Source organism: Pogona vitticeps, chromosome 2 (genome assembly GCF_051106095.1).
Source record: "Pogona vitticeps strain Pit_001003342236 chromosome 2, PviZW2.1, whole genome shotgun sequence".
NCBI lineage: Eukaryota > Metazoa > Chordata > Lepidosauria > Squamata > Agamidae > Pogona > Pogona vitticeps.
In genome coordinates this window covers 15596814-15659018 of record NC_135784.1, presented here as the reverse complement: position 1 = coordinate 15659018, position 62205 = coordinate 15596814, and the positions used below count along the sequence as shown (strand labels likewise).

General features: G+C 46.2%; 3 protein-coding genes and 1 long non-coding RNA gene across 4 annotated transcripts in view; 2 read left to right on the top strand and 2 right to left on the bottom strand.

Moving 5' to 3' along the window:
- The first annotated feature begins 2209 nt into the window (after window positions 1-2209).
- LOC140703931 (uncharacterized) lies at window positions 2210-29629 on the top strand. Its single transcript, XM_078387994.1, has 7 exons — window positions 2210-2410; window positions 4130-4628; window positions 5705-5827; window positions 7108-7234; window positions 9481-10163; window positions 15632-15635; window positions 25710-29629. Exons 1-7 carry the CDS (start codon window positions 2343-2345, stop codon window positions 26984-26986), a joined length of 2781 nt encoding a protein of 926 aa, XP_078244120.1. The 5' UTR covers window positions 2210-2342; the 3' UTR covers window positions 26987-29629.
- On the top strand, window positions 19445-23863 carry LOC144587416 (uncharacterized). The gene is made up of 4 exons (XR_013542568.1): window positions 19445-19481; window positions 21176-21274; window positions 22416-22544; window positions 23413-23863. It is a non-coding gene; the product is annotated as an uncharacterized LOC144587416 (long non-coding RNA).
- A 9066-nt stretch (window positions 29630-38695) lies between the features above and the next one.
- LOC110091349 (uncharacterized) lies at window positions 38696-53869 on the bottom strand. Its single transcript, XM_078387539.1, has 9 exons — window positions 53740-53869; window positions 47277-47812; window positions 47031-47142; window positions 46550-46635; window positions 46198-46318; window positions 44504-44589; window positions 44140-44260; window positions 41096-41178; window positions 38696-40263 (listed from the first exon to the last, which is right to left on the bottom strand). Exons 2-9 carry the CDS (start codon window positions 47787-47789, stop codon window positions 39271-39273), a joined length of 2115 nt encoding a protein of 704 aa, XP_078243665.1. The 5' UTR covers window positions 47790-47812; window positions 53740-53869; the 3' UTR covers window positions 38696-39270.
- Window positions 53870-55858: 1989 nt separating this feature from the next.
- Window positions 55859-62205, bottom strand: part of LOC110091345 (uncharacterized) — a 37537-nt gene continuing 31190 nt past the window's right edge. The window contains exon 11 of the mRNA XM_078386793.1: window positions 55859-60582. Coding sequence (XP_078242919.1) covers window positions 58607-60582 — 1976 coding nt within the window. The 3' untranslated portion in view covers window positions 55859-58606. The remainder of the gene's footprint in view (window positions 60583-62205) is intronic.

Genomic DNA, 62205 nt, shown 5'->3' with positions numbered 1-62205 from the left:
AGGTAGCCCGGGTCTAAGTTGACTCAGCCTTCCATCTTTCCCAGGTTGGTAAATTACCCATTGTTCTGTGAGGGTGAATGTGTAGCCTGCATAATTAAATTAGAAACTGCTCATAATACTGTGTGAAATATCTTGATATTGTTCCCAAAGCCCTGATCACGATGGGGACCACTGAGGTATGTTTCATCGACAAGTGAGATGTTTCAATTGCCAAGTCTCTGTATTTTGTTTGTTTGTTTTTCCTATTCTTTATCTTCAACTCTGGCATCTCCTAGAATTGCAATGTCAATGATCCAGACATATCTTTGTTCTATTATGACCATGTCTGGTGTGTTATGTTCAAGCTGCCCATCAGTTTGGATCCAGAAATCCCACAAGAACTTGCTTCCTTATTTTCTGATACCTTTTCGACCTGACGTTCCCATGGGGTTTTTTTGGAAGCTGTCAAGTTATACTTTTTGCATAATGATCAGTGCACTAATTGTGCCACTCTGTCATGTCTATTTTGTAATCTGTTTGTGCAATCTTTGGACATTCGTAGATGAGGTGTGACACAGTTTCTTTATTGTTGTTGTAGTGGTGGTGGTTGCCTTTTTAGGGTGCCCGGATGTAATCCACTAGTCAATAGCAGGTATGTTGGCAACTCTTTGAGTCCAAATCCCAAGCGGGAGCCTGAGTCTTTCATAATGGAGGCATCCTTCAGTCTTGAGAGACTATGGTAGCGTGCTCTGAATAGAGGTATTTCATACCAAGTCCCTATGGAGGATCTTCGCTGGATGATTAGGTATTTAGCCCATTGGAATGCATTGAACTGGTTTTCAATGCATTGCAATTGGTTTTTTTATTTTCGCTTGATGAGGATTTCATTCTACAGTGATTTTGCTGGAATGGGTTATCCTCATCAAGCGAGGCACCACTGTATTGTTGACTTTAACAGAGACTATTGTAAAAATGATAGAAGTGTTTGAAATGTGCACACCTCGAGGTGCTAAGGACGTCATACACTGAGCAGATACAGTGGACCCTCTACTTATGGAATTAATCCATATTGGAATGGTGGCTGCAGGTTGAAAAGTCTGTAGGTCGAGTCTCCATTGCCCTACAATGCATTGAAAACCGATTAATCCCATAACCGGCGGTTTTTGTTCCATTTTTGTTCCATTTTGTTTTTTTCTGGTCTGTAGGTCGATTCTCTGGCTGCAAGTCGAACCTAAATTCTGCGGCCAGAGAAGTCTGTAACTCGAAAAGTCTGTAAGTCGAGCCGTCTGTAAGTCGAGGGTTCACTGTAATTGATAAATGACTACTAAAGGAGTCTAAAATAAACTACTAAATAAAGACCAATAAATCTTAAAATACAGAAGCATAGAACATTTCAGTCCCATATGAGGAAATAGAGATCGTTACAGTGGATTATTCAGAATAAAATCAGTGGCCCAAAAAAACACTCCAAATAGAACTTCTTAGGTGAAGACTTTAGAAGGCTGGTTCAGGTGTGGCGTTACATCACTATTTAGAGTTGCTGCATCCAAATTAAAATAGCCAGGATGACTGCAACCTTTAAAAGTTAGTTATATTTTAATCTTTCTTTTTTTCCCACCATTTCGTGGAATCCTACTTCTGCTGAATCAGAAATGGGCGCTACTTTTAAAAAAAAACTGTTCAAAATAACAGGAAAGGACCACAAGGAAGCAATGCTAAGATAAATGGTTAGGCGCAGTTTTTCAATGGCGTTTTTTAAAAAATCTGGGATTATTTTATCGTTGCCATTGTTGTGAGCCGCCTTGGGTCCCCTATGGCAGTAGTCCCCAACCTTGGGCCTTCAGATGTTCTTGGACTTCAACTCCCAGAAATCCTGGCCATCAGAGGTGGTGGTGAAGGCTTCTGGGAGTTGTAGTCCAAGAACATTTGGCAGCCCAAGGTTGGGGACCACTGCCCTATGGGGAGAAAGGCAGCATGTAAATAGCACAAATAAACCCGACACCCTTGAAGGAGCTCTAGGCAGAGATGTTGGTCTTCTAAGGCAGTGGTTCTTAACTTTTGTTACTCGGATGCTTTTGAACTGCAACTCCCAGAAACCCCAGTCAGGACAGCTGGTGGTGAAGGCTTCTGGGAGTTGCAGTCCAAAACTCCTAAGTAACTCAAGGTTAAGAACCAGTGTTCTAAGGGTTAAAGTCATAGAGAGCGGTGCTTCCTAGAAAGGCAGGAAATGAGCGGAGGAGGGTGTCTGGTGGTGGTGGAGGAGGCTGAACCTTGCAAAGGGATCTGGCAGGGCGACCGGAGGGGTGGTTGTGGATCCTCTGTGCAGGGAAGACAGCCGCCTTTGGAAAGCAAGGGAGATCTGGATGTACCTTACTTCCCTTCCCTGGAAGGGGAATCTGACCCTGATCTTTCCCATCCCGGGGGAAATCTGGTGAGTTGCCCACCTCCCTGCCCCATTCCCACGTGCAGCATTTGGGTGCAGGGGATCCCCAGCCCTGCAAGGCAAGGCGGGCGAGGCTGGAGGGCGGGCGGTGGGGAGGAAAAGCCAAACCCACTTGCAGTGGACCTCCAGAGCCTCCGTTCGGGGCCCCAGTGCTCGTGGAGAAAGAGAAGCAAGCGTGATTTCCCAGGAATAAGACACGTGTTGAGTGGTTTTGAGCAACAAGGTGTTTGCCCCCCCCCCCTTTAGGGCTGGCAAATATATTTCAGGGTCAACATTTGGGGATTGTAATGCACTTTTTTCTTTTTTTTAAAAAAAAGGCACATGAGCTGTGATTTGGTGGCATGCACTATGCATATGAATTATGCTTTATTTATTTATTTATTTATTTATTTATTTATTTATTTATTTATTTATTTAATATCCCATCTATCTGGTCGGATCAGGACCACACAGAGAGGGGGGGGGTTGGAATCCAGGTTGCCATACTGTTGAAAGTGACTGGACTATACCAAAGAACGAATAATGGTGATCTTATGCTGTCAGGTTGATTCGAATGTGTAGCAGCTCTTTCCAAGGACTGCCTAGGTCGTGGTTTACCAGTTCCTTCCTTTGAGGGTGCTCGGGGACCACCATGTGGCTTGCCCAAGGTTACGCAGGCTGGACGCTGCCCCTGGAGGCACCCTGGGGAATCCAGACATGATTGAGACGTATCAAATTCTGAGGGATAAAGTGGATGGAGGGAAGCTCTTTTTTTCCCCATCTCACACAATACCAGAGCTAGGGGACATCCACTCCGATGGAGTGTGGGGAGAGTGAGAACAGACCAAAGAAAATATTTCTTGAACCAGTGTGGGGTTTGTCTGTGGAACTCCTTGCCACAGGATGCAGTGATGGCATCTGGCTGAGATGCCTTGAAAAAGGAGATTGGACAGATTCCTGGAGGAAAAGTCCATTGCAGGGGACAAGCCATGATGATGGGGATGTATAACCTCCAGGCTTTTAATGGGAAGGTCCCTCCAAATGCCGGATGCAAGGGAGGGGGATCAGGAGACAGTGATCTCTAGTTGTCCTGGGTGCTCCCAGAGGGATCTGGTGGGCCCCCCCATGAGATCCAGGAAGCTGGTCTTAGATGGGCCCTTGGCCTGATCCAGCAGGGCTCCTCTTAGGTTCCTTATCTACTCTCTTTCTCTGGCTCTGAAGCCGGGTGCCCCAGTCACTGAGCTACATAGCAACAAAGTAACCTGAATGTGTTGTAGGACAGTGGGTTGTACTATTAGATATTTTATTAGTGTTTCTAACAACTGCTGGGCATAGATTAAACCAGACTTAAATGCGGGAATATAAATCAAAACATATCTGCGAGGTGGTTGTCTAAATTCCTCTTGAATGCCTCCAGTTTTGGACCGTTCGCCACCTCTCCAGGTTATGGGCTCCATCATCATACTGCTCTAACAGTTAGGAAGTTTTTCCTGATATTCAACCGAAATCTGGCTTCCCTTAACTTGAGCCTATTGTTGCATGTCCTGCACTCTGGGATGATCAAGAACAGCTCCTGCCCCTCCTCTGGATGACAGCTTTTCAAATATTTGAAAAGTGCTATCTCCCCTTAGTCTTCTTTTCTCATGGCTAAATACACCCAGTTCTTTCAGTCTTTCCTCACAGGGCTTGTCTTGTTGTCTTTGTATGGTGTGGTATCCCCCCCGACAGCAGATTTTTGGACAGAGAAGAAAGTGCCTCCACACCAGTGATGTTGGAGGCAGCTTTGGATTGTGGATTAAAGATGGAGCGACAAGACCCGGCGTGCCCCAAAGTAGGGATAGGCCTCCGTATCATTCAGGTCAAGAGTGGTGAGGAATTCTGGGAAACCCTTGGACAGAAACCATTAGAGGATGATCCTCTCAGCTCAGAGCAACCACGTGAACAGTTCCGGCAGTTCTGCTATCAGGAGGTGAAAGGTCCTCGAGAGGTTTGCGCCCGACTCCATGATCTTTGCTGTCAGTGGCTGAAGCCGGAGCAATACACGAAGGCTCGAATCCTGGACCTGGTGGTCCTGGAGCAGTTCTTGGCCATCCTTCCCCCAAAGATGTCCAGCTGGGTGCGGGAATGTGGAGCAGAAACCAGTTCCCAAGCAGTGGCCCTGGCCGAAGGATTCCTCCTGAGTCAGGCAGAGGAGAAGAAGCAGGAGGTGAAGCAGGAGGTGAAGCAGGTGAGAATGGTAGCATCACCACTTTTGTAATTTATGTAATAGGATTTTGGCCAGTAATGCAAAAATATAAGCAGAGACTCAAATCAGGGGGAAATAATCCCAAATGGAACAGTATACAAACCACATTCTCCTACAACTCATTCTGCTAGAGCAGTGGTTCTCAAAATGGAGTCCCCTGATGTTCTTGGACTGCAGTTCCCAGAAGCCTTCAGAGACTGAATACTCAAAGCTAAGTTAAGATTTCTTAATTTGGGGTTAGAAAGGGGGGGTCTTATACACTGAAAAATATAGCAAATCTCAAAATAAAAAATCGGGGCTACATTTAAAAAAACTGATTTCTTAAGAATACAGAAGGACCCCCGTGTTGGTGGGGGATCAGTTCCAAGCCCCCTTGCAAATGCAAAAGAATAAGGATTGTGGTGAATGCTATTTTAATAGTGATGGTCTTTGTCTCCCCCAGTGGCCAGTTGTGGTAATGACATAATGGAAGTACATTTTTCTAGCAAATACAGTGGTGCCCCGCATAGCGACGTTAATACGTTCTGGATTAATCGTCGCTATGCAAAAACATTGCTAAACGGATCAAAAAACCTCCATAGCGCTACCATTTTCGCACCCTCGGTAAGTGAGGGCATGGCGCGAAAATGGTTGTGGCGGCCATTTTGGAACCGCCGATCGGCTGTTTAAAAAAACATTGCAATGCGAAGATTGGTAAGCGAAACACTTACCGATCATCCGATGTTTTGCCATTGAAAACATTGCAATACGATCGCATTAGCGATCTCAAAAAAGAGATTGCTATGTGGATTCGTCGTTAAACGGTGCGCTCGTTAAACGAGGCACCACTGTACTGTAGTATAATATGTTGCATGGTCTCTTGCTCCCTCTAGTGGCAAGTTCTGGGAACATCTTTAGAAATATATATTTTTAGGATTTTTCAGACTGGATAAGTGAATCAGTGGATATTGGTCCTGCAGATAATAGGACCCAACAAGCTCCAAGGCTAGGGATATCCTGTTTTCTAATGGCATTCTCTCTCTTTTTTCTCTTTGCGGCATTCCTGATCTTTTTTTCAGGAGCCAGGAACATTTGTAGAAGTGCCCGCCAGTCTCCCAGAGGCAGAGAAGTTTCCATGTATGCCAGCAATAATGTCTCTTGATGGTGGTGGGACAGAAATAGCTTCTGAGCAACAGCAACAGGTAAATAATCACTCCAGGAACTGAGAAGGTACCAGCTAAGATGCCCTTTCTTCTTTTCTGCTTCACATCTCCCTCAGGCCTGAAAAGGACTCAGGGCTGACAGCTGTGTCTGATCTCATAGGGAGGGCAAATTCAGGTTTCAATTCAGATTTGACAAGAGCTGCCAACATTGCTTAAATCTTATCCTCAAAACGGGTTTGGAGCTTCAGAGGCTGCCTGTTAAACTTGCGACTAAAATCTGTCCTTGCGGAACTAGAATCAGCATCAGTCCATGTAGGGCCAGCCCAGTGAGCAGACTGAGTGTGGCAGCTGCCTCAGGCAGCAGATTTAGCAGGTGCTAAAAAGGTATCAACTGGCTGCTGACGTCATTATTCTTGTACAACGATGAGAGATAGGAAAAGTTACTATTTTGGACTGCATCTTCCATGGTATCCCAGCTGGTGGATTATGCGAGTTGTCATCCAAAAAAGGTGAAATCATGTTAGCTTTTTGTGCAGGCGGAAAGCAGATGGCGTAACATTCACTTGCTTCCAATTGGCAATTAAAGAGTCCCTGGTGGGATTCCTGAGAGGTGCCAAGTCAGCAGGTGCCCACAGGCTCCCCAGAATTGCAGCAGCAACTCTTTAATTGCTGGCTGAAAGAGACTGGATGTTGTGCCTTCTGCCTGTATAGTTGCACAATGAGATTTCAATCAATGCTTCCTTTCTTTTTCTAGGGAAAAGGTTCAAAAATGTTTTTTCGGCCCTTGAAGACAAAATAACTGGCTATTTTTTGCTAACATTGGTTTGGCTGTGGGTAGCTAGCAGCCACATTTTCTGCTCTGTCTCAGGCAGCACAAAATATTGAGCCAGCTCTCTCCAGTTTTAGGATAATTGAGTTCCAAGGGACCTATACGGCCATCCAGTCCAAGCCCCTGCAGGAATACAAATCAAAGCAGATCTGCCAGAGAGTTGTCTACATTTCTCTGGAATGCCTCCAGTATTGGAGCACTCACCACCTCCCAAAGTAATTGGTTCCATTGTTGTACTGCTCTAACATTTAAGAAGTTTATGTATGCAAGTGCCTTTATTCCCTGAGCTTGAATGAATTTTTTTTCCTCTTTCTGTCTCTTCTTTGCTTCTACCCAAGTTGCCCAGGTAGGAGATTAGGAATGTTTCTTGGGCTGTTATAAAAATATGCAACGTGATTCCCAGGTCCCTTATTGGAACTCCTGGTAATGCTTAAATGACGAAGGACTGTCCCCATGAACTGTGAGACGGAAATATTTTCTTCTCATTCAGGGTCCCTCACCCTGTAAGGAGGAAACTGCGTACAGCAAGGAGGGGAAGTGGACCCTGCTGGATCCTGTCCGAAAGGCCCTGCCCAGGGAAGACATGGAAGAGAATTACAAGATGGTCACCTCTCTCGGTAAGGCTCTCTACATTGCCAAAGATCATGACAGAGACACAACAGACAGCCTCCTTTGCATTTCAGCATAATTATTTCCTTTAAAAAAAACATACTGATGTGGTCAGCTGGCTGAATAGCTCAGTGGCTTAAGTATCTGGCTGTGGAGCCAGAGGTTGGGAGTTTGATTCCCCCCATTGCCCCCCCCATGTGAGTAGAGGCAGCCTGGGTGGCCTTGGGCAAGCTGCACAGTCCCAGGGCTCCCCCTAGAGCAGTGGTGTCGAACTGTGGCCCTCCAGATGTTCTTGGACTTCAACTCCCAGAAGCCTTCACCACCACCTCTGCTGGCCAGGATTTCTGGGAGTTGAAGGCCAAGAACATCTGGAGGGCCACAGTTCGACACCACTGCCCTAGAGGAAGGGAATGGTAAACCACCTCTGAGTATTCTCTACCCAGAAATCCCTGAAAAAGGTTGCCATAAGTCAGAATTGACTTGACAACACATGATGATGATGATGGTGATGACTTCTGGGTGGGGTCTGTTCAGATAAACTGTTTATCAAGCCATCATAGATGGAGTCAGTTATGAGCCTCAAAGACTGTTTTGCTTGCTTCTGAAGGATATGAGATGCTTCAAAACAGTAGCCTCGTATGTGTTTGATGGCCTCTTCAAACAAAGCCATTTTAAATCTTTTTTTTTTTGAAGGTCTGGAAGGAGAGGGTGTGATATGTCTTATTTATAACGAACTGTTTACTAATTTATTATTGTAGCTTTGTTATATGTTTACATGATTTTGTTTTAAGCTACCCAGACTAGTGGTCTGGGCCACCAGATGGGTGGGGTAAAAAATTTAAGAAATAAAATAAAAATAAATAAATATTGGGGAAATGTTTCACTCCAAAAATCACCCTGTGGCCTCTAGCAGTGTGGAAGTGGTACTCCCAGTATCCTTCGTGACCCCTTTCTAACCCACCACTCAATTACAAAATTGATGTTTAAAAATGCCACTAGAGAGCACAAGTCTTCCCATACTGAGAATATATATACTTTGTATTTGTGAGGAAAAAACTAGGGTTGGAGTTGCAGGAGTGAGTGAAGTCTCCCACCCCAGTTCCAGAGATGGGTGTGTGCGGCCCTCAGATCTCTGAAGGCTGCTTTGCACAAAACCACTTCATGGTGCAAATGACAGTTTGTTTAATACAATTGTTCCCAACTTTGGGTCCCCAGATGTGCTTGGATTGCAAATCCCAGAAGCTTCCACCACCAGTTATGCTGCCTAGGATTTGTGGGAGTCATGGTCCAAGATCCAGGTCTATAGAGCCTGTGTCCTGAGCACACTCCTTTACTGCAGCGAGTCCTGGATCCTTTGTGCACAGCTGAACACCTTCCATATGCGTTGCCTCCAACGCATTTTTTGGTATCACTTGCCAGGACAAAGTTCCAAATAGAGTAGACCTAGAACAAGCTGTAATTTTTAGCATGTATACATTACTGAAACAGTGATGTCTACGTTGGCTCGAGCATGTCGTGAGAATGGCTGATGGTCGGATTCCAAAGGATCTCCTGTATGGAGAATTAGTGCAGGGAAATCGCTCCAGAGGGAGAACACAGCTGCGATTCAAGGAGATCTGCAAGCGGGATCTGAAGGCCTTAGGAATAGACCTCAACAGATGGGAAACCCTGACATCTGACCGTTCAGCCTGGAGGCAGGCAGTGCATCATGGCCTCTCCCAATTTAAAGAGACCCTTGTCCAGCAGGTGAAGCCAAAGAGGAAGTCTCGAAAGCAGCAAAACCAGGGAGCTGGACAGGGGACAGATTGTATTTGTATTCAGTGAGGAAGGGATTGTCACTCTTGAATTGGCCTTCTCAGCCAATGGTTCTTAACCTTTGTTACTCGGATGCTTTTGAACTGCAACTCCCAGAAACCCTAGTCAGGACAGCTGGTGGTGAAGGCTTCTGTGAGTTGCAGTCCAAAACTCCCGAGTAACCCAAGGTTAAGAACCAGTGTTCTCAGCCACACTAGAGGCTGTTCCAAGTCCTTTGTTCAGAGCACATTACCATCATCTCTCGAGACTGAAGGGTGCCTAATGAATGGTCCAGGAACATCTGGGTTACCCAAAGTTGGGAAGAACTGGTTTAATACATGACATGACTTTCACTCTTTTTCCATTCTCTTGCCTCACAGCAGCAGTGATGGGTATTATTGCTGTGCTATCCGGCTGTCTTTCAATCTTGGACTCTCACAGTTCTCTCGTTTATTTCCAGGAGGTGACGGATGGAAGAGCAGGAGAGAACACAAACTGTACAGTATTTCTTTGGAAACAGGCAGACATATACAAAGGGCAGACCGGAACACGAAAACTGAAACAAAAGAGAAAAGAAGGGATGGATCTCAGAGTGTTGGTAACATCTCTGAATTCACACTTGAAGAAAAGAGATATAAAGGAAAAGAAAGCAGTCGGTGCCTTTTGTGTGAGAAAAGTTTCAGTAGTAAATCAAGTCTTAATCTTCATAAGAGAACTCACACAGGAGAGAAGCCGTATAAATGCTTGGAGTGTGGCAAGAGCTTTGGTCAGAGCGCCCACCTTACGTCCCACCAAAGGATTCACACCGGAGAGAAACCCTATGAATGCTTGGAGTGCGGGAAGTGCTTTAGTCAGAAGATAACACTCACTTTTCACCAAGGATCTCATACCGGAGAGAAACCGTACAAATGCTTGGACTGTGGGAAAACCTACAGTCGAAAGTCGTACCTGACGAGGCATGAGCGGAATCATACGAGGGGGAAGCCCTACAAATGCTTGAAATGTGGGAAGTGTTTCAGTCACAGCCAAAATCTACATTCACACCAGAGAATTCACCGAGGTGAGAAACCATATAAATGCCTGGATTGTGACAAGAGCTTCAACCAGAAGACGAACCTCACCAGACACAGAAGAAGCCACGTGGTGGAGAAACCATAAAGAAGCATGGAATATGTTCATCCTGGAGTGCAGGGCATGTAATAATGGGTTCAACCTACAGGAAGCCAGATTTTGGCTGAATGTCAGGAAAAACATCTTAACTGTTAGAGCAGTGCGACAAGGGAACCCATGACCTTGGGAGGTAGTGAGTGCTTCAACGCTGGAGGCATTTAAGAGAAAATAGGGGAACCCTCTGTCAGATCTGCTTTGATTTGGATTCCTACACAGAGCAGGGGATTGGACTCAATAGACTTATAGGCCCCTTCCAAGTCCATTATTCTATGATTTGATGAACATCGATCAGTTTCTGTTACAATAGCTCCAGAAAATATGTTTCATGTTAGGGGACGTCTGTGCAATTTTTGTACAATAAAATGTAAACAAAAATAGAAAGTACCTTGCATATGGGAACACTGGCAAATAATACACATGTAAGGAAGAACCGTGCTGGGTCAGATCTGTCTAACATCTTGTTACACAAGAGGGCAGCTAGAACACTGCTCCTGTACTTTCTGGGAGTTGTAGCTCAGCTGGGAGCACCCTCTATAGAGCCTTATGGGCAGAAAAACTATGACTCCCAGCTTCTTCCGTTCATTCGCCCACACTAATCCCTATGTGGCCAGCAGGGGCTAGGCCTTCATTGGCACAAGGGATGCTGGAGATGGTAGTCTTGTTGCTCATTAGGCTCTATCATAATGCCTCCTGAAGAACTATGACTCCCATGAAGGACTGTGGCAGTTTTTCCTTTTATATATATATATATATAGTTAAATCTGGAAGAGAAGCATGTCAGTGTTAAAGATAACTACAGTGGTACCTCGCTTGACTATGTTAATTCGTTCCAGCGAAATCACTGTAAAGTGAAAACATCGTCAAACGAAATGAAAAAATCCCATTGAAACGCATTGAAAAGTCCACTGAAGATCCTCCATATGGTGGCCATTTTCAATGCCTGTAAAGCGAGGAATCTGTCCTAGAAAACAACAGGGGGGCATTTTGAAAGCTGGCGACCATTTTGAAACCTAACGATCAGCTGTTTACTGATCGTCGTAAAGCAAAAAATCGGTTCCCGAAGCAGGGAACCGATCATCGCTAAGTGAAATTCCCCCATTTAAAACATTGTTTTGCGATCACAAAAATGTCAACATAATGCAGATTCATCGTAGAGCGGGGTAATCGTACAGCAGGGCACGACTGTAATCATAAAGCAGTTTTCGAGCAGAGCTCAAAATCTGGAGATCTGAAGATTTGTGTTGTGTCCTCAATCCCCCAGAATACTGCCTGTTTTTTTTCAGAGAATTTTGGAGGGTCACAATCTAAAAATACAAAAGAACACACTCTCAGCCATAAACCTTGTTGCAGGTGAAGCACCTTTTCCAAACAATTTTTGTTGCCTGTCCTAGATCCGTTGCGATTGCTGGTAGTACAAGTAATGAAAACTTGCTCACCCTCATCCAGTCCATGACTGATACCAGACTGATCTCGAGCTGAAGGAGCTTCCTTGGATTTAGTTGGCAAGGAGAGGTAGAGTTGGGTGTCCTCGGCATACTCGAAACTCCAAATAATCTCTCTCAGTGGTTTCATGTGAACGCTAAATAACACGGGAGACAAAATAGAACCCTGAGGGACTCCACAGGTCAGCGGCCAGGGTTTCGAACAGGAGTCTCCCAGCACCACCATAAAACAGTGCCCCCCAGTCCCATTCCAGAGAGATGGGTCAGGAGGATACTGTGGTTGATAGTCTCAAAAGACACTGAAAGGTCCAGCAAAAACAAATGGACACAGATCCCCTATCCAGTTCCCAGTCATAGGTGATCAAGGCAACCAAAGCCATCTCTGTCCCATAACCAGGCCTGAAGCCAGATTGAAAGGGATCTAGATAATCTGTCTCATCCAGGATCCTCTGCACCTGAGAGGCCACAGCCCACTCTAGTGCCTTCCCCAAGAACGGGATATTAGATACTGGTTGGTAATTGTTTGGTATTAGTCAGTGGGGTCTAAAGAAGACTTTTTAAAACACTATTGCCTCCTTTAAGCATGACAGGATCCTACCCTATTTCAAGGAGGTATTTGCCACTCCTCCTACCCAATCAACCAGTCCCTTTCTGGAGGCTTTTATGAGCCGGGAAAGGCAAGGATCCAGCAGTCCTCACCTCTCCAAGGGTCCTGACCACACCATCAGGCTGCAGAAACTTAAAATCATCCAATAACACAGGGGAAGCAGGGGGCACTGTTTCATTCACAGGACCTGAAAATGCTACAGCATCTAAGTCAGAACAGATCTGAGCAATTTTGTCTGCAAATTCTTGTGTAATTTCTTCGCAGTGAGCTAGTGTGGTCTGCATTATCTACCTGGGGGCTAGCATGTAACAGGCTCCTGGCCATTCAAAGAAGTTCCACTAGGCCAGTGGTCCTTAACCTTTTATTCCGATGCTTTTGAACTACAACTCCCAGAAGCTCCAGTCAGCACAGTTGGTGGTGAAGGCTTCTGGGAGTTGCAGTTCAAAACTCCTGAGTAACCCAAGGTTAAGAACCAGTGCACTAGGCAATGCTTGGTAATTAAAAGAGTTAAACTGGCTTCTTCCACACAACACACACACACCTTGGGATGTGATCGATCACACCTCCCATCATCCCCCAACCAGAAGGGAGGAATATGGCTGTCACATTCTTGTACACACTTCAGCTTTTTGTTCCCTTTCCACCCTGGGATATGTTGAACCGCAGCCCCCATCCTCCCAGCCAGAATGGGGGATTATGGGTGCAGTAGTAGTTCCGCATTTTTGGTATCACCTGGCAGGACAAATAGAGTATTCCTAGAATGAGCTGGGATTTTTAGCATGTATACATTACTGGAACAGCAACGTCTACGTTGGCTCAGGGATGTCGTGAGAATGGCTGATGGTCGGATTCCAAAGGATCTCCTGTATGGAGAATTAGTGCAGGGAAAGCGCCCCAGAGGGAGACCACAGCTGCAATACAAGGACATCTGCAAGCAGGATCTGAAGGCCTTAGGAATGGACCTCAACAGATGGGAAATGTTGACATCTAAGCGTTCAGCCTGGAGGCAGGCGTTGCACCATGGCCTCTCCCAATTTGAAGAGACCCTTGTCCAGCAGGCCGAGGCAAAGAGGCAGTTCCGGAAGCAGCAAAATCAGGGATCTGGACAGGGGATGGATTGTATCCATCTTCAGTGTGGAAGGGACAGTCACTCTCGTATTGGCCTTCTCAGCCACACTAGACGCTGTTCCAAGACCTCTGTTCAGAACACATTACCATAGTCCCAAGACTGAAGTCCTCACTAAGTAGTTTTGCATATACTGTACTTCAGTTTCTCCCCCACCTCTTTAGTGTGCTGGTTACCCAATTTCCATCATCCCCAGCTAGTTAGTATTAGGGAGTATGGCATTGTAGTCCCACCCTTCTCAGCCCTCCCTCTTCTCCACACAGACGTGCTGGACCCACAGTTCCCATCATCCCGTGAGCGTCCTCATCCCACACAGCTCAGACTCCCGCAAGGTTGGGAGGTGCTGGACCATAACTCCCATCCTCCCCAGCCAGAATGAGACAGAGGGGGAGCCTGATAGTCCCACACAGCTCACTTTCCCTCTCTCTCCCTCCCCCAAACAAGGTTTCAAGAATGCTGGACCACAACTCCCATCATCCCCCAGCCAGAGCGGAGAATTATGAGAGCCAACCGGAAGCTCTCCTTCTGACTGCTCTCTCCCCTTCACCCTGCCTGTCCTCTCTAGGAACTCACTTCCGGCCACTCGCTTTCCCCTCCACCTTCGAGGCCCCCCTCCTCCTCCCACCCTGTCGTCCTTCAGGTCGGGCGGGCGTTCCAAGCGCCGCCCCCTCCACAGCCTCGGGGGAACCCCCCTCCTTCCCGGCATTCCTTGCGGCGCCGAACCCGCCCCACTTTCTGCTCAGCCCCCCCCCCCCCGCTCCTGCCGCCCCCTTCCCTTTGCAGGAGAATCGCTGCCCTTTGTCTTCCCCACCCACGAGGAATCGGTGAGCCCCCCCAAAAAAAAAGCAAATTATGGGATGCCAGGGACCCCCAGATCTGCAGAAGGGGGAGGGAAGGGCAAGGGGGTCAGGATGGGGGGGTGCTTTGATGTGTCTCTTCCTCCCCCCCCATAAATGTCGATCTCTTTCCCCTTTAGATCTACAAGGGGGGGAGGTTGCAAAATGGAAGGGAGGAGGGGGTTTATCTGATTATCCCCCCCCCCCGGGAGGAAAGTGAGGGTGCTTTGCTCTGACCCTTACCCCCAACCCCATACATTTTGATGCTGTGACCCATAGATCTACCAGGGAGGGGGAGTGCCTCTTGGGAAATGCAAGGGCACAAAGTGATGAAGGGTTGTTTTTTTTTGGAGGGGGTGTCTCCAGGAGGAAAGGTGGTTGCGGGTCATTTGGTCTGATTCTCTCCAGGAGGAAGGGTGGTTGGGGGTCCTTTGATCTGATTCTCCCCTCCATTGGGCTTTTCATTCGGGGGGGGACCCATAGATTTGCCATGGAGGGAGCAAGGGTGGCCATGGCAAGGGGGGAAAGTGAGGAGGGGGGGTGCCACGATAGGTGTCTCCCCTTCCACCCCATGCATGTTGATGCAGAGGCTCCACAGTTCTGCAAGGCAGCGAAAGGGGGGGGGGTCCAGAAAAGCAAGGCAGGACGGTGAGGAGGGGAGGCTTTTGAGGACCTTCTCCCCCCACAACATCCGCATGCATTTTGCACCCAGATGTAGGGGAGGATTGCTGAAACATTCTGGATGAGCCAGGGAAGGGTGTGGGGTTGGGACCAACAGGGAGAAAACCCTGCTGGCCATAGGCCCCAATCCCCCACTTTCAGCCTATGAGCTGATCCAATGGAACCAGGAATAAATCCTAATTTCTTGGACGAATTTCATTGGGCAGCCAGTTTTGGGGTGCAGGAGAGGGTGGGGAATCCCAGATCTTGGATTTTATTGTTCCGTAGGGTTTTCTCCCCCTGGAAGGCTGACAGGCATTTGGAGCCTCAAAACTGAAAGGGTGTATAGGACCCAGAAGGATTATTTTTAAAAAAATTAAATTTTTTGCAGACACCTTAATTGGCCACACCTGTTAACTGGGCCTGAGGGAACCCATCTTAAGGAGGATTAATACCTCCTTCAGCTGGATAGCAGAGTTCAGAAAGTTTTTTTTAGACTCGTATGGTGACAAAAAAAACCCCCTCTTTTCCCAGTTCTCTAAAATATTTTGGAAAGCCTGATGACCTCAGTGAGGTGCTGTGGATATGGAGTAAGGGGGGGGGGGAGGGAAGCATCCTAATTCTGATGTAAATCAGACCTCTTTGCCTGCTGAAAGAAAACAAAAAGGGGATTTTAAAGACCCCCATCATCATCTTAAGCTTCTCTGCCTGAAGGAACCAAGAATAATAGGGGTTTGAGCCAGGGGATAAGAGGAGCGAGAGAAAAAGAGGGTAGTTTGAGTTCTAGAAAATTCTAGGTTTTCTTACAAGTTATTAAATGTGGAGCAGTGTTTTTTTTAATTGCTCTAATTACCACAGTAATTATGTTCTCAGCCCATGTGTTTTCCATCTGTATTTAAAAAGAAACCCCTCAAGTATTACAGAATCACCTTTAAAGTAATTCTTCCTTCCAAGGGGAAACAAATACAGGTAAGTTTTACCCAATTTTTTGGGCAGGCAGGCGGGCGGGTGGGTGGGGGGAGTGAGAGATTTGAAGAGTGCATAACATTTTTTCTCTCTTTCGGAGGATGAAATACAGGTAAGTCTTACCCCATCTTTCGGGCGGGGGGGGAGTGAGAGATTTGAAGAGTGCATAACATTTTTTTCTCTCTTTTGGAGGATGGCCATGTGTTCCTTGTCACTCGAGAGAGAGAAACCTATTTTAGTTGTCATCATAACCTTTGGTGTGCAGCAAATGACTAATAAAATACACACATCTTCAAGGTTTCACAAGACTCGGTTTCTTGAAACCAAACCTGACTTTGGTGGGGTAGATGGTATTGTTTTTCTTTAACAAACAAACACAGCTGAGACCCATTACTAGTATAATTATAACCTTTTTTTCCCCATCTCACTTGGTGTCCTCCACCACATCGTTTTTCTACTGGAACCTGTGGTTTAATTTTTGAAACTCTGCGTTTTCAAGGAGATGGATTGTAATCCATGAAACCAATGCTGAAATAAATCTGTTCACATGGCTCTGAAAATGATTGCCAATGTAATTGGTTGTTGAATATCGAAAGTGGCCTCCAGTCCTTGAGAGTTTATGCCAAATGATATGTTAATTTTTAAGGTGTCACGGGCAGCCAAATTCCAGAGCTTCGGAGGTCCATATATACCTCCTTCTGTATCCGGAAGAGCCACAACCCCTCGGACACCACACAACGTGTTCAAATTTCTTACATGGAGCTTTTAAAAGACCTGGAAATGCCCCCTTCTGCCCTCTAGTGATCTAAAAGTATTTTAAGGAAAAAATTATTGGTGTGGTAAGCCTTTAACATTATCCACTAGAACACTGTTTCTTTACCTTTCTTACTCAGATGTTTTTGGACTGCAACTTCCAGAAGCCTTCACCATCAGCTCTGCTGGCTGGGGTTTCTGGGAGTTGCAGTTCAAAAACACCTGAGTAACAAAGGTTAAGAACCACTGCACTAGAACAAGGGGATGTTGTGAGCCCAACCAAAAAACGTTTGTGGCTGTTGTTTTCTCAATGCAATAGTTCCCAACCTCAGGTCTCCAGCTGTTCTTGGACTGCAATTCCCAGAAGCCTTCACCACTAGCTGTGCTGGCCAGGATTTCTGGGTGCAGGAGTCCGAGATCATTTGGTTCAACCAAGATTGGCAAGCAGTGGCGCAAATGTGCTCCGACGGTTATGGTGGTTGATGTCTCTTTAATCTGCCATGGCTCCATTCTCTGAAACCCTGGGGTAGCTTATCTGGAAGCTGAGCCGTGGCAACTGGATTTCTTTCTTGTAAGGTTGAAATGTTTTGCTTCTCATCCAAGTAGCTTCTTCCGTTTGAAGAACTTCAACTTCCAGATAACTACAACTGGATGACTGAGAAACTTCACAGATATATTGCCTGGGATATGCTCCTAACAATTATTTATGGAATTTGTCTCCCTAAAAGTCTGCCGCGCCTGAATGTATATTATAGTTGTATTGATTCTGTTTATTCTTATGCAGTTGTTCTGTGTTATTCACATCTGATATATTGATCGTAAAAATAAAATAATAGTATAGTATTGCCTGGGATAGTTTGTTTAGTGAAATGGTTTGGGGTCTGTGCCAGTTCAGCTACAGGCAATGAATACTAGTCCCCCTCTATTCGGCACTGGTTAGCCCCCATCTTGAGTACTGTGTCCAGTTATGGACACCACACTTAAAGAAGAATGCCAACAAACTGGAACAAGTTCAGAGGAGGGCAGGAAATATGATGGGGGAACTGGAAACCAAGCCCTAGGAGGAAAGACTGAAAGAACTGGGCATGCTTAGCCTTGAGAAAAGAAGACTGAGGGGTCTACCACTCCGAGTAGACGTTGTCTAGAGGGGCGGGGTAAAAATTGAATAAATAATAAATAATAATAATAGGATAGCACTTTTCAAAGGCTGTCATACAGAGGAGGGGCAGGATCTGTTCTTCATCATCCCCAAGGATAGGCAATAATGGGCTCAAGCTACAGAAAGCTGGATTTCAGATGAATACCAGGAAAAACTTCCTAACTGTTAGAGCAGTACGACGATGGAACCAACAACCTCAAGGGGTGGTGAGTTCTCCAGCCCTGGAGGCATTCAAGAGAAATTTAGACAACCCCCTGGCACATCTGCCTTGATTTGTATTCCTGCAGGGGGTTGGACCGGATGGCCTTAGAGGCCCCTTCCAACTGAATCTATGAATTCTGAAAACCCTCACTAGAACCGAAAGCCCCAGGATTCCCATAAGACGGAGCCATGGCCATTAAAGGAGTGTTGCATTGCTATAAGGTAAAGGTTCCCCTTGACATTTTTAGTCCATTCGTGTCCGACTCTAGGGGGCGCTGCTCATCCCGTTTTCAAGCCGTAGAGCCACCGCTTGTCCAAAGACAGTTTCCGTTGCCATGTGGCCAGCATGACTAGGGAACGCCGTTTTACCTTCCCACCGAGATGATACCTATTTATCTACTCGCATTTGCATGCTTTAGAACTGCTAGGTTGGCGAGGAGCTGGGACAAAGCGACGGGAGCTCACTCTGTTGGGTGGATTCGATCTTACGACTGCTGGTCTTCTGACCCTGCAGCACACAAAGGCTTCTGCGGTTTAGCCCACAGCGCCACCACGTCTCCCCTTGCATTGCTGTAACTGTGTAGCATAGAGACACACTTTGTCAGTGAGGCATGGATGGGAATCTCATTCCCTCTCCTACCAACCCATGTTTCCTGTTCTCCAGGGAGGGCTGGGTGCTGTTCCACAGTTGTCTGTCCCACTTTTATCTTCCCACCAACCCTGTGAGGAAGGTGTAGGCAGAGAAAGAAGGATGACTAAGGAATAGAGATGGGATATCCGTCACTTCTCCTCCTCCTGGGGGAGACGAATACAAATATTGCTGCCACAGGACAGCTGGGCCGATGGGACCCTCCCATCAGAAGGGGCCATCCACTTACCACTTGCGGTCCAGCGTGCACAGCCGCTGTTGTTCACGCCGCGCCTGCACTGCTGACCAAGCACGCCTGTTCCCGCTTCCCTGCCCTGCTGACCAATCCGGCAAGGAGGCGGGAGGATGACTCTCCCTGCTCAGCTGCTGAGGGGTCAGCAATCCATGAAGGCCGGGAAGCCCCGGCCGAACTACTTCCGTGATGGGTGCGGCGTGAACAACGACAGCCCTGCGCAGTGTGCCACAGGTGGATGGCCAATTCGGGGTAGAAGGGGCCAAACGGCCCAGTCACCTGGTGGTGGCAATATTCGTCTTTGTTCCCCCCCCCCCGGGGGAGACGAATACAAATATCCCATCTCTGCTCCATTCCTCCCCAAAGACTGCCCTATTCCTGCCCTCTAACTACTCTATCTCACTCCCCAATGCATTATGGGGTTGACCTTCAAGGCAAAGACCCCAGTCATGGCCTGGAATTGGACTTCAAAACACGATTCCGTGCAAAGAGTGTTGGTAATCGATCCTTTGTGGGATTTTTTTTCCCCCTTGGGTTTCCAGGACTTGGCATTTCCACCTCTTTGAAAGTGTAGTTCCCGAGGCTCAGATCCAAAGATGAATGAGGAGGACCAAAGAGAAGATGTCACAGAGGAGAATTCTGGGATGCCAGATTCACCAGGTAAGATGCCCTTTTTCTTCCCGACATGGGAACTCTGGCTGAAATCCTGTTGAGCAGTAACACAAATCGCGTAACTTTTGGAAGCAAACTAGCATAGGTTAAGCAATCTCCATAGATATTTTCTGTCGCATACGGCGTCCGTAATTTTATCCATTTTATAGGCCACCTTTCAAGAGGACCCAAAGCAGCTCACATTACTAAAAAGAACAGAATTAGAAACACAGCAAGTTATTTTTAAAAAGCACTTAAAATGTAAAACTGATCAAAATACAATTGAGTAATGTAAAAAGGATAAAACATTAAAAAGCTGTCACAACTTTAAAAGTGGCATGCAACATATAATGCTTATGGAGATGCTTATGATCTTAACTTAATGGCAATTTGCTTCTAAACGTTAGACTGTTAGCCCAACTATAATCCACTTTTTTTTTTAAATCCTCAGGAGGAACTTGGAACCAATCCCTGGTGGATTGGGGGGGGTCTTCTGTATTTAAAGCTAAAATCAATGAGTATAGAAACGAAGCTTACATCATTAAAAGACAAGAAAGCTAAAAACAAAAAGTCCAGTGGTGCCTCGCTTATCGGGCGCTCAGTTTAGCGACGAAACCGCATAACTTTTTGTGATCGCAAAAGCGATCGCATTGTGATGTTTCCTTTCTGCTTTGTGATGATTGGTTCCCTGTTTCACTTACCAATCATCGCAAAGCAATGGTTTTTTAACAGCTGATCGGCGGTTCCATAATGGCTGTCGGGTAAAAAATGGCCGCCCATTGTGTTTTCGCGCCAATTCCTCGCTTTAGAGGCAGCGAAAATGGCCGCCGTATGGAGGATCTTTGCTTTAAGGTGAGGGTTTTTTTGCCCACAGGAACGCATTAAACAGACTTTAATGCATTTCTATGGGCTTTTTAAAATCACATAGCGACGAAATCACTTAGCAGCAATTTTTGCTGCACGGATTAACGGCGCTATGCGAGGCACCACTGTATACAGATATTAAAATGGAACAAACACAAATTCTGAGAAATTGTAACATTAATTATTGTAAGCCGCCCAGAGACCTCTGGGTAGTGTGGGCGGCATATAAATTGAATAAATAAACAGAAAGCCATAGTAAAAAACACATTCAAAGCAGTAATGCACAACAATCCATTTAAAAATCCCACTCAGTCACTTTTTAACGGTAGCCTCCCTCAAAGTCTGTGACTTTGTGCCATACAGCAGAACCATATGGTAAAAACCAGTTCTGTTATTATCGTTTTGGCTTACATACCATCCCATAGTGCTATAGAGCACTTTCTGGGCCATATACAACATCATTATGAAAAGGACACTTTGTCTTCCTAGCGAGCTGGGTCATCATGTTACCGACCTCAGACGGCCGAAACGCTTGAGTCAACCATGATCTGGCTGCCTAAACCCATTGGGATCGAACTCAGGCCAAGAGCAGAGGCTCGACTGCAGTACTTTAGTTTAACCCCTGTGCCACAGGGATGGTCCATGGCTTCCCCCAGGGGAATTCATAGTTTTCTTGATCCATGCCCCTGACTTTGCCTTCAACCCTGGGAAAACTGTGGGTCCTGCCAACAGAAGTATACCTAGATCACCAGCAGATCCACTTTGATTGTGAAATACACTCCTAGCTCCCAAGAGTGTGAATAATAGTACATTTGTGGTGCATCTCGTTGGCTCTGCAGGGCTTGAAATCCAGACCTTTATGGAAACTGAGCTACACACAGATGAGGAAGACCAAAGAGGAGACACAGAGGAGAATTCTGGAATCATAACTTCAATAGGTAAGAATCCTTCTCATCCATGGAGGAGACTGTAAACTATCCAGAGAATTCTGGGAGTTGTAGTCCAAAAACACACAGCAGAGCTGTATAATATAGCATAATGTGAATGAATGTCAGTTATTCGTAGCTGACTTGAGTATGTAAACAAAATGACAACACCTGGCTTGTGTCAGGCACGTGACCCATACGGGCCTGTCGCCTTCCCTCAGGCCAGTATTTGTGACTGGATTATCCACTGAGTTCTCATACGTTTTCATATGGCTGCGAGCCAGAAGGTTGGGAGTTCGATTCCCCCACTGTGCCTCCTGGGAGAGGAAACAGCCTGTGTAGCCTTGGGCCAGCTGCACAGCCCCAGAAGAAGGGAAGGGTAAAACCACTTCTGAGTACTCTCTACATCAGTGGTTCTTAACCTTTGTTACTCGGATGTTTTTGAACTGCAACTCCCAGAAACCCCAGCCAGCACAGTTGGTGGTGAAGGCTTCTGGGAGTTGCAGTCCAAAACTCCTGAGTAAACCAAGGTTAAGAACCAGTGCTCTGCATGGAAAGGGTTATCATAAGTCAAAACTGACTTGATGGCATATTCATACTTTGAAGATGTGCCATGTCTCCCTCAAACAGTTTTGTCTTTACTGACAGTTGATCTTCATGAACTCGCCTCTTTCCTTTTCGTGGTTTCTTTTCCTCACAGTTGGACTTTGGAATATCCTAAGGTCTAGCTTCTGTATTTTTTTTATCACTTCTCACAGAAAGCCTTTTTCTCTCTTCTTGACTGCAGGGCTACTGTTAGTTCCTGTGAGCGATCAAAGTCCTATGGTTGGATCCAGAATTCTGTTGGGCCTAGATTATTAATTGGCCCCCTTAATGTATAAGTAGGCCAACAAATTCAGTAGGCAGCAGTAGATTAAATCCCACTGCTTGGGGGAAAAAAAACAGATATGTTGTGATTGTTATGTGCCATCAAATCATCTCTGACTTATGGTGACCTTGTGAATAAATGATCTCCAGAATGTTCTGTCCTCAATTGCCCTGCTCAGCTCTTGCAAACTCCAGCCTTGTGGTTCGTTGAGGGAGTCAGTCCATCTCGTATTTGGTCTTCCTCTTTTCCTTCTTCCACCTTTCTTAGCATGATTGTCTTTTCCAGAAAATCCTGCCTTCTCATGATGTGCCCAAAGTAGGACAGCCTCGGTTTCATTTTTGCGTCCAGAGAGAGAGAGAGAGAGAGCTTTGGCTTGATTTCCTCCAGCACCCACTTGTTCATCTTTCTGGCAGGGTAAATAGATAAATGAGAGGAATTGAGTCGGTGTCTTAAGTGAGAAATGTTTCAGTTGTTAAATTTTGTAAGAAAATCCACCCAGTGGAGAAAGTTTCTACAGTGGTGCCTTGCATTACGATCACTTCGTTTAACGACGAAATCGTATTATGATGAACTTTTTGCGATCGCAAAACAATGTTTCCTATGGGGGAATTTCGCTTTGCGATGATCAGTTCCCTGCTTCGGGAACTGATTCTTCGCAAAACGACGATTTTCCTCCAGCTGATTGGAGGTTTCAAAATGGCTGCCGGGTAAATAAAATGGCTCCCCGCTATGTTTAGGGACAGATTCCTCGCAAGACAGTCAGCGAAAATGGCCGCCCTATGGAGGATCTTCGCTGGACTGTGAGTTTAAGCCCATTGGAATGCATTAAACAGGTTTTAATGCGTTTCTATGGGCTTTTTAATTTTGCTTTACGGTGTTCTTGTTCTACAGCAATTTCGCTGGAACGAATTAATATCGTAATGTGAGGCACCACTGTACTGAAGTGAAGACTTTGCCCATGACCTGAGTTCTTTCCCAGACTCAGGTAGCCAGCTCGAGGTTGACTCCGCTTTCCATCCTTCTGAGGTCAGTAAATTGAGTATGCAGCTCTCTGAGGGATCAATATGCAGCATTAACATACATACTTTATTGTTGCGGCATCAAGTCATACAAAATTGAATACAAAACTTCAAAGACTGGCATGCAGTACAAAGAGCCATACCAGACATACAAAAAAGTAAAATACAGTGGTGACTCGCTTAACGAGGGCACCGTTTAACGACGAATCTGCATAGCGATGTGTTTTTTGCGATCGCTAATGCGATTGCATTGCAATGTTTAGAAAACAGCTGATCGGTGGTTCCAAAATGGCCGCCGGGTGCAGAAAATGGCCGCCCGCAGCGTTTTCGCGCCCTGCCCTCGCTTACCGGACAGCAAAAATGGCAGCCGGATGGGGGAATCTTCGCTTACCGGTGAGTTTTTCCCCAATAGGAACACATTAAACAGAGTTTAATGCGTTCCTATGGGTTCCCCCTCGCATAGCAACGAATCCAGATAGCGACGTTAATCCTGGAACGGATTAATGTCGCTATGCGGGGCACCACTATCTAAAGCAGCAAATATAGCAATGTAAAACCAAGGTCTAAGGGTTTAGCTGTCTATTCTGTCTGCCATAGCATGCTGCCCAAAATTTCGCTACCAGTTCTGTAGTAGTACGATTTTGGTCAGTTAACAATTGATTACAGTAGTCCAAATCCGATTGACCTGCCATATCTTTTAAGAGAGGTATAATATATTTCCCTCGGATCTTATTATGCCTGTTACACCTGAGCATCATGTGCTCGATAGATTCTATCTCGCCAGAGCCACAAGGGCAGAATCTCTGTTCTCTCGGGATTTTCTTAAATCTGCCTTCCAACACCACAGAAGGGAAAGCCTCACATCTAGCCAGAGTAATGGCTTTCCTAAACTTATACGTCTCAAGATGTGACGTAGGGAGCAGACGATATTTGTGCATGTCTATTGCTCTAAAATTGGGGCATCTACTTAGATCTATCTGTCTCTCCATACCCATTATTCTCTGTTTAGGGCCTGATTTTGCTTCATCCCATTGCATGCTTAATGTTGCTTGAGGAGAGAAGCCCATTACTTGCAATTTATTTAGGACCGCTTTTAACCAGTTCGATTGGAAATTGTCCTCTAGGAGTAAATGTGTTAATCCCTGTAATTGAAAGTTTATTTTAAGCCAGTACTGAAGGGAGACTAGTACAATTTTGGCTGCCATTGTTAGTGAGCCGGTCTCTAAACGGATTTGTGCATTCGTTACGCATCTTGGAACTTCAAGTATTGCTCTAAGGAATTTTGACTGAACCCGCTCTATCGGATCAAAACTGCTGGGTGGAGGCCCCATAAAGGTGCCATAGAGCATCTGGCTGACCACCTTTGCTTGAAATAGTTTTTGGCCTGCTGGAATATAACAACCCCCTTTTGAATGGTAGAACCTTAGGATGGTGTTTGCTGTTTTTTCCCCTTGGGTGGCTGCATATTGTATATGGGCATTCCTGGCCCCAGTGGATTGCAGGGCCATACCTAGCTATTTAAACAGGAGACCTGTTCAAGAGATTGCCCATTTATAATCCAAGATCTTTTCTTTTGTCTTCTACCAAAGGCCATAATTTTTGTCTTTTTATAATTTATTTCTAATTCCTCCTTTCTGCAGAAGTCTGTAAATTTCATAAGGGCTCTCTTTAGGCCGATTGGCGTTCTCGCTAGAAGTACGGCATCATCCGCATAGAGAAGGATAGAAATATGTCTTTGGTGTAATTTTGGAGAATGAAGACTAGGAGAATTCAGATGTTCTACTATGTCATTTATATATAAATTAAACAATGAGGGGGCCAGTAAGCAGCCCTGTTTGACTCCTCTATAGATGTTCGTCGGTTCTGTTAAATTCCCTTTCCTATTGAGCCTAACCTTGACATTGGTATTATTGTGCAGCACACGTAACAATAGAAGTAATCGTTTATCTATTGAGGTGGCTTCTAAACTGGCTCATAGTTGCTGTCTCGAGATTGAATCAAAAGCCATTTTCAGATCGACAAATGCAGCATATAATGAGGTTGGGTTTTTTGCCGCATATTTCTCTATAAGATGTTGAATAATAAGACATTGGTCCATAGTGGATCTACAGTCTCTAAAACCGGCTTGCTCTACAGCAGTGGTGTCCAACCTTGGCCCTCCAGCTGTTCTTAGACTACAGCTCCCAGAAGCCGTCACCACCACCTCTGCTGGCCAGGATTTCTGGGAGTTGAAGTCCAAGAACATCTGGAGGGCCAAGGTTGGACACCACTGCTCTACAGCAATCCTATTTTCTCCGATCAACCAGGTCTCGAATTTGTCCTGCAGATGCCTAGCATATAGTTTGCTATACGCAGCATTTAAAATTTAAATTGTAAACCACCCAAAAAAAGGGCTTTATGGGCACACTTTGCTTTCAAATGCTCCTGTCCTTCTGTAGTAACAACCAACTGGTTTCCCAGGAAAACGCAGGTGGAGCAGAGAGAATATAAGTAGGTGGAACGTGAGCATGGTACGGGTTGGTTTCGGTCACTGACTAATGTTAAATTTTCCACACTACAGTGAAACCGTTTATATGCTTGGAGTGTGGGAAAAGCTTCCGTGAGCGCACCAACCTGACCTCGCACCACAGAATCCACACTGGGGAGAAGCCATACAAATGCCCAGTTTGTGAAAAGAGCTTCCGAACGAGCCGAAACCTCCGTTTCCATCAGAGGATCCACACGGCAGAGAAGCCGTTCAAGTGCTCCGAGTGTGGGAAGAGCTTCCGGACCAGCAAAGCCCTCAGCGTCCACCAGAGAACTCACACAGGCGAGAAGCCCTTTAAATGTCCAGAGTGCGGGAAGTGCTTCAGTCAGAAGACAAATCTTACTTGTCACCTACGGACTCATACCGGAGAAAAACCGCATAAATGCCTAGAGTGTGGGAAGAGCTTCCACCAGAAAACCAACCTCACTTACCACCAAAGAATCCACACCGGGGAGAAACCGTATCAGTGCTTGGAGTGTGGGAAAAGGTTTGGTCACATTGTGAGCCTCACCGACCATCAGCGGCTACACACAGGAGAGAAACCGTATAAATGCTTGGTGTGTGGTAAAGACTTCACTACTAGCAAATATCTGAGTTACCATCAAAGAATCCACACCGGGGAGAAGCCATTCAAGTGTTTAGAGTGTGGAGAGAGCTTCTGCTGGGCTAACTCCCTTACTCTACATCAGCGGCTTCACACTGGGGAGAAACCCTATAAATGCTTGGAGTGTGGGAAGAGTTTTTGCGAGAGCACCAGCCTGACGTCCCATCAAGCGATCCACACGGGGGCAAAACCCTATCAGTGCCTGGAGTGTGGAAAGAGCCTCAGCAGTAAAAAATCCCTGACGTCTCACCAGCGGATCCACACTGGAGAGAAACCCTATAAATGTCTGGAATGTGGTAAGAGCTTTAGCATGAGTACCAATCTCACCTCCCATCAAAGAATCCATACTGGGGAGAAACCCTTCAAATGCTTGGAATGCGGCAAGTGGTTCAGTCACAAGACGAACCTCACGTCGCATCAGAGGACTCACACGGGGGAGAAACCCTACAAATGTCCAGAGTGTGGGAAGAGCTTTGGTCATCGAGCCCACCTGATTAACCATCAAAGAACACACATCAGAGTAAAACCTTATCAGTGCACGGAGTGTGGGAAGAGCTTTGGTGTGAGCACGAGCCTCCGTAAACACCAGAAGATCCACAGGGCGGAGAAACCATACCAGTCAGCTGATGCTTGGAATGAAGACGGATCTCCAGGCCATGATGAAACCTCCGTAGATGCCCAAGAATCCACAGCAGAAAAACCATAGGCAGGCAGGCCAGAAATGTAGAATGAATTTTATTCATAAGAATTGAAGCGTATTTTTGAAGCCGCCTAGATTGGTTGTAATTGACTAGCTAGGCGGGATATAAATACAATAAATAAATAAATTTTTCAGTGGAAGAAGGGGGAAATATACTGATCATGGTTACCAGTCCTTGTAGATTCTCATGCTGTAGATGAAAATCGGGGTTACACTTTTTCCTCTAGAACTCAGTCCATAGCCAGGGGGAATACACCTAAGCATTCTGCTTTTTCCACAGGATTAAGCCAAGGGGGTTATGGGTGTGTTTTAACACCATGGGCTGCTGCATCGGCTTTACTCTTATTGCGAGTACCTAAAGCTGTGGGTTAAACCGCAGAAGCCTCTGTCTGTGCTGCAAGGTCAGAAGACCAGCAGTCGGAAGATCAAATCCATGCGACGGAGTGAGCTCCCGTCGCTTGTCTCAGCTCCTGCCAAACTAGCAGTTCAAAAGCGTGCAAATGTGAGTAGATAAATAGGTACCACCACGGTGGGAAGATGACAGCCAACAGTCTAGTCGCATTGGCCACATGACCACGGAAACTGTCTACGGACAAACGCTGGCTCTATGGCTTGGAGACGGGGATGAGCACCGACTCCTAGAGTCGGACACGACTGGACAAATTGTCAATGGGAACCTTTACCTTTAAAGCTGCCCTCCATGGCTCAGGCTGCATTCCTTTTCAGGATGGAGTACTGTTGTCCCTTCTGTATAGGACTGGTGTTATACTTCTTCGAGAGGATGGGGTCATGAGTTTTAGGGGTATGTTTTAGCACCATGGGCTGCTGTATCAGCTTTACTCTTACTGTGAGTACCTAAAGCTGCCCTCCATGGCTCAGGCTGCATTCTATTTCAGGATGGAGTACTGTAGACCCTTCTGTATAGGATGGTCTTTGAGGACATTTCACAGGCTTGCAATTGGTCCAGTCCGCAGCTGCACCAATATCCTGGCTTGTTTACATCGGGAGCAGAACATTGGAATAGCTGGGGCTTTGTTCTGGTCCACCCGGAGTCGTCTTCTGCTGCTGATTGACTTGGGATAGTTCATGCTAGCTCCTGGTCATCTGCACCAGCTAGCATTTGGATTGCAGGTTCCATTCAGTGTGCACATTGAACACCCTGAACCAACCAGGACCAGAACTGCTTCAGAATACCACCTGCTTTCTCCTTCAGATCATCTCCCGAAGGTTGTCCTGCAGCAGGTGGCCTCAAAGTGAGCTGCAGAGACTTTGATGCGGCGGCCCCCGTTTAACAGACTGCCTTGATGCCAAAGGGTGTTGATCCAGTCTTGTGACTCCCCTCTTCTCCCCCCCCACTTTATTTTTTACAACTGGCAAAGTTGAATTCTTTCATTTGTTTTTTCCCCCTAGCATTGTTTTCTGATCGCTTCTCTCCTTGCTGTTTTCATTGTGATTTTGCTTCGACTGTTTTGAGTTTAAGACAGGGGTCTCAAACATGCGGCCCGGGGGGCATTTGCAGCCCACCAGATGATAGATTGTGGCCCCTGCCTTGCCTGCCCCCCCCCCAAGTGCCCACACGTCCTCTGCTGCCAAGAATTTTAAAAAAAAGCCTTGCCTCGCTCGCCGGCTTTCTCCCAAGACAGCACCTCTTGCACCCTCCATCCCGAACTGCAGCAGGCAGACAGGCAGGCTGGCTGGCAGGCTGCAGTTCTGGATGGAGGGTGCAAGAGGCGCTATCTTGGGAGAGAGCAGGCGAGCGAGGTGCGCTGCTAGCCCTCCCTCCCCAAGCACCTGAGCCCTCGCCGAGCGGAGTTCGCTCCCGGCCCATCCTCGAAGAGCACCTCCAAGCCGCCAGCAGCAACTGCCGTCACCTATTCCAGGGAAGCGGCTTTCTGGCTCTCTCTCTCGACACCCCCAGCACCAGCCCAGCCGGCGGCTGCCTCAGCACCCGACAGTGCTTCCTCCTCCTCCTCCTCGTCCAGCTTCAGCTGCCTCAGCTCTGGAGGCTGCCTGGGCTTGCCTCGCAAAGTTTGCTCCTCTGTCGTGGTGGGGGTAGCTGTTGCTGCTGAGTGCACCTTTTTTTGAGGGGGGGCTCAGAGGAAGGTTGCCAGAACTCTGTGTGTGTTTGTGCATGCACCTGTGGGGGGCCTGTCCTGTTCTGTTTTATTTTGCGGGTACTGGTGGGAGCTTTTCTCCTTTGGCAAGGTGAATTCTGCGAGGGTTTCTTTAACTTTATGCTGTACCCTCCCCCCTGCTAGGCGGTCGTCAGCGCTCCCTCCCTTCTCCGCTTCTTCATCCTGCTGCTGCTGCTGCTGGTAGTGAGGATGGAGCCGGTGGGGTATATGGCCGGCGACAAGGGCTCATGCGCCCCTCTTCCTCCTTGGAAACCCAGCTGGGCTAAGGAAATTCCTGGGTGGCTTCCTCGGGCTCTTGCTCCTCTTGGTGGAAAATCTGACGCGGCCCAGCCTCACCCAGACTCTGCCTCCAGCGGCCCCCACGTAAACTGAGTTTGAGACCCCTGGTTTAATAAATCATGTGGGTTTTTAGGGTAAAAAAAACAATAATAATTCATTATCATTAATGAATCCCATCAGCTAGATGTGTAGAATCTTTAGAATAAACCATAACGAAATAAACCTCTTTTTCACATCCTGTGACCTATTAAGGAGATTTTTGACCAATTCTGTGTGTTATTTTTTAACTAGGAAAGAAACAGACATAATCATATGAGCAAAAAAAATTTTTTTAAGGTCTGTGGTGCTTTAAAGTGGTACAGATTTATTCTTGGGTGATATTTTTCAAGGAGACTTCTCCCCTCTCACTTCTAACCCAAAAAAAAAACCCTTAAGCATTGCAGTATGCTTTCAACACAGACAGACAGAATTATTCTAAATATCTGATGCCAAATCCTCTCAAGAACTATGACATTCGAGGGGTAACCGTGGTGGGCTCTGTTTCTCTGTCTGATCTACCTCAGGAGTGGCTGTGGGGATGAAAGTGGGGAAAACGGCTACCTATACTTCCTTAAGCGCCTCTGAGAAACAGATATGTTTTAAATTATCACTGTGTATATTTAGGCTTTTCCTCCCCCCTCGCCCCAAACTAGAGCTACCAGAATTCCACATGGCTGGAGAATCGTGGGAATTGTAACCCGAAGCAGAAACACGAAACGTCAAGCCTCGGATGTAAAGGCAAAGCCAAATAAAATGACAGAGCTTGAAAAGGTTATGTTGTGACTACAAAGCCCATGATCCCCAAACCAGAGTGCCGTCCCTAGACCCAAAAAGTAAGAAGGGAGGGAGAGATCCCATCCCCATTTTAAAGCCGTTTGTATTGCAATGACATGTACTTCAGGGAAAGAGGGTGTCTTTTTTTTTTCTCTATAGCACGTTCATCGTTGTATGCCATCAAGGCAACGTACAGCCACCCCATGAATGAGAGCCTTGCAAAAAGCATTGTCCTTAACAACCCTGCTCAGCTCCTGTAAACTCAAACCTGTGGCTTCCTTTCAGGAGTCAGCCCATCTCGTTTTTGGTCCTCCTCTTTCCCTGCTACCTTCCACCTTTCCCAGCATAATGGTCTTTTCCAAGGAATCCTGCCTTCTCAGGATGTGCCCAAAAGTAGGACAGTCTCAGTTTCAGTATTTTTTTTTTTACAGGCTTGATTTGATCTAGCCCCCCCCCCCCCGTTGTTTGCCTTTCCGGCAGTCCAGGGTATCCACAAATCTCTCCTCCAGCACCTTAGAAGCCACTTTTGTAGTAGTTTTCAAACAAAATGAACCAGGTCACTCTTGTCTCAGCAGGCTGTCGAAGAGAGGGAGGCACCAATTAAAAACTTAAGTGATTTTATTTCGGTGTGAGCTTTCGTGGATCAAATTCCATGGCTTCAGCCACGGGAGTGCAAAGAACAGGAGCGGCATATTTATACAAATCCCTCTGATCGAGTGAGGGCACCGATAACAAAAGTGACAACCGTTTGTTGACACAAGAGTGGGACGCTCAAACTGTTGACTTAAAACAGTCGGAAATCAAAACACAAGAGAGATCTTTTAAAAAAGGTTTACCTAAAAGATAACATCAGTATTCTTTATGTGGTTTGTGGCTACCCATGAACCATCTAAACTTAATAACACCAATGATGATGATGATGATAATGAACCATGAACTGAGAAGTGGCCAGATGTGCAAAGATGGTAGGTCCCCTCTCCCAGAAGGGCAGCTGGGTTATAGTTTCTCAAGATGATGGTGGTGGCAAACGTGGAGGCAGAGGTGACAAGACAAGGTAGGGAGGCATTGGGGGAAGGAGAAGGTGGCAGGCTCTGGGGGCAGAGGGAATGAGCCAGGAAGTTCAGGAAATGGCTTTAAATGTTTTGTGGTTTGGATCTGTTTGGGTTCTTCAGTTTGGATGAACCCGAACCAACGATTTTCAACAAACTTCCTGGTTCGTTTTTAGATTACCCATCTCCAATAGCGACCCTAATATGCCTTTTAAGGTGAATAAGATGAAGTAAAGTTGGAATGCCGTCAAGTCCAAACCCCTGATCAATGCAGGATGGATTACAACTTGGCTTCTGAGTCTGCCCGGATATGATAAAGATAGCCCTCGGAGGTTTTGGGGGGCTGAGACAGGCTGGCCCTCTTGGCACGTTCGGGATGCCAGGACCGGCTTTGGGTGTGCCAACTGCCAAGAGGCCTGGCTGGCTCTCTTGCCACGTTTGGGGATGGGGACAGGCTTTGTGTATGCCAAGAGAGGGTTTAGGCTTGGATGCCAAGAGGGCCGGCATGGGTCTTCCCCAACCAAAGGCTGTCTGTATGTCACCCCATCACCATATCGCCTGGCTACAGATTACCAAACTGATGTGATTTTAACCTGTGCCAGGCAGGAGTTCTCTCCTCCCAGTCAGGGAGGTAGAAAATGGAACAAACAGCCCAGTGGGACTACGTCACCCGGCAGGCAGGCAGGCAGGAGTTCAACAGTCCTCAGCCTGCTGGTCTGACTTGATCCAGCAGGCAGGCATGACTTGCTTGGAACTTGGCCTGAGGAGGCAACTGGAATCGGCAGCTGGAGTTCTGACTGAGGGGCAGATTTACAGGCTGGCAGGCAAGTAGGCAAGTCTTTTTTTTTTTAAGGAGGACTGGAGGGTGCAAGCAGGCGGTGTGTTATGGGAGAGACTGTCATTGGAACCCTACCTCTTTGGGTTCAGTGAGGGGAAGCCCAACAAGGGAAGGTTCACCTTGATGAACGACAGTCCACAGTAATAATAATAATAATAATAATAATAATAATAAACCTTTATTGGCATACACAGTAATGGGATCCAAACGCAAGCAATGTGGTCAGAGTATGTCTCCAAGATGGGAAAACACGTGCTCGCTCTGGACGCTGGTGTGGGGGATAGAAAGGAGGTCCATGGCCACATTGGCAATATGACTTGTTTCCTAGCCCAGTAATGGAGGGGATCTGACTGGTGGGGCTGAGGGGGCTCAGCCAGATATTCCCGCACCATTATCTCTGGCAAATCCTCCTCAGCTGGCTGTCTTTCCTCTGAGGCAAGTGCCAAGGTCACCACAGACTTCCAGTAATGTTGGTGAATGGAGCCTTCACCAGGTGAAGTCCTTCCCTGTGGTTTGGGTGAACCATCCTGCCCCTCATGGCCTGACGTTCCTGTCGCCCCATGCAAGTATTGTGTCCCCAACGCCCTGCGGACCTCAGTGGGGAGCTCTGTTCTCCACTCCTCGAGGTCTGAGGTGCGTGCTGCCAAGCCCCCCTTGATTCGAGGATCATGCAGGCAGGCCATGCTGTATGCTCTGTTGCTGTGGACAGGATGGAGTTGCTTCTGCACACCTGCCTGCAACCTCTTGACCAAAGCCCTGGTCCATGGAAGGAGGAAGGATCCTGGTGCCACAGCAGTCTCCAGGGACCGACTGAGGGCATGAATCAGGGGGATGACCTGCCCCAGGCTTGCCATATAACCACACAAGATGTCTGTGGTTTCCAGGAAGGGCTTGAGCACCTCCACCTGGGAAAGGGCCAGCCAATCCGTGGCATTGATGTCCACCTCTCTTCCCCCCCAGGCAGAATGGGCACGGAGGACATGATGTCCTCCAAAACAGCCTTCTGCTCCACCAGGCGGGACACCATGGTGTAGGTCGAGTGTTTGAAGGTTGTCAGCAAGTCTAGTTAGATATTGGTGGTGAGCGACCGATAAGTTTCCTAGCCCTGTCTCAGACACACCAAGAGCTTGCCCAGGCATCGCCCTATTGCCCGGCTTCAGAGCATGTTTTTGACAGCCCCACGGATTAACCACCATTAGTAGCATCTTGGACCCTTTTCTCCTGTTGGTGCTACTGATTCCCCGAGAGCCGGGCTCTGCCTCCCCCCCAAGGCTGTCTGGGCATCCCCTGTACCAAGATGGGCAACAGCACCTATAACAAGCCCAGTGGCTCAGCAGCACTGCAGTTTAACCTGCAATGCCACTGTCTACCTTGCTGCCAACGTCCTCACTGCCCGATGGGTCCACTCCAAAAGTCCACGTTGCTGGCTACATGACATTCCGAGTCCTGCAGCTCCTTCCACTTCCAAAAGGCCTGCGTGCTCATTCCAACTTCTTCAGGCTTGATTCTCAAATGCTGCCTGCTGACTTCAGTGTCCTACCCTTCTCGGGCATCCCCGTGCCAAGAGGGCCAGGCTCAGCCCCACCCAAACCTGACCAATGTGCTCCCTCCTCCTGAGATGTGCTGTGTGTGACATGTCCCTCCCTATCTCCAAGATCAGTATCCGCTGATTCATTTATTCTGAAAAATCTCAGAAACGCATATTTATATGTATTTCATGATTCCAGCTTCCTTGGGCTTTGTTCCAATTATTCATGCCTGTTCATTCCAGCCTCCTAGCCTTCTTTACAGCCCCAGAAGGCTGGCAGAAGTTGGGTGAAAAGCAACGGGACATACTGTAGCTCACCCCATCACACGGATTCAAACTGCAGTGCTCATCTTCTGATGGACAAGCCCAGTGGCTCAGCGGTTTAACCTGCAGTGCCAGTGTCTATGTTGCTGCTATGTTGCTGCTATGTGCAACCTGTGTGGGCATCCCCCCCACATCACCAGGCATCAATTCCAGCCTCCTTGGGCCATGCTGTCCCCAAATCCTGCAATCCTCTACAGCTGCCTTGGGCTTCCCTGCTGCTGATTCTGTGCCAAGAATCGGCCCAAGGGCCTTCCAAATCTTGACTGCTGGGTGAAGTTGCCTCATCAGGCCAAGCTCTTTCTTTCCTGCCTACCTGCCTCCTTATTCAAAGGGCTTACATTAGTGCTCCAAAATCCACTCAGGCTTCATTCCTAATTCCTGGCTGTTCGTTCTAGCTTCCTACTGCCTCAGGTAGGCAGAACCTGGAACAAACTGCGGGAGCTCAGCTCACCCCATTGCATGGATCTGATCTTCCGCTCGAGGAAGCCCAGTGGCCCTGTGGATTAACCACTGTTACATTAGTAACACCACCTATTCATCTGTTGTTGCTGTTGTTGTGCACCCTCAGTTGCTTCCTGGGAGCAAGCTTAACTATGCAGGAAAATGTGATGTTCCCAAAAACAGCAAGAGTCTGCTTTCAAGCCTGCCTGGGCATCCAAGCGCCAACCAGGCCTGTTTCAAGCCCCCCCCGCAGGCCTGTCCGGGCATCCCCTGTGCCAAAGAGGGCCTGTCTCAGGCCCACCCAAAGCTGGCAGGCTGTTCATTCCAGCTTCCTAGCTATTCTACAGCCTCAGTAGGTAGGCAGAACATGGAACAAACTACGGGAGCTCAGCCCACTAGCGGCCCTGTGGGTTAACCACCTTTATTGTACAGTGGTGCCTCGCTTAACGAGCGCACCGTACAACGACGAAATTGCATAGCGATCCCTTTTTTGGGATCGCTAATGCAATCGCTCAACGTCGTTTAGATAGGGCAAAATTCGCTTTGCGACGATCAGCTGTTAGGCGGACAAAATGGCCACCGGAAGCCCCGAAATGGCCGCGCGCAGCGTTTTCGCGCCCTCCCCTCGCTTAATGAAGGCGCGAAAATGGCTGCTGGCCATAGAAAGCATCGCTGAACAGTGAGTTTTCAGCCCATTTGGAACGCATTAAACGATGTTTAATGCGTTCTAATGGGTTTTTTTGATCCGTTCAGCGATGTTTCGCTATAGTGAAGGTTAATCCAGAACGGATTAACCTCGCTATGCGAGGCACCACTGTATTTTAAATGTTGTAAGCGGCCCAGAGACCTTTGGGTAGTGTGGGCGGCATATAAATTAAATAAATAAAATAGTAGCACCTTGGACCCTATTCATCTGCTGTTGTTGCTGCAGTTGTGCAACCTCAGTTGCATCCTGTTGCATCCTGCAACTGAACTACCTTCGCGCTGAAGAAGAGTATTCTTTCCTTTTGCTTTCTTCCTTTTGCCTCTGCCTCTTCCTTTTCCTCTGCCCTCCCCTCCAAACCTGTCCAGGCATCCCCGTGCCAAGAGGGCCGGGCTCTGCCCCCACCCAGTGCCTGTCCTGCTGTCCCATGACAACACGGTGCTCCAAAGTCCCATCGGGCTACTTCTGCCTGAGTAGGCTGGCAGGCCTTCCGATCAACGAGCCTAGTGGCTCAGCAGCAGTTTAACTCCGTAGGTAGGCAGAAGCAGGAACAAGGGACAAGAGCTCAGGTCACCCCCCATTGCATGGATTCGAACTGCTGATCTTCCGCTTGAGAGGGCCGGCGGCCGTCCCGATTAACCGCAGTTAGGACCACCTTGCAATCGGACCCTATTCTCCTGCTGTTACTGCTGCTTTGAACCACAGTTGCCTCCTGGGGACAGACTTAAGTAACTGTGCAGGCAAATGTGATGTTGCAGAAGAAGACCAGAGTCTCCTGCGGCTGCCTTTTGCCTCAGTGCCCCGATGGGGCCAAAAGAGCCTGCTTTCCTGCTGCCGTGTGCCTGAATGCCCAATGGGGCAACACACTCTACAGTGGACCCTCTACTTACGGAATTAATACGTATTGGAATGGTGGCTGCAGGTCCAAAAGTCTGTAGGTCGAGTCTCCACTGACCTACAATGCATTGAAAACCGATTAATCCCGTAAGCGGCCATTTTTGTTCCATTTTTTTTTTCTGGTCTGTAGCTTGATTCTCCAGCTGCCAGTCGAACCTAAATTTTGCGGCCAGAGAAGTCTGTAACTCGAAAAGTCTGTAAGTGGAGCCGTCTGTAAGTCGAGGGTCCACTGTACTTTGCTGCTGCCAACTTACCTCAGTGCCCCGATGGGGCCCAAAAGCCTGTCCAGGCATCGCCCCATCGCACGGCTTGAGACTACAGCGTTTATCTTGTGCCAACAAGAACCACCGTCCCTTTTCTTCATCAATAACAAAACAAACACCACCATTGCACGGCTTCAGACTGTGGAGCTGATCATTTGGCTTTTCAAAGCTATCCTCTTGGCTTCCTCGTGCCAAGAGGGCTGGGCCGACCTAAGCCCTTCCTGGTAGGCAAAAACAGCATACTTGACTAAATAATTAATTCTGGAGGCTTGTGTTTCGTATGCCACCTTGATGGCAAACGCCACCCTCATGATCATCGACGTTGAAGATTTCTGCCACTACACACCCAATGGGCAAAGGCCTACTTTGCTGCCAATTGCCTCGGTGCCCGATGCCTATTAAGGCATGCTTTCATGCCAACTACCTCAGTGCTTGATGTGGCAACACACTCTACATTGCTGCTGCCAACTTACCTCAGTGCCCGATGGGGCAAGACACGGTACTTTGCTGCTGCCAACTTACCTCAGTGCCCGATGGGGCAAGACACAGTACTTTGCTGCTGCCAACTTACCTCAGTGCCCGATGGGGCAACACACTCTACATTGCTGCTGCCAACTTACCTCAGTGCTTGATGTGGCAACACACTCTACATTGCTGCTGCCAACTTCCTCAGTGCCCGATGGGCAAGACACGGTACTTTGCTGCTGCCCTCTACCACAGTGCCCAATGGGGCAACACACTCTGCTTTCAGTCCCATGCCAACTCAGTAGGTAGGCCGAAGCTGGGACAAACGACCCAAATGAATTAGCTCAGCTCACAAGCAGCCCTGTGGATTAACTGCTGTAGTAGCAAAGTGGCCGGGCTCTTCCCCCCCACCCACCCAAAGCATGTCTGCACGTCACCCGAACGTGCCAAGAGGGCCATCTAACCTTTTGGCTGGCATACCCAGAGCCGGTCCCGGCACCCCCAAACAACCAAAGAGGGCCATCCAGCTCTCTTGGCAGACCAACTGAGCAGTAAGAAAAATGAGTACAGTGGTGCCTCGCAAGACGATTGCTTCGCATGACAATGAATTTGCTTTACGATGAGGTTTTCAGAGCAATCTTGCGCTTTGTTTAATGTTTCCTATGGGCAATTTTCGCTTTACGATGTTAGGGACCTTGCCTTGCAAGACAGTTAAATTTTAGGTCCCTGTTTTTCGCTTTACGATGTTTTTGACAGCTTGGTCTTGCTTCACTATACAAGTCTTTTAATAGTCTCTGTTTTGTTAGACGGCTGTTTTCGCTTGGGAACCGCGTCTCGCTTAACGATGTTTCCTATGGCAATTTTCGCTTTACGATAACAATCCGTTCCCGTTGGAACGGATTATCAGGTTTTCAATGCATTTCAATGGGAAAACGTGTTTTGCAAGACGATGTTTTCGCTTAACAGCTATTTTCGCGGAACGAATTAACATCGTCTTGCAAGACACCATTGTAATTACTCTTGTACAACTAGTGTACAAGAGCAAAGTGTTGGGTGACGCCCATAATGTGCCATGACGGAGGGCTGTCCGGCCATGTTGGCACAGCCAAAGCTGGGCTCTGCCCCATCCAAGCCTGTCCAGGCGTCACCCCATCACCCAGCTTCAGACGGCAGAGCTCGTTTCATTTTCAACCTGAGCATCTTTCTTTGAAGGTTGTCAGCAAATCTAGTTAGACCCTGGGGGGACCCAATTTGTGGGTGAATAACTCAGAGTTCCAATATCCAATCTTCACCAAAGTTAGCAAGCATGTTGGGGAAAGACATAGGAAGCTCCATTGTGATTCTGGAGTCCCTAAGTACCTGGGGGGAGCTGTCCTGGGGGGTCCTCTTTGTGACATATATAACTCGGGGGTCCGTGATCCAATGTTCACCAAACTTTCAGGAGTTGTATAAAAGCGTCTGAGGAAGCATCCCTGCAAATGTAGTTTCTCTAAGTCATTGGGAGCCAGTGTTATAGCCATTTAAAGTGCAGATGAATAAAAGGATCTATTCATCGATTTGTTTCAGTGATCATCACAAAAGGGTTCCTCCCCAGTGTAGATCCTTCGGTGGTTCATAAGATGTGCGTTGTAACGATCCAGGGTCCCCTAGAGCAGTGGTCACCAACCTTGGGCCTCTAGATGTTCTTGGACTTCAACCCCCAGAAGCCTTCACCACTATCTCTGTTGGCCAGGATTTCTGGGAGTTGAAGTCCAAGAACATCTGGAGGCCCAAGGTTGGTGACCACTGCCCTAGAGGATACCTGGTCGGCAGACAGAGAGTAATTAGGAGTTTGCACACCCTCAAGTTGCTGAGTGAGTCCTGGAATCTCAGCGAGGCCTGTGCCAAACACCCTCTCACAAGTCTGCCCTAATAAGAACACTGCTGTACCTTACAGATAGTTAACCATGTGGGGTTTGTAGTCCTTTTAGACATACTATGTTGATTTTTATAATAATCATTGTTTTATTAAAGAAATTAGAAAGTTCCATAAAGAAAAAGTCAGTTTATGCATAAGCAAGCCAAAGATCATTTTCCAGGTTAATTATAAAATAGTAATGAAGTAAAGAATCCATGAAAAATACAAAAATAGTAAAAATAGCAAAAATCCCCAAAATCCATGAAAACAAGTAAAAAGCTATTTAAGAGAAGGCAAAAAGGCAGGTGCCCCTCTTCTAGTCCAAGAAGGTAATCCATAAGAAAAAGCATAATGAAGAAAATAGTCCAAGAAAGTATAAATGTCCAATGTCCATCATTATCCTGAAAAAACTATCCTACTCTAAAATCCATATTCTAATAATCATTGTGCTAACTCATAATCATTGCTCTAACTAACTATCACCCTCTCACTCACTATAACTAATGTCCATAGGCAAAAGTTCCTTTTTCAAGCTTAGCTGGCACATCCCTTATCTTCCACTTCTCACGATGTCATCCAGAAATCATTTATGCAGAGAAGCAAGATGGAATCCATTTTACTTTGTTCACTACTACATAACCCATCTTCTGTTCAGGATCTAAACCACGCAACCCATCTTCTGACATGCGTTACTGTTGAAACCTTTTTCACACTTCAAGCATATAAGTGGTTTCCCCCCTGTGTGGACCCTTTGATGGTTCATGAGGCTGGCCTTCCTGCTGAACCCTTTCCCACACTCCAAACATTTAAACAGCTTCTCTCCTGTGTGGATCGTCTGATGAGAAAGGAGGCTTCTCTTCCACGTGAAACCTACCCCGCAGTCCAAACACTTATATGGCTTCTCCCCTGTGTGGATCCTCTGGTGGGACAGGAACGCTGATTTCTGACGGAAGCTCTTCCCGCACGGTAAGCACTGAAATGGTTTCTCTCCTGTGTGGATTCTTTGATGATTCGTCAGTTCTGCTTTGGTACTGAAACTTTTTGCACACTCCAAGCATTTGTAGGCTTTCTTCACTTGATGAGAAAAAGAGGAAGACTGGCCATGACAGGTTTTTCCACACTGTGAACAACTAAATGCTTTCTCCCCTTCGTGAGTTATCCGATGGTAGCTGTGGTGCATCTGCTGGCTGAAACGTCTTCCATCCTCAAGGCATTTAAACAGTTTCTCCTCTGTATGAATTCTCTGATCGGCCATCGGGCGGGACTGCCAACGGAAGCCCTTTCCACACTCCAAGCATTTGAATGGCTTGTCTCCCGTGTGGATTTGCTGATGGTTTGTGAGGTCTTTGTTGCTACGGAAGCCCTTTCCACAATCCAGGCATTTAAATGGTTTCTCCCCCGTGTGGACCCTTTGGTGGATCGTGAGGTTGGTTTTCCTGCTGAACCCTTTCCCACATTCCAGGCACTTAAACAACTTCTCTCCCGTGTGAATCGTCTGATGAGAAAGGAGGCTTCTCTTCCATGTGAAACTTAATCCGCAGTCCAAACACTTATAGGGCTTCTCCCCTGTGTGGATTCTTTGATGGAGCTTAAGGTTTCCATTGCTACTGAAATTTTTTCTACACTCCAAGCATTTATGCAGATTCTTTGTCTGGTGCGAAAGAAAGGTACAGTTGCCACTACAGCTACGTCCACATTGTAAATAATCAAATAGTCTCCCCCTAGTGTGAGCTATCTGAGGACAGGCAGGGTGTAACTTCTGAATCAAGCTTTTTTCTTCCCCTAGGCTTTCTGTGTGAATAATTTGGGAGAAAACAGGGTGTGATTTATGACTTAAGGTCTTTCCAGATTCAAAGCGCTGAAGTGGATTGTGGCGTTCAGCTCTGCTCTCACCCGTCCGTCACAGCTGGGCAGGGGAACCTCAGCCAATGAGAGGACGGAGGGTGGTACAGAAGTGGGAGGAGCTGGGCTATATAAGGTGTGTGTGACGTGTGAGTGCAGTTTTGATCAGAGTTAGAGAGATGTGTGATTAAAGAGTTTGATAGAGTGAGAAAGTGCCTGTCAGTGAGGGAAAAGTCTGCGAGAGCTAGTGTCTAAGAAACAGTGATTGATTAATTGATTTTACACCTGTGATTTACTACTATTATTTCTTGTAATCAATAAGCCTTTTTATTTGTTTGAAAGAAACCCTTGTCCTTTTGATTTAAGGATAGGTTGGTGGCAGCAAGTCTTTGGTGTGAGGTAGTGAGCACTCTTATAGGCCTGGATGGGTAGAGGCTTGAGAGTGGCCTGCTACATGGATCTTCCGCTGTGTGGGTTTTCCAGTGAAGATTAAGGCTTGTTGTACACTTGAAAGTTATCCCGCATGCAGGACAAAAATATTTATACCTTTCTAATCCCTTGCGAATTTCTTCTTGGACTGAGATATCGCTAACTAAATCACCCCGAGCAAGGGGCATTTTGTTTGCCAGCTTTCCTCTTACCTCAGTTTTTGTTCTCTGCTCTTCTATCTCCGCCAATGTCCTGCGTTTTTCTCCTTCCTTCTTGTTCATCTGTCCATTTCGTCCTAAGAAAGAGAGAGAACGAGAGACTGCTTGTAGGAGCCCAAGACAGAAAAAGAGGTGAAAGAGCTAACACAGTTGCTTAACTGCTAGAGATCGGACTGTCTTGATTTCAAATCCTGTAATTCCCCATTCTGGGTATTCTACCTGACCGACAGATACTGAAATGTATCTGAGCTGGAAGGCTATGAGGCTGAGCTAGGCTGAGCTCCTCCTAGCTTCCTGTTCAGAAATATAGTTTCTAGTAGCATCAAAGCAGAAACAGGAAGCTTAAGAGAAGCCTGGCTAGATGGATGATATATGAATGAATGAATGAATGAATGAATGAATGAATGAATGAATGAATGAATGAATGAATGAATGAATGAGGTGAAACTAACATAATGTTTCTGTTGGGTTTGTTTTGTAACTACAGTGGGGTCTCGACTTAAGAACTTAATCCGTATTGGAAGGCAGTTCTCAGGTCGAAAAGTTCTTAAGTCGAATCTGCATTTCCCATAGGAATGCATTGAAAACCATTTAATCCGTATCTGCTCTTTTCGTCCATAGAAACTAATGGGAAGCTGCTATTCCGCCTTCTGCCACTAGAGGGGGATTTTTTTTTCCTTTTAACCTAAGATGACTTAGCTTTTAAAAAAGGAAAAAAAAGAGTTCGTAACTCGAATCTAAGTTCGTAAGTTGAGTCCATATATTCCTATGAGAGCGGTTCGTAAGTCAAAACATTCGTATGTCGAGCCGTTCGTAAGTCGAGACCCCACTGTATTTGAGTGTCATAGCGCACTGGTTAAACAGCAGTACTGCACTCAAACTTCTGCTCATGACCTAAGTTAGATCCCGATGTGCTCAGGTTGCAGTCTCAAGATTGACTCGTCCTTCTACCTTTCTGAAGTCAGCAAAACTGAGTACTCAGCTCACTGGGAAGGGAGGGCGGTAGTTGTTGTTTGCATAATTACGTTGTAAACCACCCAGAGAGTGCTTTAGCACTATGGAGCAATATGTAAGTCAAACCAACGTTTCCACAATAGACCACTTCTGGGTATTCTGCACCTAGAACACCCAAGGAAGGGTTGCCATGAGTCTGAATCCACTAGTGAGTCCTCAGAGGTTGCCGGGCTACACCTTTTTTCAGCCCCAAGCAGCACGGCCAATGGAGGGATATGATGGGATTTGTAACCTAGCACCTTCTAGAGGTCCCCAAGTTGCCAAACCCCTGAACCAACCATTGGCTTCCTTAGCAATGTCACAGAAATGCAGAAAGGGAAAGAGCATTTCCATGCTGGAACCACAGAGGCTGCCGTTCCGCTTGCAGCTCTGAACCACTCTGATAAACTGGGATATTGATTTAATACACTGAGAAATGGAAGGAGATTCTGACTGGGTTGAGGCTCATCAGCACCTCGGAGCCTGACACCGGGTCCCTCCGAAGAGGTCACAGAAACCAGCCAGGATGGAAGAGAACAACAAACCCTATTGAAACACAGCAATCATAAAAGAAAAGAATACTAATGTGCCATCAAGTCAATTCTGACTTATGGTGACTCTTCCCAGGGTTTTCCAGGTAGACAGAACTCAGAAGTGGTTTTCCCCTTCGTTCTTCCAGTGGGGCATCCTGGGGCCATGCAGCTTTTGCTCAAGGCCACCCAGGCTGGTTCTTCTCCTAGCAGGCTCAGTGGGGAAACTGAACTCCCAACCTCTGGCTCTACAGACAGAAACCTCAATTCAATTTCAATTTATTGTCACTGAACATATATACAGTCGTGCCCCGCTGGACGATTACCCCGCTCTACAACGAATCCGCTTTACATTGACGTGTTTGCGATCGCTTTTGTGATCGCAAAGCGATGTTTTAAATGAGGTTTTTTCGCTGTGCGATGATCAGTTCCCTGCTTCGGTAACCGATTTTCGCTTTATGACAATCAGCAAACAGCTGATTGTAGGGGTTTCAAAATGGCCGCCGGCTGAAGAAAATGGCCCCCCACTGTTTTCTAGGACGGATTCCTTGCTTTACAGGCACCGAACATGGCCGCCGTATGGAGGATCTTTGCTGGATGAGCAGATATTCAGCCCATTGGAACGCATTGAACGGTTTTCAATGCGTTTCAATGGGGTTTTTTTATTTCGTTTGACAACGTTTTCACTCTACAGTTATTTCGCAGGAACCAATTAACATCGTCAAGCGAGGCACCACTGTACACCGTATACACATACAACTAAATTCACAAAGAACACTCAGAGACCAGACCAAAACACACACACACACCCTCATAACAATCCCTAAGTCCCAAAACCCCACCTAAGAGCTCATAGTATCCACACAACATACAACACAATAGACCAAGTAATAGTAATAGTAAGCCTTCGAGAATACAATAGTAATACAGTCCAACAACTCACTGCTGGTGATTCTTAAGTTCCTTGTTAAATGCAATTATAGCTCTAGGATAAAAAAAACTGTCCAAAAAACGTGTCGTCTGAGTTTTAATTGCTCTGTATCTTCTGCCATAAGGCAACAGTTCAAAGAAGTTATAAGCAGGGCGGGAAGAGTCTCTCAGAATATTAAATGACTTCCTCAAGCAGCGAGATGCAAAAATGTTGTCCAAGGTTGAGAGATGAATTCCAATAATATTTTTGGGCAATTTTAGTAATTCTCTGTAAAACTGTTTTGTCCATTTCGGAGCAACTCCCATACCATGAGAGGATGCCATATTATAGGACACTCTCTATGGTCCTACGATAGTAGGACAGAAGTAAATGCTGAAATAGATGTATGTTCCCAAGCACTCTGAGGAAGCACAGCTTCTTCTATGCCTTCTTCACCAGCCTATTAGCATTTATAGACCATGAGAGGTCGCTCTGAAATGTAGATACCCCAAAATTTAAAACTACTAACCCTTTCTGCACCTCTTCCACTGAGGATCGCAAGGGGGGGGCAAAACAAAGCTACCATGCGTTTTCTCTTGACTTACCCAAAATGGCCGCCATCCCAAAATTCTCCTTCATGGCTTCCTGGTAGAGGGTCTTTTGGCAGGGATCCAGCAGGGCCCATTCGTCCTCCATGAAGGATCCGGCCACCTCTTCAAAGGTCACCTGGAGGAGGAAGACACCGTTGCACTGTGATCACCAGGCGAACTCCAAGGAAGGAACGGAAACTACATTGCTCACAGCTGCCTATGTTGGATTTTAATTGTTCAACAGAGTGTTTTCCAACAAGTATCTCTGTTCTAAGCGCGGGGGGGGGGGGAAATCGGGGGTCTTTCAAGGTTTGGGGAGATGTATGCCCCTCACCCCCAGCCTGTCTCTTTTTTGACCTTTAATCATGCATCTCTGTACCTGGTCAGGTTTCTCAGAGGCTGTTCCCAGGGCTTCAGAATTAAGAAAAAAGGTTGCGCATGTTTGAGGCATTTGTGTTCCATCTCCTGCCAAGGACACAAACAACAAAAATGAGAATAAGTGAGTATTCCCCTCTGTTTCTCTTGCACGTTTTAATTCCTCAAAAGACTCATGGGATCACCACCAAAACCCTGGAAATGCCAGACTCACAGCAACTTGAATGTTGCCTGGTTTTGGGGGGTTTGTTTTGTTTTTGAATGGGACGTGGTGGCGCTGCGGGCTAAACCGCAGAAGCCTGTGCTGCAGGGTCAGAAGACCAGCAGTCGTAAGATCGAATCCACGCGACGGAGTGAGCGCCCGTCGCTTGTCCCAGCTCCCGCCAACCTAGCGGTTCGAAAGCATGCAAATGCGAGTAGATAAATAGGGACCACCTCAGTGGGAAAGTAACAGCGTTCCGTGTCTAAGTCGCACCGGCCATGTGACCACGGAAGATTGTCTTCGGACAAAACGCTGGCTCTATGGCTTGGAAACGGGGATGAGCACCGCCCCCTAGAGTCGAACACGACTGGACAAAAATTGTCAAGGGGAACCTTTACCTTTACCTTTGTTTTTGAAGCACTCTTAATCAAAATACACAGAGGGAGCAAAACAAAACAAACCTTAAACAGCTGAGAGGCAAGCTTGGTGGCCACAGAAGGTTAACTGAGTTAAATGTGGGGGGGGGGGAGAACTGAAATGTGGTGGAAAAAGGGGAAAAAATGGAGTGAGGTTTCTCAAGGCAGGACAAGAGCTGTAAATACAACAAATGCTTTATTATCTCAGCTCATCAAGTCACCGATCACTAATAGCAACCCTATAAACTGTCAGTTTTCAAATGTCCTTTCATTCACAGCTCTGATAAAGTGTCACAAACTCAAGGTTTTTGAAGGGAATGGGATTTTACTGAATTATGGGACTCCCTGCTTCATAATTCAAGAGGGAACCAAATTCTGGAGTTGATTGATGGCCAGGACCCCAACCATCCACTCCTCTTCTTACCCCTTACAGAAGGGCCCAAGGCCCAGAGCCCTGACAAACATTGCCCTTTCAAAGCAAAGCTTTGGAGATGTCAAACTGTTAAAAGTCCTTCAGTAATTCACGCACAGGCCAGCAGAGTGGCCCAAACACGGAAAGGCCTGTAAAGCGAGGAATCCGTCCAATTTTGAAGCTACCGATCAGCTGTTTTAAAAACGTCATCTAGCAAAAAATTGGTTCCCGAAGCAGGGAACCGATGGTTGGGAAGTGAATTTTGCCTATTAAAACATCATTTTGCGATTGCAAAAGCGAGTGCAAAACAGTCATCGTATAGCGGTTTCGTAATTTAACGAGGCAATCGTTAAGCAAGGCACCACTGTAGACCCTCTGAGGAGATACTGTTGGGAGTCCCTCCTGCATGGAGGCCAGGAATGGGGTCCCGATGCTCCCCACCGTGGGCCTTGCTCACCAGAGCCTCTGAATCTGATACCAACCACTGTCACCTTGACAAAGGTCACCCACTTAAGGACATCCTGCGAAGGGAACCCAATAACCAGCCACGCTGAAGAAGGTGAAATAGCCAACTTCACTTTACCAAGTGGGTAGGAAGAGGCTACAGTTTTATTTTATTTTACACCATGAGCTGATTTCATTCACAGTAAGAAAAAGGGGCGCCTTACCCAGAGAGGCCACCGTCCCCAAATTCTCCTCCATGACTTCCGTGTGCAGGGACCTTTGGTCCGGATCCAGCAGGGTCCATTCCTCATCGGTAAAATAGACAGCCACTTCCTCAAAAGTTACCTGAAAGAAGACACATAGTAATGTGAACACAAGACTAACCCCAAACAGAAACAAAAATGGGTGTCACTCAGGGCTGCCAGGCTGGGTTTTGATTTTTCGAATGGACTTTTCCAACAGGTATCTGTGTTCAAAGGGAGAAAAAAATATTAGAATTCATGCAGGTTTTGGGGAGGTGGGCAGGGAGACAGCCCCCCACCTCAGCCTGTCTCCTTTAATTGTTCATCTGTTTACCTGGTCCATTTTATCAGAGGTTGTTGCCCAAGTAGCAGAATTAACAACAAAGCTTGGACGGCTTTGTGGGGTCCATGTTGCGTCTCCTGCAAGGAACACAAGCAAATATGAAGAATTTTTTTTTCCTCTGCACATTTCATCCACTCCACTCAGCGAAGTTGCACAACCACCACCCAATTAGATATATATATTATATATATTAATACAGAAGTTCCCCGTTCTGTATTAATGGTAAAATTCCAGGTGTCTCTAGGCTCTTCCTCACAGATTCTGGGGTCACTTCGTGGGGCCGGATATCAACCACAGATGAGGCCAATCTGCTGCTCTTCCTACCCCTTACGGGAGAGGTGACACCCCTGCCTTACAGACATTGCCCTTTCAAAACAGCTTAGGAGATGTAAAACTGTGTAAACTCCTTAAGCCATTGAGGCACAGGTCAGAGGAGTGGCCCAAGGTGGGAAAGGCCTTCTTTGATCCTCACCCATTGAAGTGGACCTTCTCTCCCTGTCTTGTGTGGTCCGCTTAGGCTGCGGCTTCTCGCCCAACTCTGATGAAATCTTCTCTGCCTCAGACGTCTTTTTGACATACAAGTCCTGCACCCGCAGAAGCAGTGAGAAGCACAAGGAAAGAAATTGATTAGAAAAGGAATCAAACAGGACAAGATGGAGCCTCCTCCGTTCAATAATATTCACAGCTTTCTGAGGCAACCAAGATCAGATGCTCTCACCTGCTGTTCTTTCTCCTTCTGTTCTAGCTCTTCCTGCCTCTTCTCCTCGGCCTGGCTCAGGAGGAAGCCTTCGGCCAGAGCCACCGCCTGGGAACTGCTCTCCGCTCCGCATTCCCTCACCCAGCTGGACATCTCCGGGGGAAGGATGGCCAGGAACTGCTCCAGGATCACCAGGTCCAGGATCTGAGCCTTGGTGTGCCTTTCTGGCTTCAGCCACCGACGGCAGAGACGGTGGAGTCGGCTGCAAGCTTCTCGGGGCCCTTCCGCTTCCTTGTAGGAAAACTGCCTGAAGTGCTGGCACTGGACCTCTGAGCCATGGGGGGCACCATCCTGAACCCACTGAAAAGTTCCATTCCAGGAATCACCATCTCCCACAGGAAGGCTAGTGCTGAGACCTCCTCCTGCTTGAGGACATCCTGAGTCTTGCTCTTCCTTATTTGCACTGTAATAGAAAGCAGCTTCCAACATGGCTGAAAGATCACTTTTCCCTTTTGACGTATTTTGTCTTTGCATGATAAGAAGGAAACTACTGAGACCTGTAAAGCAAACAAGACACTTTGTAAATCAGCTGCTATTAAAACTCTTTTTCGTGAGCATATTTTAAGCCAAAGGGACGTGGTGGCACTGTGGGCTAAACCGCAGAAGCCTGTGCTGCATTGTCAGAAGACCAAGCAGTCGTAAGATCGAATCCACGCGACGGAGTGAGCGCCCGTCACTTGTCCCAGCTCCCGCCAACCTAGCGGTTCAAAAGCATGCAAATGCGAGTAGATCAATAGGGACCACCTCGGTGGGAAGGTAACAGCATTCTGTGTCTAAGTCGCACTGGCCATGTGACCACGGAAGATTGTCTTCGGACAAAAACGCTGGCTCTATGGCTTGGAAACGGGGATGAGCACCGCCCCCTAGAGTCGAACACGACTGGACAAAAATTGCCAATTTCAATCTGGAAAAATCTTTTTTTATATAATGATGATGGCATGCTATTAAGTGAATTTTGACTAATGGCGATCATTTTCCAGGTAGACAAGACTTAGAAGTGGTTTCCCATTCCCTTCTTCTGGGTGCAATCCTGGGACTGTGCAGCTTGCCCAAGGTTGCATAGGTTGGCTCTTCTCTCAGGAGGCCCAGTGAGGGAATCGAACTTCCAACCTCTGGCTCTGGCACCAGAAACCTAACTTATCGAGCAATCCAATCAGCTCTATAAGGAAGATAAACTCCACAAACAATAAAATGCCCTCTCTATTGGTTTGTCCCTCTTTAAGAACATAAGAAGCTCTTTTCCCTCTCATGCAATACCAGACCCAGGGGACATCCACTCCAATGGAGTGTTGGGAGAGTGAGAACAGACCAAAGAAAATATTTCTTTACCCAGAGTGTTGTTAGCCTGTGGGACTCCTTGCCACAGGATGTGGTAATGGCATCTGGCCTAGATGCTTTGAAAAGGGAATTGGATGGATTTCCAGAGGAAAAGTCCATAAGAGGTTACAGTGGGGTCTTGACTTAAGAACGGCTTGAGTTAAGAACATTTTGACTTAAGAACCGCTCTCACAGGAAAATATTGACTTGACTTAAGTACTTAGATTTGAGTTAAGAACTGGAAAAAAACCCACGTGGGAGGCAGGGAAAGTGCAAAATTTGAACTTTCAGCTAACTGCTGGCCAGTGAAAAGGGTGCTTGTCTGCTTCCTCACTCCTCCCAGCGTTTAGAGAGTGGATTGGGAGACAGTCTTCAGACTGCCTGGTACTGGACTGCCTGGACTGTATTTTCCCTGCCTTCCCTGAACCTTTCTTGACCTAAGAAAAAAAGAAACAAAATATCCCCCTCTAGTGGTCGAAGGCGGAATAGCAGCTTCCCATTATTTTCTATGGACGGAAAAGAGCAGATACGGATCAAATGGTTTTCAATGCATTCCTATGGGAAATGCAGATTTGACTTGAGAACTTTTTGACTTGAGAACCGCCTTCCAATACTGATTAAGTTCTCAAGTCAAGACCCCACTGTACAAGCCATGATGGTGGGGATGTATAATCTCCAGGCTACAAAGGAAGGTACCTCCAAATGCCAGATGCAGGGCAGGGGAATAGCAGATAGGTATTTCTTCTCGTGGGCTCCCAGACACATCTGGTGGGGCCCCTGTGAGATCCAGGAAGCTGGACTAGATTGGCCCTTGGCCTGATCCAGCAGGGCTCTTCCCTCTATCCACTCTTTGGAAGAAGAAAAAAACACCCTACTTTCTCTTTGTTGACATATCTATTAGACCGGATTGCCTGAGTTTTGTTTTTCTTAAAAAAAAAAAAATCAAAAGCAAAGATCTGGTCCTTTCAAGGAGAAAAGCAGGGTAAATATATTTTAAATATATAAATTTTAAAAATAGGCATTTAATCCTTGAAAATAAGCAAGCTATATCTGCAGATAGACAAGGGTCAATTAAAATGTTAAATTTACTTTTCCCTTATGCCCCATGGAACTGAAAATAAGTGGCACCGAACATTTTCTCCAAAGCCCAAAGTCTCATGATTGGTCTGGGTTTAAAAAAAAAACAGCATTCAAGCAATACCTTTACTAGCACCAATCTACTAAAATGGGCCCAAAGGATGCAACTCTCCCTGGATGCACATATGAATACGATTAGGCTAGATTTATTTGTTTTTTTTAAAGGCAGGGAGATGCAGTAACCTTTCATCACAAACCTATTCACTGCAAAGATAGCTCAGCGGTTTAGATCTCTGGCTGCGGAGCAAGACAGAGGCTGGACTCAATGACCCATCAAGTCCCTTGTTCTAAGATTACAATGATGATGATTTTACTGTGGTGACCGCCCATGTCACTCATGTCATTCATATTCATGGGCTGATTTGCATGAACCTATGAGAGGGCTCTATACAGTCAGCAAAAACAAGACCTGGAGCTGATTATGGCTCTGATCATCAGCTTCTTGTAGCAAAACTCAAGCTTAAACTGAAGAGAGTAGGAAAAACCACTGGGCTGGTCAGGTACTGTATACAGTGGTGCCTCGCAAGACGGGCGCTCCGTTTAACGACGAATCCGCATTACGACGAGATTTTTGCGATCGCAAAATGTTTTGAATGGGAGAATTTCGCTGCGCCATGATCGGTCCCGTTTCGGGAACCGATTTTCGCTTCCCGGCGATCAAAACAGCTGATCGTTGGGTTTTCAAAATGGCCGTCAGGTGCTCAAAATGGCTTCCCGCTGTGTTTAGGAGCCATTTTTCGCTGCACAGGCACCCGAAAATGGCCGCCCCTATGGAGGATCTTCACTGGACGGTGAGTTCTTAGCCGATTGGAACACATTAACCAGGTTTAAATGCATTTCAATGGCTTTTTTATTTTCGCTTTACGACGTTTTTGTTCTACAGCGATTTCGCTGGAACAAATTAATGTCGTAATGCGAGGCGCCACTGTAATCTAAACCAAATCCCTTATGAATACACAGTGGAAGTGAAGAACAGATTAAAGGAATTCGATTTGGTGGACAGAGTGACTGAAGAACTTTGGATAGAGGCTCGTAACATTGTACAGGAAGCAGCAACAAAAACCATCCCAAAGAAAAGGAAATGCAAGAAAGCAAAGTGGCTGTCCAACGAGGCCTTACAAATAGCAGAAAAGAGAAGAGAAAGAAAATGCAAGGGAGATAGGGAAAGTTACAGAAAATGGAATGCAGATTTCCAAAGAATAGCAAGGAGAGACAAGAGGGCCTTCTTAAATGAACAATACAAAGAAACAGAGGAAAACAATAGAAAGGGAAAAACCAGAGATCTGTTTAAGAAAATTGGAAATATTAAAGGAACATTTTGTGCAAAAATGGACATGATAAAGGATAAAAATGGGAGGGACCTCACAGAAGCAGAAGACATCAAGAAGAGGTGGCAAGAATACACAGAGGAACTATACCAGAAAGATTTGGATATCCCAGACAACCCAGATAGTGTGGTTGCTGACCTTGAGCCGGACATCCTGGAGAGTGAAGTCAAGTGGGTCTTAGAATGCATGGCTAACAACAAGGCCAGTGGAGGTGATGGCATTCAAGTGGAACTATTTAAAATCTTAAAAGATGACACTGTTAAGGTGCTACATTCAATATGCCAGCAAGTTTGGAAAGCTCAACAGTGGCCAGAGGACTGGAAAAGATCAGTCTACATCCCAATCCCAAAGAAGGGCAATGTCAAAGAATGCTCTAACTACCATACAATTGCACTCATTTCACACGCTAGCAAGGTTATGCTCAAAATCCTACAAGGTAGGCTTCAGCAGTATGTGGATCGAGAACTGCCAGAAGTAGAAGCTGGATTTCGAAGCGGCAGAGGAACTAGAGACCAAATTGCTAACATGTGCTGGATTATGGAGAAAGCCAGAGAGTTCCAGAAAAACATCTACTTCTGCTTCATTGACTATGCAAAAGCCTTTGACTGTGTGGACCACAGCAAACTATGGCAAGTCCTTAAAGAAATGGGAGTGCCTCACCACCTTATCTATCTCCTAAAAAGTCTATACGTGGGACAGGAAGCAAAAGTTAGAACTGGTTATGGAACAACTGATTGGTTCAAAATTGGGAAACAAGTACGACAATGTTGTATATTGCCTCCTGGCTTATTTAACTTATATGCAGAATACATCATGTGAAAGGCCAGACTGGAGGAATCCCAAGCCGGAATTAAGATTGCCGGAAGAAATATCAACAACTTCAGATATGCAGATAGCACTCTGATGGCAGAAACTGAGGAGGAATTAAAGAACCTCTTAATGAGGGTGAAAGAGGAGAGTGCAAAAAATGGTCTGAAGCTCAACATTAAAAAAAAAAACTAAGATCATACCCATTGATCCCATCACCTCCAGGCAAATAGAAGGGGAAGATATGGAGGCAGTGACAGATTTTCCTTTCTTGGGATCCATGATCACTGCAGATGGTGACAGCAGCCTTGAAATTAAAAGATGCCTGTTTCTGGGGAGCAAAGCGATGACAAATCTTGACAGCATCTTAAAAAGCAGAGACATCACCTTGCTGACAGAAGTCCGCATAGTCAAAGCTATGGTTTTTCCTGTAGTGATGTATGGAAGCGACAGCTGGACCATAAAGAAGGCTGACCACCAAAGAATGGATGCTTTTGAATTGTGGTGCTGGAGGAGGCTCTTGAGAGTCCGCTGCATTGCAAGGAGAACAAACCTATCCATTCTAAGGGAAATCAAGCCTGAGTGCTCACTGGAAGGACAGATCCTGAAGCTGAGGCTCTAATACTTTGGCCATCTGATGAAAAGAGAAGACACCCTGGAAAAGACCATGATGTTGGGGAAGTGTGACGGCAAGAGGATGAAAGAGGACAAGATGGTTGACCAGTGTCGTTGAAGCTACCAACATGAATTTGACCAAACTCTGGGAGGCAGTGGAAGACAGGAGGGCCTGGCATGCTCTGGTCCATGGGGTCACGAAGAATTGGACACGACTAAACAACAACAACAACAACATGAGAGGTCTGGAGAGGCGGAGTCAGCAGCTACATGAGGCTTGGCGGGAGGATGAGTCAGATAGGGTTGATTAGTCAGAGAGAGGGGAAACAGATACTGAGATAGATAGGGTTAATCAGAGAGACAGAGCTAAGGAAAATACGCAGAGAAGGTGGTAATGGGATTGCAAGAGAAAATAAGTATGTACTGAGAGGACTGATGATGATTTGCTTATGTATAATGTGTATCTCAAGAACTTCTGTTATTATTCAATCTGCTTAACTTCAATAAATAAGTTCCGTTTGTGTTCACATATATTGCAGGTTGAAGTAATCCACGGGTGGCAGCGAGAAGAGAACGCGACGTGAGCCTTTGGGAGGGAAAATCAAGCAGGGGGCCACAAGGGTAAACGTCACCATTACTGTTACTGTTATTATTTCCTGGGGTGCAAACGAGGCCTCTTCTCAGCTACTCCCTTGCATCCGTGATCCCTTTCCGCTCCCAATTTTCTATTCGTCGTTTAGTCGTTTCCGACTCTTCGTGACCCCCATCTGCCTTGTGGCTATATCCATTCGTGGAAAAGGCTTCAGGAGTAAACCTAGAGGCAAAATCCGGAGCTGGAGTCCCGAAGGCAATTTGTTTCATTCTGCCAACTCCTGCGACGTTGCTGGAACCAGTTGTATTGGCTCTTGCCTTTCCACGACCATTTCAGCAGTGTGGAGAGGGGGGATTTGCTGCTTGGGTAACAGCCTATCCTCCATATTACTTTACCCAGGCTTCATGCTCTGGAGGGGACATGCCTCAATTCAGAGCATGTTACCATGGTTTCTCGAGAGTGAAGGATGCCTATGATGATGATGATGAGTTATTGCCTGGGGTTAAACTCACCACCCGCATGCCTCATTTGCCTGCCTTATATTTCCCAGTCTTTCCTCCCATTCCAGCTGCCCTGAGCCCTTCATTACACTCGCATGTATACAAGGAGGGGGGAGGGAAGGACTCACCCCGTTTTTCCCTGTGGGTCAGAAAGCCAAGGAACTCCTTCAATTCCCCTCTCCTTTATGCAGGCTGTTCCCGCACTGGAAGCAGGAAAACAGCGACTGCAGGCGGAACGTTCCTTCTCGAGGCAGGAAGGGGAGGGGAAGGGCCTGAGGGAGGCACACGCTTGCCCTTCCGCCTCCTCCCCACACTTCCTGTCCATCTAGGAAGCCAAACTCTTTTGATTTAACCTTTAGAAGGGCTGGCTGGCTGGCTTTGCTGTATGTTCGAGGCAATATATTGCTGAGACATCTCCTCTTTAGAGGGGAAAACAAAATAAAAAGTATATATTAAAAAAAGATTTTAAAAACTGGTGGCACGTTAAATACTATTTTATATATATATATTTTAAATGTGATTTTTCATAGTTAAGTCCAGTTCATCAGACATAAGAGAAGGAGACACGGACTAGTAGCTGAGATATCGCAGCAGGATCCACTGAATTCTCTATTTGCACAAAAAGTCTTGTTTTTCCTCCTTCCTGGAATTGATCTTCTTGCCTTTTTCTTCCCTCAGATTCAGTCAGTGGGAAGATGCCATTCAGGCCTTGTACTATGCCTCTATTATGATCTGGTTATAGCAAAATAAGGGGGGGGGGGGAGTTTCCCACAGGTAGCTCCAGAGAGGGACCAAGAAAGATGCAAAGAAATCAAGACAAAGAAATCATAAAATCTGTTAAGTGCAGAAATGTTCAAATGCTTCAGTCAAGAAATAAAGTACAGCTTGTTGCTGCCAATTGCTGGAGATAAAATAAGCGGGGGAAATAAATGTGGAAAGGAGAAATTGTTCTTGGTTGAGGCTGACATGGGTGCAACACATGTCTAGAGTCAGGATAACCATCCTAGGTACTATGATGTGTTTTATGTTGTGGGTGTATTGTTGTGATAAGGGGTAGAGATGACCTGTCACTGATTGATGGGTGTTGTTTGCTGGACTTTTGTGTGCAGTGATCAACTCTACCCAGCCACAAGGACCAGTAATCACAACAGTGGCGAGTGGATTCTGTAGTCCAAAAAATGTAACTTTCCGAGTCTTGACCTTTCAAGACTGAGTAGGTTGAATGGTTATGGTATTGTCCCGTGATCAAAGAGCTATTCTCCCCAATACCTAATTCCAAAAGTTACATGCCCCCCCACCCTGTGCACAGAGCCCCCCCCCAATATGTCCTCCTTTTTGGCTTTCTATGTCCTCTTTTTCATACACATGTATCTGACAACCCTAGGCAGGGGTGAAGAGGCAAGGAGGCAGTGGCAAGCTGGAAGAGGAGTGGGAGAAATGGTGGTGAAGGAAGAAAAGGCTGCTGCCACTCCTGAAATGATTTCCCACCCTCCTCTCTTCAGCCATGCGCCGCCACCGCCATCTTAGGGAGGGTTGCTGACGAGACCATGGCAGCAGACCCACCACTCGAAAGGAGGACAAAAAGGAAAATGGTTCCCTTTCTGAGGGAAAATTTGCCCCCCCCTCAGTAAAATTCTAATTTAATCCATTCTCATTACCTCCACCTTGCAGAGGCCATTAACAGATTGTCAGAGGGGCAAGTGAAGGGCTTCAAAATGAATGGCTGACATGCAAGTGCAACCATCACATTAAATATTAGGTTAAGAAAGATGTTCTGAAAAATCTATTTAGGTTATTTAAAATATGTTTACCCCACCTTTCTCCTGAAAAGGACCCAAGGCGGCTTTCTTTACCTCATTAAAAATGGCTTTTTATGCAAATGTGGCGGGGGTTCAGGGGTTACTTGGCTATTATAAAAGGAGGTTGTGGCTCCAAAAAGGTTAGGAAACACTGCTTTAGACTGAATTTGCCATGGAGAGAACAGAAATTATCTGAGCATGTAATGATTTCTCTCTTGCATGAGTGATTAGCTGACAGTTAAGACACAGTTTACAAGGGAAGCCTTTCCCACAATCAAAACATTGACATGTTTCCCCCACAGGCGAATTTTGTGTGTATCATAAAGTATGAGAAATGAATGAACCTGTGACCTTTTTAATTTCACAGTTACCTGTTTGTATTTAAGATCTATCCATGTTTAAATGGCTTTTCCCAAAGTTCTTCATGAAACAACCATAACTGACCAAGGCTGTTCTACACACATTTAATAAATCAGCCCGAGCACTTCAGTTACAGCTAATTAACTCACAAACTTACAGTTTTTAATAAAATCATACAAATGATCCTTTAAATAAAAAGAGCTAGATACTTAACAGCACATTTATCATGACAGCTCAGTGTATATTCTCAATTATGAGAAGAAACATAAGATGATTAATAACACTTGAGAGGGGAAAAAAGAGACCAAGGAAAAGCATTAGATAATAAACTTCTTAAAGCCAATGAAGGTCAGAAAATCCCTCTAATTTGACTTAAAAAATAGTATCTCCACAGCGGGATCCAAAAGGTCCAACTTGGGGATGGATCAGTCAGACTGTATGTTGTGCGATCACCAGGATATAGATTGTGCCAGACCACGACACAAGCAATCCTCCTCATAGGCATCCTTCAGTCTCGAGAGGCCATGGTAATGTGCTCTGTATGGAGGACTTTGACACTGTATGCGAAGCTGGAGTGTCCTCTCCAGAGCACGAAGCCTGGGTAAAATAATATGGAGGATAGGGTGTTACCCAAGCAGCAAATCCCCCCCTCCACGTTGCTGAAATGGTCCAATGGAAAGGCAAGAGCCAATACAACTGGTTCCAGAGATGTCGCAGGAGTTGCCAGAACGACCTGAACTGCCTTCGGAACACTGGCTCTGGATTTTTCCTCGAAGTTAACTCCTGAAGCCTTTTCCATCAGTGGATATAGCCACAAGACAGTGGAGGCTTGGAATCAGAGTTTTCCTTCTCCTAGATGGGCTAGATTCCCCCTTGTGTTTGCATCTGAAGTTTACTTTTCAGTCTTTCCATCCTTATGCCACGTGCAAAACGGTCAGTAAAAGCAAATGTTGCAGGATCCCATTTAATTTCCTTTATCCTCAATGGATTTTTCATTCCTCTTTTGCTAAGGAGACTGCAGCTAAATCTCCTTTTATCCCACACTGGTAACCAAAATATCTTCTCTGGTATCGTGGGAAAGAAAACTTAAACAATGGCCAATCCTTCCACTGCTTTTCTGATCATTCTGGCATCAGCGTCATTAGAAAATACTGGAGAGTTAATCATCTTCTGCCACATGGACACTAGCTCTGTTAATGTTTTGCTTGATTTGGTCAGTTCCGTCTCCTTACTCGGTGTGAATACTCTGGGCACTGTGGTGCTTTCCCGACACTGTGGCTGAGTGAACAGTATGTACGAGTGCTGGAGTAACTGGCAGATGAGTAATTTAATGTTGACGTGTTTAGAACGTGAGGTGAAGAGTCTCCACAGGGTTAAGAAAATGGAATGTAAACACAACATCCTCTGTCCTTCCAAACATGTTTCACAACACATTAAGCCGCTTCCATTTCTCTGCCTCAGATATCTGACATTCATTCACCATTTCCACAACACCTTCAAACTGAGTTCTTAAAACATCCTGCACATGGCAGAAATTCCACATATACCACACACACTCCAGTGCTTGCCTTTGGACAGGGCTCATGACTGTGGCCCTACAATTCTTTCATGGCCTGCTATTCCCACATTCTCTCACCATTTGGGCTTGCCAGACAAAGCAGAGGGCAGCTGGAGGCCAAAACAACCTCAAAGATGCAGTTACTTCTGAGGAAACAACCTCAGGGGCCATAGTTACCTCTGAAGAAACTGAGGAAACTTCAAAGGGAGTTGGAGGCCAAAACAACATCAAGGTCCACAGTTACTTCTGAGAAAACTGAGGGACTTAGTAGAAGTCCTTTTGAGAGAAATCTTTGAGGGGATACTTAACAAGTCAATAACTCATCAGGACTCCATGTCTGGGACAGGTAATATGGTTTCCTGGAACTCTTAACTCCATCCCAAGGTATGGCAGTCATTCTGGGCAAACCACTCCCAAATACAGTTGTGCCTCGCTTAACGATTGCCCCGCACTATGACAAAACTGCATTGCGGCAATCTTTTTGCAATCACAAAACAATGGTCTAAATAGGGTTTGTTCACTTTGCGATGATTGGTTCCCTGCTTCGGGAACCGATTCTTCGCAAAACGATGTTTTTCTAACAGCTGATTGGCGGTTTCAAAATGGCCACTGGGTAACTAAAATGGCTCCCCGCTGTGTTTAGGGACGGATTCCTCGCTATACAGGCAGCGAAAATGGCCACCGTATGGAGGATCTTTGCTGGACGGTGAGTTTTTACCCCATTGGAACGCACTGAAGGGGTTTCAATGTGTTTCAATGGGTTTTTTTTTCGCTTTATGATGTTTTCGCTTAACGTCCTGGAACAGATTATCGTTGTTAAGCGAGGCACCACTGTATAACATAAATTTATTTATTTATTTATTTATTTATTGGACTTATATACCGCCCCATAGCGCTACAAGCACTCTCCGGGCGGTTTACAATTTTTAATTATACAGGCTACACATTGCCCCCCCAGCAAGCTGGGTACTCATTTTACCGACCTCGGAAGGATGGAAGGCTGAGTCAACCTTGAGCCGGCTACCTGGGATTTGAACCCCAGGCCGTGAGCAGTTTTAGCTTGCAGTACAGCGTTTTAACCACTGCGCCACGAGGCAGCACTCAAAAGTCACACTGAAAAGCAAGCTTGGCTCTACATCAGGTACACTTAAATGAATTCACGATCCCACAGGTTTATTTGATACTATCCTAACTAAGTTTAATTAAACAGAGAGAGAGATTTCTCAAATATCTACTAATGGGAGCTATGGGGATATAATATAAATGGCTTTTCAGCATCTAATAGTTCTCATCAGCTGCCAGGCTATTAACCATCCCTTTCCAAACTTCCATGCTTACATCACTTTCTGTCTCCGAAAGAACATTAAATGGCTCCTCCTGTGTGTGAGTTGCTTCATAGCAATTGAGATACATATTCTGACTGAAACTTTCTCCACATTCCAAGTATTTCTCCTCTTCGTGAATCCTCTGATGTAACAGAAGATATGAATTCTGAGCAAAGCTCTTCCCGCACTCCAAGCATTTAAATGGCTTCTCCATCGTGTGGACATTCATGTGTCTCTTAAGCATTGAACTCTGTGTGAAGCACTTCCCACACTCCAAGCACTTAAATGGTTTCTCCCCGGTGTGGATTTTTTGGTGTGACATAAGGAGTAAACTCTGACTAAAGCTCTTCCCACACTCCAAGCATTTAAATGGTTTCTCCACCGTGTGAACGTTCATGTGTCTCTTAAGGGTTGATCTCTGATTGAAGCTCTTCCCACACTCCAAACATCTGAACGGTTTCTCCCCTGTGTGAGTTCGTAGATGCGACATAAGGTGTGAATTCTGACTAAAGCTCTTTCCACAATGTGAGCACTTAAATGGTTTGTCCCCTGTGTGAATTCTTTGGTGCGTCAGAAGGGGTGAACTCTGGCTAAAGCTCTTCCCACACACCAAGCATTTATAGGGTTTCTCCACCATGTGAATGTTCATGTGCCTCTTAAGCGTTGACCTCTGGTTGAAGCTCTTCCCACACTGCAAGCATATGAATGGTTTCTCCCCTGTGTGAATTCTCAGGTGCGACATAAGGTGTGAATTCTGACTAAAGCCCTTCCCACACTGCAAGCATTTGAACGGTTTCTCCCCCGTGTGAATTCTCTGGTGTGATATAAGGTGTGAATTCTGATTGAAGCCCTTCCCACACTCCAAGCATTCGTACGGTTTCTCCCCTGTGTGGGTTACTTGATGACAAGTAAGGTAGTACTTCCGACCGAATTTTTTCCCACATTCCAAGCATTCAAACGGTTTCTCACCTGTGTGAATTTTTTGGTGTATCTTAAGGGCAGAGCTCTGACTGAAATACTTTCCACACTTGAAGCATTTGAATGGTTTCTCTGCTGTGGGAGTTACTTGTTGACAAGTGAGGTACATCTTCTGACCAAATTTTCTTCCACACTCCAAGTATTTAAATGGTTTCTTTCCTGTGTGGGTTGTTTGATGCATCAGAAGAGCTGAGTTCTGACTGAAGCTTTTTCCGTACTCCAAGCCTTTGAATGGTTCCTCCCCGGTGTGGATTGTTTCATGTGATATAATATGTGAATTCTGACTGAAGCTCTGCTCAGAATACAAGCCTTTCAATGGCTTCCCTGCGGTGTGAATTTTCTCATGTGCTGTAAGATTTGACCTGTGACTAAAGCTCTTTCCACACTGCGAGCATTTGAATGGTTTCTCCCCTGTGTGGATTACTTGGTGGCAGGTGAGGTGTGTCTTCTGACTGAAACTTTTTCCGCAATCCATACATGTATATGGTTTCTCTCCTGTGTGTGTTACCTCATGCGTCAAGAGATGTGACCTCTGACTGAAACACTTTCCGCATTCCAAGCACACAAATGGTTTATCCCCTGTATGAATTTTCATGTGTGTAATCAAAGTTGACCTCTGATTGAAGCTCTTTCCACACTCCAAGCATCCATACGGTTTATCTCTTGTGTGGGCTGCTTGATGACGAATGAGGTGTGTCTTCTGCCTGAAACTATTTCCGCTCATTGTGGATTTGAAGAATTTCTGCCCCGTGTGAGTTTTGGGGTGTATCCTAAGGATGGAGCTCTGACTGAAAGACTTCCCACCTACGTGAGTTCTCCTGTGAAGATTAAGACTTGACTTACAACTGAAACTTCTTCCACATTCAAGGCAATGACATTTAGCCTGCAAAGTCTGGAAAGGCCTCTTCTTTCCTTTGTGTCTTTCATTTGCGCCCTCTTGCCCACCACTTCCTGGAGAGGAGAAAGAAAGAAAACCATTTGATCAGAGCCGAAGAGAGTAGAGACAGAGGTCAAAGACCAAACATGGCTATTTAATTCACCTCACAAGGAGGAACAATTTCAGCAGGCTACTGGCAAGGAAAATGAGGCTGTTGAGTTCTTTTGTTGTGTCCCCTGACACTCTGTAGGATGGGAAACGTGGAAGAATCTTCTCCAAAAAAATAGATACATTTCTCTATATTGTCCTTTGGGCAACGGTGACAATATTCTGTTGGCTGATCCTTCCATTCCAGAAGACATACGGAGAGAAGGGCAGCTAATTGTGACTCAAACCAACTACAGTGGTGCCTCATTAGACAATTACCCCGCATGACAGTTTTTTTGCTAGACATTGACTTTTTGCGATCGCTATAGCGATTCGCAAAACAGTGATTCCTACGGGGGAATTTCGCTGGACAATGTTTCGTCCCTGCTTCGCAAACCGATTTTCGCTAGACAATGATTTTGACAGCTCCCTCCACACTTGCAAAACGGGTGTTTTCGGAACCTAAGCGTCGCAAGACAGCAATTTAAACAGCTGATCGGCGGTTCGCAAAGCGGCTTTCCTATGGCCGATCTTTGCTAGACGACAGGTTTCAATGCATTCCAATGGGGAAATGCTTTTCGCTAGACGATGATTTCGCTAAACAGCAATTTCAGTGGAATAGATTATCATCGTCTAGTGAGGCACCACTGTACATCAAATTAACATCCACACGTCAACTACCATCCCACTTTTCCGAGTTTAAAATCCCAGATATGTTTACTTTTTTTTAATAACGTAAGTGAATCTTGAAGCAACCACAGACAATGCCAGGACTATGATGTGGAAAGGAAGAACCACCTACCTCTTAAAATGGAGGGGAGCCCAGGAATGTCTAGCTCTTGGTCACATGGAGACATGTGTTACTTGGAAGTCACTTTTATAGGCTACAGACAGAAGTTGGGTAGAACCAAGGTGAACTTAAGAAAATGGGATTCTCACACCGCAAGAGTTCTTTGCAGGTGTGGAGAGGAACAAGTATGCCAATGTGCTTTGTGTCCCTCAAAATGTACTATGGAAGATTTGCTGTAAACTGCTCCAAACGGTCTTGAGATTTCCCATTATTTGGCAAAAACTATCCAACGCCCAATGCACTTACATAAGCTTTACAATTTTATTCTGTAAACTAGCATTTCATACCTCTTTTTATACAGACTATTTCCCAAATTTACACTGCCTCCCATTAATTTTATTGCAGCACTTCTGGCAATGAAAAAAGAAAGCATCGTCACCCCCTCTTCTCTCATTTTTAATGCCTTTTAGATTACAAGCTTATGGGCAGAAATTTGCAGGTTCATGTCTAATCTTACCTTAAGTGGTTTCAGAAGCATTGTCAGTAAGGTGAAGGTAAAGGTTCCCTTTGACAATTTTTGTCCAGTCGTGTTCGACTGTAGGGGGCGGTGCTTATCCCCGTTTCCAAGCCACACAGACAGTGTTTGTCCAAAGACAATCTTCCATGGTCACATGGCCAGTGCGACTTAGACACAGAATGCCGCTACCTCCCCACCGTGGTGGTACCTATTTATCTACTCGGATTTTTACATGCTTTCAAA

Bases quoted from the DNA above. Each gene is read 5' to 3' on its own strand.
- LOC110091349 (XM_078387539.1), bottom strand. From the start codon at position 47,789: ATGCAAAGACAAAATACGTCAAAAGGGAAAAGTGATCTTTCAGCCATG. The intron at 47,143-47,276 runs GTGAGAGCATCT...CTGCGGGTGCAG, and splicing joins AGAAGGAGAAAGAACAGCAG to GACTTGTATGTCAAAAAGAC. The intron at 46,319-46,549 runs GTAAACAGATGA...GTCTTCTTTCAG, and splicing joins CCTCTGATAAAATGGACCAG to GTAACTTTTGAGGAAGTGGC.
- LOC140703931 (XM_078387994.1), top strand. From the start codon at position 2,343: ATGTACCTTACTTCCCTTCCCTGGAAGGGGAATCTGACCCTGATCTTT. The intron at 2,411-4,129 runs GTGAGTTGCCCA...CCCCCCCGACAG, and splicing joins CCCATCCCGGGGGAAATCTG to CAGATTTTTGGACAGAGAAG. The intron at 5,828-7,107 runs GTAAATAATCAC...CTTCTCATTCAG, and splicing joins CTTCTGAGCAACAGCAACAG to GGTCCCTCACCCTGTAAGGA.